The sequence below is a fragment of the Equus asinus genome, chromosome X, assembly GCF_041296235.1.
Source record: "Equus asinus isolate D_3611 breed Donkey chromosome X, EquAss-T2T_v2, whole genome shotgun sequence".
NCBI lineage: Eukaryota > Metazoa > Chordata > Mammalia > Perissodactyla > Equidae > Equus > Equus asinus.
In genome coordinates this window covers 93697631-93769719 of record NC_091820.1, presented here as the reverse complement: position 1 = coordinate 93769719, position 72089 = coordinate 93697631, and positions in this window count along the sequence as shown.

Here is a 72089-nt window from a genome sequence, read left to right as displayed (position 1 = left end):
ATTATAGATTTATAGTAACATATGATAACGTATTGTCACTCAACTTATTTCTTCTTTAAAATTCACTTAGCTATCTTAGGGTCTATGTTCTTTCATATAAAGTTTAGAATCACTGTGAAGTTTCATGGATAAACCACACTGAACTCACAGATCAATTTTGGAAGAATTTACGTCTTTATTATACCAAATTTTCCTATGTATGGATATATGTTTCCATTTACTAAAATTTTAAGTAGCTTTCAGTAAATATTAATAATTCCATATGAATTTTTATGTAATTTGTTACATTTATTTCCAAGTACCTTATTATTATTGTTGTATTATTTTATTATTGCAATGATAGCTTTGAAAATAACATTTTCTACTGTTATGGTGTGTAAAATATAATTACTCATATTGATTTATATATCATAATTAGTGTCTTTAGTTAATTTTGCTAATTTGTAGATTCTCATATTTCTCATGTAAGCAATCAAATATTATTCAAATAATGAGAATGTGGCTACTTCCTTTTTAACATGTACACCTTAGGTTTTGTTTGTTAGCGCACTGGCTAAGACTTGCAGTAAAATGCTGAGTAAAAATATTGATATTAGGACTTCTTGCTTTGATCCTTATTTTAAAGAGAATAATGCTTCACCATAAATTTGTTCTTGCCCATTGAGAAGCACTCATCTAGTGCACATCATTTGCATCCTTATAAATGAATCCATCTTTACCCTTATACTGAGGAAATTGAAATGCAAAAAAATCTAAGTTAACTTTTCTATGGTCAAGTAGATGGTACAGGAATAGAGCACGTGTTTCTTAACTTTGAATCTATTGTTCTACGTCCTAGTGATTATTTAATGCAGTCCTTCTTTGATGAAGAGCATTTCTCATTAGCTATCTTCAGTCACAGAATGTAAAGGGGTAGTACATATTGGCAGGAAATTTTAGCCTAGGTTGTAAAGTAATTCTTTCATTCACTGTTGTTAGGTGGGGAAACTTTCGTTCTTTTACTTAGTGTTTCCTTCCTACTGGATAAAACTACAGTTATCTGTGCCCTCACTTGCTCCTTTTCAGGGAGGGGAGAGTAACTTAACCTTATTGTTGAGTTTGAATAAACAGAACCTATACATCCCTGGCATTTTCTTTATTCTTTCCTTAGGAATGCTTACAGAGAGCAGATTTGCGTCTCTGATCCTCCATAAGTTGCAAAGGGGACATGCTTCTGTGAAGGAAATGTATGGTGATCTGGCATTGCCAAAACTGGGTAGGTGTATGATGGTCTGCCAGTGCCAAGATTAGGTAGATAAGACTGGCTGATTCAGGGATTCAATAATAAGAAGTCAACTTGACCACAGATGTAAGCCACGTTTTCCAGTATCAGCTATGGCAGTAAAAAAAAGTGATGTTTTGAATGCTATCTGTTTTAAAATCATTTCTCTTCTAACATATTCAGAACTTAGAGGAATAGGGTGCTCTCAAACTCCAATGCTGGTATGTTAGACTGAGATCCTTGAAAAAATTTTGGAGTGCAGATACAGAGACCAAAACGACATATTTAGAAGTTCTTTTGGAACCAAAGTACATAGCTTTGGCTTTTGACTTCAGTGTATGTACTGGATATTTTGTTTTGGTAGTTCCTACAGGTTTTTATTGTCTATGCAGCTGGTTTTTGTAGTTGTACACTTGGCTTTTAAATGATGTAACCTGGGTAGGCCACTTTAGGACCCAGATGCCAGTCAAGTGAGATTTTTGCCTTGGTGAGCATGATAGGCAGCTTTCAAAGATGGCCCTCAATGATGCCCACTTCTTAGTAGTCACAACATTGTGTGTTTCCTCTCCCCCTGAGTTTGAGCTGGACATAACAACTTTCTTCTAACAAATAGAACATGGCAAAAGTGATAGGATGTCATTTCTTTGATTAGGTTACAAAAGCACGTGACATCCATGTTGCTGGCATTCTTTTCATTGCTTTTGGTTTTGCCTGCTTTAATGAAGCAAGCTGCCATGTTGGAGAGGTCCACATGACAAGAAAAATGAAGATAGCCTTCATCTAACAGCCAGTGAGGAATTGAGGCCTTCATTACAACAGCCGACAAAGAACTGAATGCTGACAATAACCATGTTAGTGAGTTCAGAAGTGGATCCTTCCCCAGTTGAAACTTCAGATGAGACCACAGCTTCAGCTAAGACCTTGACTGCATCCTTGTGGGAGACCCTGTGACAGAAGACCCAGACAATCTATACCCACATTTCCGACAAGCTGAAGCTATGATATAATAAGTGTGTCTAATTTATGCCCCTAATTTTGTGGTAATCTTTTATGCAGTAATGTATACCTAATACAGTGGGTCACCACCGTCTAGGTGGCTTTATCCAGAAGCAAGTTATCCTTTTCCTATAAAGACCTGCACTGAATGAGTTTTGCCACCTTAAGGAAAATTGAACACCTCAGCAAAACGTGGGGTTGGCAGCAAAATGAAGCCAGCCACAGGCCTCAGTAAAGAAGCAGACCAAGGGAGTCTTAGTCTGATTTGGTATACCCCAGATGGTCTTGGTCAAATGGTGGGGGCTTTACAGTTCATATTGTGCCTGTTTGACATTGAAGTATATAAACACTGGCTGAAACATATGTTTGGGGCCTCATGTGGTTCTCAGCAGATGCATGAGTATTTCAGAGGCCTTAGTAAGCAGAGGAAGGAGAATCAGGATTCAACCAATGGTTTTAAAAAAATGTCTTTCCAGTTGTCAGCCTTTTAGACAAAGATTACTGGATTCTGTTTTAATGTTTCTCAGCTGTGTAAGCAAGTACATTAAATGAATGTGTGCTTCAGAGCATTAGTGTGTCTTGTTTTAACTTAAAAGTGTTAGTACCAAACTCATAAAGGCTAGAGTACAACATATGCTCCTACAAATTATTTTCTGTTTTGGGGGCTGGGAAGAAAACTATGATAGTGCTAGCCTTGAATTCATGTGGTTGGTCCCTAGACTCAATTGTCATCTTACCATCAAATGGTCTTGAGATGAATACAGATTTATTACTTTCTTAAATATTGATTATGACTTTAGATTAAAGAGGCCCAAATCGTGGTTTTACCTATAGAAAGGTGGTAGATTTTATTAGAAAACCAATAAATGATTTATAAAAGAATATGTCATTGTAGATTGGGGTAGAGAAATAAGTTCATGAAATGATTGAAAACACAAATGTTAGAAGGCAATTTAAAAAGCTTACTCCTTGATTTTTGTCTATAGGAGTCAGAGGTGTTTAGGGAATCAAGAAATATCTAGAGTGATTTGATAAGTATGTTTCAATTTTAACATCAGAATAGGAGCAGTAGAAGAATGAAAACAGATTTACTTAAAAGAAGGGTAAAGCTCTTAGGCATAGAGGACCCTATTTTTATGAAAGGAAAAGTGGGTTATCATAGGCCAGAACAGAGTGATATAAAAGGGAAATGGAATGCTCCATAGCTAACTTCTCTGAAAAGGATATTATTAAAGTACGAAATATCCAAGTTTTAAGTAGATCAGAAAGAGTGACTAGAGCCCAATGAAATCAAACAGAGAAAGAGATGAAAATTCTCAGAAAACAACCAGATATGATTCTTCAGCAGGGACCAGGATCCAGGATATTATTCAAAGATTGTGGATAAAGAATCCAGGGGAAAAAATAGCCATTGGAGAACACAATTTATAATTAAGGACAACTATAGTAAATGATTACAGAAAATTTGGACAAATTTGATGGGAGAAAAAGTAGAAAGAAGAGTGTAAAATAGTATAAAAGAATTATTAGGTGAGTTTCAATGCAGCACATTTATTTCAGGTGGGAATCTAATTATAACCCGTGCCCTAAGGGAACAAGTCGGAGAAATTTAATGAATTAGGACTCAAAAGAAATGTACGTCAAAAATGAGACATGTTAAAGGAGAGTAAGACAAGCCAATGATAGATCAAGTTCAGACCTGGGTTAGATGTTTGTCTAATGGGAGAATATCTCTTGGGTACCATTATCCAATTCTAGAAGGTGAAGGTGAACATGATTTGTCTGAAAAGTAGATACTTCTGACAGGCCAACTTTTATTGATTTCATATGTCTATGTAAGACCTCACAAGATAAAATCTAGAAGAATATGTTAGCAAAACAAATGTCTGAGTCAGAAATCAAATGGAAAACAAAAGGAAAGAAAGCACCCAAATGCAGTAAAGAGTACCAAACCTACCTATGCCAGTAACGAAAAGGTACTAACTTAAGAAGCAGGTTAAACTGAGTCTTCCTGAAAGGCACAGAGAAACAACATAGGAGAATAAAACATAGTAGGCATATTCTACCCCTGAAGGAAGAAAAGGAAATAGCAGACATAAATGCTACTTGCATCCTGGAAGATTCAAAGACAGAGGAAAAGCCTTGACTTAAGGAGTACATGAGAGGGTTATTAGTCAATACTATTTCCCTTGGGTGATAAACTTCAGAAGTGTCAACATTAGTTCCATTTCAGAAATCTGCAGAGGGTGATACATTAGCAGAAATAAATGTTGAGATAAGTGTGAATCCTTCTTTAGAGAAATATTTCACAAGCCTAGGCACTTCCTTATCAGGAGACAGTGGGAGAAGCCACTGTGGCATAGGACTGAAAGTGCTGGTTCTGAGGAGACAGTGAAGGCTGTGTCACTAGGCTTAGAACACCCTTGGTGTAGCATTGGGGTACCAGAGACTTGGGACCAATACAAAAATGGAAATTAAGAAGTCTCAAATCTATAAATAAGGAATAGATACTTAAAAAAAAGACTTGGTAACTGGGGCTGTCACGATTTCAAATGAATAAACTTTGTAAGAGGTCACAAATGTCTTGAATGACATTCAAAGAATGAGCAATATATGGAAATGGATGTTTTCCCCCAGATAAAGTCAATGCATAGTTACAAAATTAATCTCTGTGCAATGTTGCTTCTCACTGTTTTGAGCTTCACTGGTCATGGACTGATAAACTGGCATCCTGTCATTTTGGCTTGCTGGCGTCCTGGAAAAGCTTAAACCAAAATTATTTTCTCAGTTATTCCTCCCTTCCCTCAGACAATACAGAGTCTCAGCTAGGGTGAAATGTACTCTTAGTAAAAGGCAGTAAATTACAGAGTTAGCAGTACAAATTCTGAGGCCTTGAAGGACCTACATTCATTTCATTTAGAGAAGTTCAGAGCCCCATCCTGGTCTTACTTCCTTGTGAAGCAAGTCAGCCTGCAAAGAGCAAGCTTTCTGCCCCACTACTCCACGCCCTAAATGTAAAGAGGCCTACTCCCACTGGGGAAGCAAATTTATATGTCACATTCTGAAATATCAGCCTAATTAGTAATAGGGACTATATTTTGATTTCCATCTCTTTTACTCCTCGTCTCTCATAATTGAGTTTAAAATTTGGGTAGAGAGATGGCTGTTACATTTAAGGATCCTCTTAAATCACAATAGGGAAATTTTGTTGGCATTTGATAGTAAAAATATCAAACAGTTAACAACTCAAAGAGCATAAAACATTCCCTCTAATTTCATTAATTTAAAAAGGACACACATATACTCTGTTTTTATATTATATTAATAATGTTTCTATAGAGATTTTGAGGTCCTAGGTAGTATTAAAAGATATGTATTTGAAACAGTACTGAATTAGAAGTCAAAGAATCTGGCTTTTATTTCCACAGCTGTCTTGGGTAAATCAGTTAACTTCTGTAGGCTTGAATTTCTACAACTTTAAGATGAAGGTTTTGATTAAGTGATTCCCATGATTTATCCATAGTAGACAATTCATAATAACCTGAAACTGGTACTTACACAAATATTCATCAATAGTAGAATGGATAAATATTGGTACATGTCTTTTGGTGAACATAAGGATGCGTTTCTGTTGGGTATATATCTTGGAGTAGCATTGCTGAGTCATAGTATATGCACGTGTCCATCTTAGTAGATATTGTCAAAGAGTTTTTGAAAGTGCTTGATATACCAATATATTCTCTTACTAGCAGTAGTTTACCAGGATATCAGTTATTCATATCTTTGATAACATTTGATATTTTCTTTTTCGTTTTAGCCATTCAAGTGGCATGTAGTGATATTGCATTGTGTTGTTGACTTGTATTTCCCTGAGGACTAAGTTGAACACTTTTTTATTTACATGTTTATTGGCCATAAAACCTTTGTTTTTAAAACTTCATTTTTTCACATGATTCTAGCATAGTAGACTCAGCTAATTGGAAACTTTCCCGGCTACAAATACTTAAATAGTCTTGATAGGGCAAAAGAATAAAAAATATCCACTGAAATATGCAGCTGAGGCAAAAAAAAAAAAAAAAACAGTTAAGGAAAATCATCGGGTGCTAGAAGCAAAGAGAAATATTAAAACTAGGATGGTAATCTTATAAACTTGCTATAGTCATGTGGATAGGCATTGACTTCAGTAATTAAACTCAGGAGCTCTAATCAAGGTCTTGTGTTTTACATCATACATGGATAGAAAATTATGCCTTACCTCTCTGTGAAGTGAGAGGTTGGATCTGAGAACAGTGCATAAAACTGTAAATCTTGAAAGATTACACTTTCAGTGAAAGGGGGACTAGAAAAATTCTTTCCACTGGCCCAGGTAGAGTACAAAAATACTTGCTTTATGTAATATTCTGGGTAGAAAAATACATTATTCTCTGAGAAACTAAAACCACAAACATGAACTATACACAGGATTAAACAGTGAATTTACCCTTTCCAAAAGGTTAGGGAATAATCAAAATAAAAAAAAATAAGATAAGTCCCAGGCCAAAGATACCCCTAGTTCATGTGAAAGAAGCAACACTAAATTCCCATGAGATTTCTACAAGAAAAAATCCCTACTGAAGATGAACCCAAAACAAACAAAAAAATTACAAAACACATTCAACAATGATATTGTTGAGAGTCAGCAGTCACAGCAAAAAGGAGAATAATCACAAGAACATGAGATATAGGACTATCTGAAAAAAACTACACAGTATATTTAAATAATTAAAAAAACATTTAAATAATAGAAACAACAGCAAAAAAGAAAACATCATGAAAAAAGAACAGTTAAATTTGAAAAAAATACTAAATAGGATTCTTAACAATGAAACTCAGTAGGCAAGAACCGGATGGTAGACAAGAGGAAACTGCCCAGAATGTATCATATAGTGATGAAAATATGGAATATATGAAAGAGTTTTTAGAGACATGGAAGATGAATTGGGAAAATATATCTAATAGCTCCAGGAGAGATAAGCTAGAATGGGTGAAAGATAGGAGGGTGCTTATCATAGTTAAATAGTTCTAAAAGGTATATATTAATTGGGAGAAATAAAGTTATGGCTTTACTTAAAATTTTTTAGGTAAAATATGAATGTTAAAAATTTGTAATTGATCACAAAAAGATTTAGAAGCTTATCAATCACTTATATCAAGATAGGAGGGAAAAGGGCCTGAACGAGGCTTGATCAATCCAATAGAGTCAGGCAGGAGGAAAAATACAATAAAAATAATAGCGTGGTAAATAAAAAGGACAAAATTAGATTGTAAAAGTAAATCAGAATATATCATTAATGAATATATGTGTGTTTATATAGGCAGCTAAAAGACAGAGATGATCAGATGGATAAAGAAATAATATCCAGCTATATGTTGTTTATAAAAGACACCTTAAATCTTAAGGACCTAGCACAGTTGAGAATAGAGGGATGGAAAAAGATGTATCAGGCATACACAAACAAATAAATCTGATGTAGCTATATTAATATCAAATAAAATAGAGTTTATGGAAAATCATTATTAGAGATAAAGAGAATTGTTACATAATGATAAACGGATACATTTTCTTCAAAGACTTAGTAGTTCTGAACTTATATGTATCTGATGCCATAGCTTCAAAATAAATACACAAAATTTGAGAAAGTTGTAAGGCAAAATTGACAAATTCACTACCATAATGAAATATTGTAGCACTCTTGTCTCATAATTGAATTATCAAGTAGTTTAAAAATATTGTATCTACCAAATTTTAACAACACTTTTAAATAATTTTATCTGATGAATATTCATAGACTCCTGTAGCCAACAACTAGGAAATGTTTGTTATTTTAAACACGTAGGGAACTCATAAATATTGACCACATATTAGGCCACACACCTAGTCTCGACAAATAACAAATATCTTATATTCTCTGACTATAATGCACGTACATTCAAAATCAAACAGAAAAATATAACCATGTTACTGCTGTTTATTTGAAAACACTTCTAATTCATTCACGGGTCAAAGGAGATATCCCAAGAGAAATTAGAAAAAAATTATAGTTTTAAAACACTAAAAATAATTCACATCAAAATTTGTAGGAACTAAAATTTTACTTAGAACGGAATGGATAACCTTAAATGCATGCAACAGAAAGTAAGTTTTAAAATTAATCAATTAATCATCCAATTTGAGAATTAAAAAAATAGCATGAAGATAAACTAACAGAAAAAGGAGCAAAGTGAGAAAAAAGAACAGATATTCATAAAGTGGCTAATAAATTTTTTTCTTTTTGAATTAGATTAGCCCTGAGGTAACATCTGCTGCCAATCCTCCACTTTTTGCTGAGGAACAGTGGTCCTGAGCTAACATCCATGCCAATATTCCTCTACTTTCTATGTGGGATGCCTACCACAGCATGGCTTTTTGCCAAGCAGTGCCATGTCTGCACCTGGAATCTGAACTGGCAAACCCTGGGCCGCCAAGAAGCGGAACGTGAGAACTTAACCACTACGCCACCAGGCTGGCCCCGACTAATAAATTTTTAAAAAGGATATAATATAGAAGATCAACAAAGCAATACTCCAAATATTTGATAATAGTAGTTAAATAGACAAATTTAAAAAAAATATTTATCAAGAAAAAAGAAGAGAGATCACTAAACACCAATGTAAAAATAAATAAGGGACACATATATAGATAAATTGTACATGTCTAAAAATGATAAGAGGATACTATGAAAGATGTTTGTCAATAACTTTGAAAATATACATTAAATGTACAAATTTATAAAATAAAATATATATTTGAAACTAATAAGAAAAAATAGGAACCAAATGAACCTGCGAAGGAATCATCAGCAAGTCCCCAAACAAAACTCTCAAGATCCAGCAAATTTTTAAAGAACATGTAATTCCTATCTTCTATACACAGTTCTAAAGAATATAAAAGAGAAAAAACATTTTGCAATTCTTTTATAAAACTATTATAACCTAGGGATGAAAACCAAAAAGAGTATGAAGCAGAAAATGGTAGATCAATCCAGTTCATCAAAATAGATCCAAAATCCTAGTAAAATATTAATAAGCCAGCTCCAATAAAATATTGAAAATATATACTGAATAAGCTGGGTTTAACCCAAAAGTATAGGAATTTTTAAACATTAAAATAAATGTTATTGTAAGTTTTCCAATTTTATTAATATGGCACACTGGATGGACAGGGGACACTCCTGGTGTAGAACCTCCAAAATTTCTGGAAGAGATAAACATAAAATTCTTTCATGAGTACATGGCTGGACTGGTAGGAGAGGAAACTAAATCCTTGGAAGCTAGAAACAATAAGAAAATATGAATTTGGAGAGGAAAGGAAGCACTGGAGCAGGCATTTGTCTTTGGAGCTTTTGATTTCTGGAAACATAAAATTTAGGTTAAAATGAATCATTCTATGTGGATTCAGAAAAACTGCATGCATTGTAATTTGTATATGTAGAATAAACGATGCATACACTTACTATTTTTTAATTAAGATTATGATAGTTTACAACCTTGTGAGATTTCAGTTGTACGTTATTGTTAGTCATGTTGTGGGTACACCACTTCACACTTTGTGCCCTCCCACACTTACTATTTTTAAAGAAATAAGCAAGATATTAAAAGTATAAGGAATAAGTGAGTATAAAAAATGACCAGGCACATTTGAAGAGCAAAATAGAACTACAGAAATATATCCATGTATATATGTATACGTGAAATTAAAAATTCAGTGAACAAGTTAAACAGTTGGTAAAGCACAGAAAGAATAACAGATCTGCAAGATAGAGTTGAACATTATAAGAGAATGCAGTAGAGGCACAAAGTGATGGAAGTTGTGAGAGAGAGATTAAGAGACACAAAAGATAGAGTGAGAAGGTCCAACATAAATCTAACTTGAGAAGCAGATGAAGATAATAGAGAAATTGGGAAAGGGCAATCTTTGCAAGATAATTGACAAGTTCTCAGAATTGATGTGAGACGTGAATCTTCAGTTTCAAAGTTTCAAGAAAACTAATGGATTTCAAAAAGAGTAAATAAAAAGAAATCCACAGGTTGACATTCTATGGTGAAAATTCAGAACACCAGACAACAATAAAGCAGACAAGGAGAAAAGAAAGATTCTCTACAAAAGAAGGACAATTAGATTTCTAGCTGACTTCTGAACAGCAGCAGTGGAAGCCAGAGAACAGTGAAATAATATTTAAAGAGTTAAGAAAATATGTAACTGCCAATTTAGAATTGTATACCTAAGCAAAACAGTCTTTTAAAAATTACAGCAGAAATATTCAGACAAACATAAACTGCAAAGTTTACCACCACCGATGTCTTACTAAAGGAACTTCTCTTTTCTGGAAGAAGGAGAGTCACCCCAGAAGGAAGGTCAGAGATATAAGAAACAACTATAGGAGATTATAAACATAGGGATAAAGCTGAATAAAATTTGACCATGTAAAACAGTAGTAAGCAAGTTATTCATGAGCATTTTCTGGGATTAAGTACAACTTCAAAATTTCGGAGGCTTATATCACAAAATACATATCTCTCTTTTACTAGTCTATGAGTTGTTTGCAGGTATGCTCAATGCGTCCTCTAATTCTGGAACACCAGCTGAAAAAATAGCTGCTATCTTGGACATGCTAGTTTCATGGTGGAGGGCAGGGGAAGGAGGGAAAAATAGACAATGTATAAACAACGTGATAGACTTTAAAAGATCTGCTCACTACTGGCACACTGTCATTTCTGCTTACATCTAATTGGCCAAAGAAAGTAACATGGTCCAGCCTGAAATGGGACAGGCAAGAATATGTATATCATTTTATATACTTTTCTGTATGTTTTAATCATTATATAATTTTAAAAATATGTATTTTCTTGTTTTATTCATGGATTTTGTTTTTTCCCTAAGATTGCCAGAATGGAGACATGAAGTGAGTAAAAGAATGGGGATCAGGAAGGCTGATTTATTATCTCAGCATTGATGCTGTGTAATCTTAGCTAAATGTTTTAATCTTTCTGTACCTGAAACCAGTTCCTACTCTTGGCATCACTCAAGTTTAGATGCTTATCATCAAAGAAAATTAGGAGTCTTCTCTGGTCTCCAGATTTAACAAACAAATGGACAAACAGTTCAAATAGTCAAATAAATAAGTGAAAAGAGATTACCAGCTAGTATAAATGTTAATTAACCAAATGCTCCAAATGTAACTAGAAATATTTACAAGACAGGCAACAAGGATTACTAGTCGAATACACAGCAGATACACAATTTCATTATAAAATTATGCTTGTAAAATATTTTACACTCTGTTGACATGTTAACAGAGAATTTCACACTTCATTGAAAAGTCATTAAGACAATTACTAGGTCATTAGTGTACACTTTAATTATCAGCTTCGAAACCTTATTCTCCAAAGAATTTTTTTGACAGACAGTTTAGCTCTTAGCATAAGCTGAGTCAGGATGAAATCTGCTCCATCTTGTCTACCCCCGTAGCAACTAGCCTTAAGAGACTGCTGAGGGAGTGTTTCTGGTGATGGTTCAGGAAATACAAGGACATTTATTTAACTACTTATGGCCTGCAGGTTCTTTCAAGTTTTCTAAAAGAAAATCCTCATAATCTGGATTTCTGGCCTAGTGGGACTACTGAGGGACCATTTATTTCTTTAAGAATATCAATTATTAATATTGTTATAAATGCATGAAACTATAAATAAAAATAGGTTATCATTTAATTGCCCATAGAACTCATGTTAATATTTTTTAAAGTAATATAAACACATGGTTACAAAATTCCATCAGGTGTGTGTATGTATTTTTTAAAATATTTTGCAAAGCTGTGTATGATTTTACAGACTGTTCTTGGAACATAAATATCTTGGAAATTGTTCCCTATCAGTGTATACAGATACTTATATGTAATAGCTGCTTATCATTGAACTTTATGATTGAATACTACCATAATTTGCTTAATGATTCTACTGCTGACGAATCTTTGGGCGACTTCCATTTTTATACCTTTATGAACAATGCTGCAGTGAACATCCTTATACACGTACATTTTGTTGTAATATTATGACTATACCCATATTTGCCCTGTTTTTAATGTGTCTTCTAAGTCCAATAGATGGCAGGAATTTTTATAATGTGTATGAGAGAGTTATAAAAACATATTTGGAGTAGTGCATAAGTAAGGCTGACATTTTTTTATAGAGAAAGGAAGATGCACACATATTCAGGCCACAAAGCATTAAGACAGATCTTCTGTGATACTTGTGTGTCATCTGTGTAAGATACCTTAGGGTTGTGAGGGAGATGAAACTTTACCTGTTATGGCCTCTTTCTACTGAAACACAAAACCTGCACATCTACAGCTATAATACTTGCTAATCTATTTGATGGGTGAGTTTTTTACAGTCATGCACCACATAATGAGTTTTTGGTCAATGATGGACCGCATATATGATAGTGGTCCCATAAGATTAGTACCATGTAGCTTAGGTGTGTAGTAGGCTATGCTATCTAGGTGTGTGTTAGTACACTCTATGATGTTTGCACAATGATAAAATTTAACGATGCATTTGTCAGACTGCATCCTCGTCATTAAGCGGCCCATGACTGTATTTTCAAAAGATTATATTTGTATTTTCAAAGACAATACCCAACAGCGGCATAGTGAGAGTCGATAGTGCCTGTGGGAAATAAAGTACATTTCCACCACCTTTCCCTTACTGAATGCTTCCTATGTGTCAGAGTTTCCAAAGACTAAAAATGTCTTTACCTCTTCCCATAGACATACGTTGAGTGGACTACGTCCTTCTCCAGCTCCCTATTAATTCTGATTGTAATTTCCAAAGATTACTATTTGGAAAATCAGGGAAAGAGATGAGGCTGAGATTTATTGATGATACAGCCCTAGCAAACTGTGACAGAATACTCAAAAATAGTACCAGAACTTCTTTGTTGAATATTTCAAAATTATGTCATTTGAATAATCTGAAGGGATATTGTGAGTGGCTAGACTATTTCTGGTGGGATTATCTTCTTTTAAGTAAAAGCTTTTTGCGGAGAAGTGGTTTGGAAAAATTTTAAAATACATATCACAAATTCTCTCAGCCTCCCAAGTACACCGTCAGGATCCAAAATATCGACTCTTCATTTCCCAATTTAAAAGTCGGGTTACTTTAGCAATGAGGAAAGAATTTAAAGAAGACTCTGCTAGCCACTAGAAAAATGAGGTTACAAATGAGAGATGGTATTCTGGGGATCTGCAACTTGTTTCAGTTTAGTCTGCACCTGAATGGGAATAGACCTCAGTTAGAAGAGATCATATTTGCTCTGGCAGAAGGTCCCAGAACCCCTGATTTATGACACTCCCATCCAGCCACTCACTGAGCTGAACATGACCTTGCTTGTTGACCCAGCACACAGCCAACCCCGTATGACCTGGGCAGCTATAAGAAGCTGCCCACAATTTAGCATGTAGTGGTTCATGAAAAAAAATCTTGCTGCTGTTAGGAAAAACTTGCCCAGGCTTGCAAAAAACACATGGAAGCCTGGGGATACAGCACTACTCAAAATCCTTGTGAATAGAGCAAATTATGTCCTTTTTTCTTTGCGGCTATAGTACAATTTCTGATAGTTTTCTTCTGACATAGCTATAGATGTGTGTAAGACGTTGTTGTAAGTGAGCTAAAGGGGCTAAAACCACACAAATGTATATCATCTTATTACATTCCTTGCTATTGGTCTATATTAAGAAACAATTCTGTCCCTTTTGCCTTTTCTACCAGTAGAATTTCCAGTTGATCTCTCTGGGTGCTGATCATATGGATCTGTAACACTCTGTGGCACTAATCTATAGGTGAGTTTGTCATACAACACTTGTTCCTGATGGTTCCTAGTAGGAATTACTCCTAACTTCCTTTAACATGAATCAGATCACTGTTCCATGCTGTATTATTGGAAAGAACTGATACTCCAGATCTCCTAGGAGTTTTCTTTCATTTAAAGTCACATGAAACAAAGCTTTGTTAATGAAAAACACGCCAAAAGACTATTACTGAAACGTGATTGGCTGACTATCTTTGACCCCAGACACAGATTGTTGTTCTGTAAGATTGTAATTTTAAATGACTTGAAGATGAGGCTGAATAAAGTACAATCCTGTATCCTGTGAGAGTATTGTAACAAAAATAAGCTTTTTCCCAAGTGTCTGAAATGCTAAACCAATTTCTACATGGGGCAATGCAATCATCAGTCACTAACAGGGATTTCTTCTGTACTAAAACAGTTGGTATTGAGAGAAGAACTTAGTCCTACTATGCAGAACTCAAGAATAGAATCTAGGTATTAATCACATGAAAGAAGAGAGAAAGGTTTTTCATTTTTGGATAAATAACATGCCCATATATTTTAATTTAAATTCTATGTTGATTTATTAATGTCATTTGATTTTTGTAATTGTGCCCAAGTACTTATTACTTAAGTAATTTTTAAAATCAATTAGGCACTTGTGCCTCAGGGTATAAATAAAAAAGTTAACATCTTTAAACACAGCCAACCTAATAAAAACCTACTGTAATCTGTAACTATGTATTGTAATCCCATATGCAACCCGTGTTGTTCTCAGCAGTGAGACGGGGAAAATAGATTGCATAAGACATGGTCCTTGAATAGGAATTTCTCCAAAGAAGACATATAAATGGCCAATACATACATGAAAAGATGTTCAACATCACCAATCATCAGAGAAATGCAAATCAAAACCACAATGAGATATCACCTCACACCTGTTAGAATGGTTATTATCAAAAAGACACAAAATAGCAAGTGTTGATAAGGATGTGGAGAAAAGAGAGCCCTTGTGCACTGTTGGTGGGAATGTAAATTGGTTCAGCAGTTATGGAAAAAGGATGGAGTTTCCTCAAAAAATTAAAAATACAACTACCATATGATCCAGCAATCCCACTTCTGAGTATTTATTTGAAGGCAATGAAATCACTATCACAAAGAGATATCTGCACCCCCACGTTCACTGTAGCATTATTTACAACAGCCAAGACATGGAAGCAACCTAAGTGTCAACTGACGAATGAATGGATAAAGATGTGATTATATATATATACTCCCACACATATGTATATAAAATGAAGTATTATTCATCCATAAAAAGAAGGAAATTCTGCCATTTTTGAGAACTTGAATGGACCTTGAAGGTATTACCCTAAGTGAAATAAGTCAGGCAGAGAAAGACAAACACTTATGATCCCACCTGTATGTGGAATCTAAAGAAAACCTGAACTTATAAAGAGAACAGATAGTTAGTTGCCAGACGTAGGGGTGGGGGATGAGTAAAATGGGTGAAAGTGGTCAAAAGGTACAAAATTCCATTTATAAGATAAATTAATCCTGGGGATGTTATGTATAGCATGGTAGCTATAGTTAACAACACTGTGTTGTGGAGTTGAAAGTTACTAAAAGAGTAAATCTTAAAAGTTCTCATCACATGAAAAAAAATTTTTAACCATGTGCAGTGATGGATTTTAACTAAACTTATAGTGGTAATCATTTCAATATATGTATACATATTTTTACATATATATAAAATCATTGTGTTATACACTTAAAACTAATACAATGTTATGTCAATTATATTTCAATTTTTTTAAAAAGACATGGTCTCTGACCAGAAGACATTTGAAAAATATCAACTGTGACCAGAATAGTGACTATATGTTTTTATAGTTTATGAAGTGCTTTATTCTATTTTTGCCTCTTTATCCAAATGTAAACTCAAAAATTGTTTTATCTTGTCATCCCATCAAGGATTAGATGGTTTAAAATTAAAACACATCTTGTACTATGTTATGAAGATTAGTAAAATATCACATTAGCCCAGGAGGCCTAATGTGACTACCCTGTGGAAAATTATCAACTGCTCCTTTCCTGAGGTGTAAACCTGGGACATCTTAACCAAATTATAAAAATTCATGAGGAAAAAATGCTGCCTTATTATTCCTTTAAGCTATTTTTAGATCTAATTCAATATTAATCTAGTCAGATTTAGAATTTACTAGGACATAAGTATATCAAACATATTTGTATCTTGGTAAATGTTCAGAGTGCTTCAACAAGATCCACCGGGGTTCAGGGTCTGATATGTGGGGCAAAACTGCCTATGCTTTATAATTGTGGTTCCAATTACTGTCTTTCGCCTTTCAGCCACAGAACTTACTTCTTATTTTATTTTTCTGAATGCAGTAGATTAGTATTTTCAAAGGAGGGCTTATGTTAGATTTTGATTGAAAGGGAATATGTGCTCCTTGAATATATATTTTAAGAAAAATTTTGGTTCTAAATTTGATATTACATCAATATGTTAACAAAAATCACCCTACTAGCAACTGGGATAACTTTCATAGATGTGGATTCTGATTAAAAGTTAATAGCCATTTCTTTATTGTAAAGATTTACTGAGAAACAAACACTCACAACCAAATTTTTTTCCCTAGGATTTATACATTGGGAATGGAACAAAGAAACACAAAAATACCAAAGATTGAAAAAACCCTAGAAAGAACATATTAGAGCTTGGTTTGGCATAGGATTTGGTACTGATACAGTTTACATGGGAGGCCAATGTGGAATCTGCTATTCAAGAAGCTTAAAAAGTAATTGTGTACTTGTTGCTCCTGAAAAGAAATGGCACATATTGAGGAAATGCCTATCTCTTTATATATGGGCACATTATCCAGGCAAATCTTCCTTGTGGTATGGCTGCTTCCGTAGTTTCTTGGGTTGTTGTAGGTGTCTGTAGTTAAGGTCTTGTAGCCCTACCTCTGTACTTTGTGATTCTCCCTAGTCCCATTCACTGCTAGCATCTGTTGACTATCCTACAAATTCTCCTCTCTTCCCCCATTATCTGTGAAACTGGAATAAGGAGGAAGTTAGAATGGCAAAAGAGGCAGAAAGACAATTGTCAATTCTCCCACCATCATTTTTAGTGAAATTCTGTTTTAAGACTACCATATTTTAATATTCTACTCTTATGGAATCTTATTTAATGAGTACAAATGATTGAATAAATACATTAGTCTACTTCCCTAACATCCAATGAGTATGCAGCCAGATTTACTTCATTTATGTAAGTGCAGATATTCCAAGGACCTTACCTTCTGCCAATAGCTGTTTATGTAAGAGATTTAATTTCTGCTCAATTATCTAAATTTCTTTTATTCATTTTCCCATCTAAATACTTAATAAGAAAATGAATTAGATTGCCCACCAGTTTTATTCATCATTTATTTCAAAAATGTCTTCATTTACCGGCAGAATTTTATTTTTATATATATCAGTCTTCATTGTTGTAGTAGTGTTGCTCTTTAACATTTATGAGGGATCTATATTACATCATGTACAATAAAAAAACATATAAAGACAAGTCCATGCTTTTGTGGAAATTTCCTTTTGTGAAACAAATTGATGGGATGGTAGAGGAAATTAGTATTAACGTAATTTGCCTATGGACTTAACTGTGGTGGATAAAAGGGTCCAGAGGTGACCTTTCTGATAATTTTATACAACTCAGTTTATTACAGCTTTTTTTTATCTCCTTTGTTTGACTAGATTCCTTTCTTTTTTCTTCTTTAACTTTAGCCAATACAATATACTTTTATTATTGTCTTAAAGAATACTTAGAGATGTGATAGCAAAATAGGAAGAGCATGGACTTTGGTAGCAGACAAATCTGGGTTCAAATTCTGACTTTATTGTTTATAGAACATGTATATATTCATTACAGGAATTAGCTTACATGATTATGGTGGCTAAGGAGTCCAAAAATCTGCTGTCTTCAAGCTGGAGAAGCAGGAAAGCTGGTAGTACAATTCAGTCTGCATCTAAAGTCCTCAGAACCAGGGGAGCCAATGGTGTAAGTTTCAGTTTGAGTCCAAAGGCCCAAGAATCAGGGGCTGATGGTGTAAGTCCCGTCTCAGTCCAACAACATGAGAACCAGGTGAGCTGATGTGTGAGGACAGGTGAAGATGAGTGTCCCAACTCAAGAAAAAAGCAAATTTGCTTTTCCTCTGCTTTTTTTTCTATTCGGACCCACAGTGGATTGGATGATGCCCACTCACATTGGTGAGGACAATCTTCTTTACTCAGTATACTGACTTAAATGCTAATCTCTTCTAGAAACATCCTCACAGACACACTCAGAAGTAATGTTTTGCGGGGAATCTGGATATCTCTTAGCTGTTGACACACAAAATTAACCATCATACTGGATCATGTGGTAATTATTTGTGTAATTTTTGTTACCATCATACCATTTTTATAGTGACTGCATCATTTTACCTTCCCATTAGCAATGCACGAGTCTTCCAATTCCTCTACATCCTTGCCAACACATATAACTTTTTTTGCTGTTATATTTTTTATAGTAGCCATTCTAATGGGTGTGAAATAGTATCTCATTGTGGTTTTGATTTTCAGTTTCCTAATTGTTAGTGAGCATCTTTTCATATACTAATTGGTCATTTGTATATCATCTTCTTTAGAGAACTGTCTATTCAAGTGTTTTTTCCATTATAGAATTGGGTTGTTTATTTCTGTTGTTGAGTTATAGGAATTCTTTACATATTCTGGATATTAATTCATTATTAGATATGTGATTTTAAAATATTTTCTCCCATTCTGAGGGTTGCTTTTTACTTTGTTGTTGGTATCCGTTAATACACAAAAGTTTCTAATTTTGATGAAGTACAGTGTATGTATTTTTTCTTTTGTTGCCTGTGCTTTTGATATTATATTCAAGAAATCACTGCCAAATCTAATGTCATGAAGCTTTTCCTCTACGTTTTCTTCCAAGAGTAATACTTTAGCTTTTAAAATTGTCTTTGATCCATGTTTAGGTGATTTTTGTATGTGGTGTAAGATAAGGGTTCAACTTCGTTATTTTGCATGTAGCATCCAGTTTTTCCAGCACCATTTGTTGAAAAGATTATCCCTCCTTCAATGAATAATCTTGAAAAAATCACTTGAAAATCACTTGAAGTTGAAAATCACTTGACCTTTTATTCAAGGGATTCTTTCTGGTCTCTCCAGTCTATTCCATTGGTCTATATATCTGTTTTTATGCTACTACTCCACTCTTGATTACTGTGGTTTATAGAAAGATTTGAAATCAGGAAGAATGATTCCTCCAAATTTGTTCTTCTTTTTCTGTATTGTTTTTGAGTTACCATATGAATTTTTAGGATGGATTTTTCTCTTTTTGCAAAAAGCATCATTGGGATTTTGATAGGAATTTCATCGAACATGCAGATTATTTGGGGTGGCATTAACATCTTTACAATATTCAGTCTTCCAATCCATGAACATGAGATGTCTTTCGAGTTATTTTTGTCTTCTTTAACTTCTTTCAGTAGCATTTTGTAGTTTTCAGCATACAAGTCTTTGTCTTCCTTGATTAAGTATACTCCTAAATATTTTACTGTTTTTGATGCTATAAATGGAATTTTTTTATTCCACTTTTGGATTGGACATTATTAGTGTACAGAGAAGCAACTAACTTTGTGTGTTGATTTTGTATTCTGAAACTCTGCTGAAGTTGTTTATTAGTTCTTACACTTTCAATGGAATCTTTAGGGTTTTCCACATATAGGATCCTGTAATCTGTGGTCACAGAAAGTTCTAAAGCTTCCTTTCTAGTTTGGTTGCCATTTTATTTCCTTTTCTTGCCTAATTACTCTGGCTAGATTTCCAATACTATGTTGAATAGAAGTGGCAAAAGTGAGCATCCATGTCTTGTTCCTGATCTTAGAGGAAAAGCTTTCAGTCATTCACCACTCAGTATTATATTAGCTGGAGGGATTTCATATATGGCCTTTATTATGTTGAAGTAGTTTTTTTCAGTTCCTAGTATGTTGAGGGTTTTTATCAAGAAAGGGTATGGAATTTCATCAAATTTTTTTTTTTTGTATCAGTTGAGATGTGTTTGTGAGATGTGATCAATTGAGATCATGTGTTTCTTTTTTCCTTCACTCTGTTAACGTGGTGTATTGCATTGACTGATATTTGTATATTGAACCATGCTAGCATTCCAGGATAAATCCCACTTGATCATTGTATACAATCCTTTTAGTCCTTTAAAATCATGTCATCATATTTGGTTTCCTGATATTTTGCTAAGGAATTTTATATCAATATTCACAAGGGATACTAGTCTGTAGTTTTATTTTTTTGCAATATCTTTGTCTGGCTGTATTATTTTACCAGGGTCACCATAACATAGCACTGTAGACTGGGTGGATTAAAAAACAGAATTTTTTTTGATCACAGCTATGAAGGCTAGAAGCCTGAGATCAAGGTGTTAACAGGATTTTTTTCTGAGGCCTCTCCTCTTTTCTTGTAGATGGCTGTCTTCTCTCTCTGTCTTCTTATAGTCCTTTCCTCTGTTCATACATAAGTCTCATGTCTCTTTGTGTGCCCTAATATTCTTACAAGGACACAAGTCAGATTGGATTAAGGTCCAAACTAGTGTCTTCATTTTAACTGAATTGCCTATTTAAAGGCCTTATCTCTAAATACAGTTAAATTCTGAGGTACCAGGGATTAAGACTCCAACATATGAATTTGGCATGACACAATTCAGTCCATAACACACCCTCTGGGCAACCAAAATTTATGTCCTTCTCACATGCAAAATACATTCACTCCCATCTCAACAGCCCCAAAATCTTAATCCATTCTAGCATCAACTCCATGTCTCAAATCTCATCTAAATATCATCTAAATGGGTGAGACTTGAAGTATATCTCAATCCTGAGGCCAAATTTCTCTCCAGCTGTTAATTTGTAGAACCAGACAAGTTTTCTGCTTCCGAAATATAATTATTAGACGGGCATAGGATAGACATTTCCATTCCAAAAAGCAGAAATCAGAAAGAAGAATGTGGTCATTCGTCCCAAGCAAGTCCAAAACCTAACAGGGCAAATTCCATTAGATTTTAAAACCCTAGAATTGTTCTCTTTGTGTCAGTGCTCTGTTCTCTGGCCACCCTTGGGTGGTGATTCCACTTGCCAGGCCCACTGATGTGCAGCCCCAATCTGTGGCCCTGTGTAGTGACACTTCGCAGGAGACCCTCAGCAATGGTTTCACCCCTGAGCCTGCTGAAACTGAGGAGAGAGACTTGACCCTCCTAACCTGTGCTCTCTGGGCCTGCAGTGGGAGTGGCAGCTCTGCCGATCTCTGAATCACCTTTAGAGTCACTCTTTCCTTTTCTTTAAGAGTAGTTCTTAGTGGTGGATAGCTATATTATTCTTCCCTATAGAATCTCAGACCCCTGAAAGTCTTCCTTAATTTTGTTCCATCTGTGTCCCCTTAAGTTCAAGCTGGCAGTGTTTATGCTGGAATAATCCCATCTCTATTACTGCCTTCTGCTAAGATGGTTGACTAGATCCATGAGTCACACCCATAATCTCTTTATTGAATAATTATTCACCCAAACCCTTAGTGATTTCCTCCAAAACTTACTTTCTCATTTCTTGCAATTTAGATAGGTTGGGAATTATCCAAATGTTGAAATTCTGGTTCCTTTTTTGCTTGACTATCCCCCTTTCAATTTTTCTCTTTCCTTTTGTAAACTACAAGCAACAAGGAGAAACCAGGGTGTGCCTTCAAGACTTTGCTTAGAAATTCCCCCAGCTAAATATCCAAGTTCACAACTCACAAGTTCCGACTTCCACAAAATGCTAGAACACAATTAAGCCAAGTTTCTTGCCACTTCATGGCAAGGATCACCTTTCCTCCAATATCCAACAATAGGTTTCTCGTTTCCCTCTGAGCTTTCACCAGGATGGCCTTTAAAATCCATATTTTTACCAATAATATCCTCAAGGCGATCTAGGCTTTTCAAACATCAGCCTCAGAAGTCTTCCAGCCTCTACTCATTACTCAGTTCCAAACTCACTTCCACATTATTAGTTATTTCTTACATCAGCACTCTACTTCCTGGTACCAAAATCTGTATTAATCAGGATACTCCATAGAAACAGAATAAGCAGTATATATATTAAACACACACACACACACACACACACACATATATATGTATAGAGAGAGAGAGAGAGAATTTTAATAAATTGGCTCATACAATTGTGGGGGATTTGTAAGACCAAAATATGCAGGGTATGCCATCAGACTGAGATATCCAGGGAAGAGTTGTAGCTTAAGTCTATAGCACTGACTTTATATCAGCATCAGGGTAATACAAATCTCCTAGAATGAGTTAAGAAGTGTTCCTTCCTTTTAATTTTTTTGTAGAAGTTTGAGAATGATTGGTGATTTTTCTTTACTTTTTTCCAGCTTCATTGAGATGTAATTGACATATAACATTGCTTAAGTTGAAGATGTACAATGCGTTATTTGATACACTTGTATATTGCTATATGGTTACTACCATAGCTTTAGCTAACACTTCAATCACTTCACGTAATTATTATTTCTTTTTTGTGATGAGAACTTTAAGATCAACTCTTTAGAAACTTTCAAGTATATAATACAGTATAATTAACTATAATCACCATGCTCTATATTAGTTTCCCAGAACTTATTCATCTGATAACCGGAAGTTTGCATTACCAACATCTCCCCATTCTCCACACCCCAGCCCCTGGTAACCAACAGTCTACTCTCTGTTTCTGTGATTCAGGTTTTTTAGATTCTATGTAAAGTAATATCATACAATATTTATCTTTCCCTTTATAACATTTAATATAGTATAATGCCCTCAAGTTTCATCCATGTTGTTGCAAATGGCAGGTTTCCTTCTTTCTCAGGGCTGAATGATATTCCACTGAATATACATATATATATCTATTCTAGATATATATATATATGTATATGTATATATATATATATATATATATGTAATTACCCCTTCTATAACCATTTATCCATTGACAGACACTTAGGCTGTTTCCATATCTCGGCTAGTTGTGAATAATGCTTCGATGAACACAGGAGTGCAGATAACTCATCAAGATCCTGTTTTCATTTCCATTGGATACATACTCAGAAGTGAGATTGCTGGATCATACAGTAGTTCTATTTTTACTTTTTTGAGGAACTTCTATGTTATCCATAGAAGCTGTACCAATTTACATTCTACCAACAGTGCACAAGGGTTTCCTTTTCCACATTCTTACCAATACTTATTATCTCTTGTCTATTTGATGACAATCATTTTAATAGGTGTGAGATGATATCTCATTGTGATTTTGATGTGTATTTCCCTGATGATTAGTGATATCAAAGACCTTTTCATGCAGCTGGTAGCCATTCATATGTCTTCACTCAAAAAATGTCCATTCAGTTCCTCTGCCCATTTTTAATCAGATTGCTTTTTTGTTTTTTGGGTCTTTTTTGCTATTGAGTTGTATGAGTTCTTTGTATATTAACATCTTATCAGATATATAATTTTCAAACATTTTATCCTATGCGATAGGTTACCTTTTCATTTTGTGGTTGTTTCTTTTTCTGTGCAGAAGAGTTCTAGTTTGATGTAGTCCCACTAGTTGATTTTTGCTTTTGTTACTTGCACTATTGGTGTCACATCCAAAATATCATTGGCAAGACTGATATCAAGAAACATTTTTCCTATGTTTCCTTCTAGGAGTTTTACATTTTCAGGACTTAAGTTTATGTCCTTAAACCATTTTGAACTAATTTTTGTGAGTGCTGTAAGATAAGGGTCCAATTTCATTCTTCTGCATGTAGATATCCAGTTCTCCCAGCAACATTTATTTAAGAGACTATCCTTTCCCCCTTGTTGGCTCCTTTGTCAAAAAGTAGTTGATCACATATGTGAGAGTTTATTTGTGGGCTTTCAATTCTGTTCCATTGGTCTAGGTGTCTATTTTTACTGTTATTTTACCAGTACTGTTTTGATTACTATATCTTTGTAGTATAGTTTGAAATCAGGAAGTATAATGCCTCTAGCTTTGTTCTTCTCTTGCAGAAATGCTTTGACTATTCAGAGTCTTTTGTGGCTCCATGGAAATTTTACACTGGTTTTTTCCTATTTCTGTGAAAAGTTCCATTGAAATTTTGATAGGAATTTAGTATCTATATGATAGCTTTGGGTAACATGGACTAAACAATATTAATTCTTCTGGTCTATGAACATGGAATATCTTTCCATTTGTTTGTGTCTTCTTCAACTTCTTTCATCAAAGTCTTGTAGTCTTCAGTGTATAGATCTTTCACCTCCTTGGTTGAATTTATTCCTAAGTATTTTAAAATTTTTGATGCTATAGTGAATGGCTTTGGCTTTTTAAAAATTGCCTTTTCAGATGTTTTGATTTTAGTACATAGAAAGGAAACTGTGTGTTTTTTTTTTTTTTTTTTTTGCATTGTGATTTTGGATCCTGCAACATTACTGAATTCATTGACTAGTTCTGACAGATTTTTGGTGGTAGCTTTAGAATTTAGAATATAGAAGATCATATCTTCTGAAAACAAGGAGGATTTTAATTCTTTCTTTCCTATTTGGATGCCTTTTTATTTCATTATCTTGCCTTATTACTCCAGCTAGGACTTTCAGTACTATGTTGAATAAGAGTGGTGAGAGTGGTAACCCTTGTCTTATTCCTGAAATTAGAGGAAAAGTTTTCAACCGTTCACCATTGAGCATGATGTTGGTTGTGGGGTTTTCATATATGGCCTTTAATGTGCTGAGATATGTTCCTTCTATACCCAATTTGTTGAGGTTTTTTATCATGAAAGGATATGGCATTTTATCTAATGATTTTCTGTATTTATTGAGATGATAATAGGAATTTTATCATCATTCAATTAATGTGGTTTATCACATTAATTGATTTGCATATGTTGAGTCATCCTTGCATCCCTTGGATAAATCCCACTTGGTCATGGTATACGATCCTTTAATATGCTGTTGAATTCAGTTTGCTACTATTTGGTTGAGAATTTTTGCATCTATATTCCTCAAAGATTTGGTCTGTAGTTTTCTTTTCTTGTAGTGCTCCTATCTGGCTTATATCAGGGTAATGCTGTCTCTTAAAATGAGTTTTGAAGTGTTCCCTTCTCTTCAAATTTTTGGAAAAGTTTGAAAAGGATTACCATTAATTCTTATTTAAATATTTGTTAGAATTCACTAGTGAAAACACCTGGTCCCAGGCTTTTCAATGCTGGGAGGTATTTGATTACTCTTTGATCTCCTTACTCATTATTGGTCTGTTCAGATTTTCTATTTCTTCATGATTCAGTCCTGGTAAGTTGTGTGTATCTAACAATTTATCCATTTCGACTAAATTATCCAATTTCATTGTGTATAATTGTTCCAAGTAGTCTCTTATGATCCTTTGTATTTTTGTGGTGTCCATTGCAATGTCTCCTCTTTCATTTCCAAATTCCTTTACTAAAATCTTCTCTTTTTTTCTTATTTAGGCTAGCTAATGTTTGTCAGTTTTGTTTACCTCTTCCAAAAAACTGCTCTTAGTTTTGTTAATATTTTCCATTGATTTTCTGGTCTCTATTTCATTAATTTCTGCTCTGATCTTAGTTTTTTGTCTCCTTCTGCTTACTTGGGAATTAATTTTTCATCACCATAACTTCTAGATTTGTTTTTATTGATTGATTTTTCTTCTAGTTATATGTCATACTTTCCTGCTTCTTAGCACGTCTTTTATTTTTTAATTGGATGACAGCCATTTAAACTGTACATTGCTATTTACTGGGTTTTGTTATATGCCTTTAAATAGTGCTAAACTTTGTTTTGATATGCAGTTAAGATATTTGAGGTTACTTTAATCCTTTTGAGGTTTGCTTTTTATCTTTGTTAATGTAGATCATTTGAATCTTTTAGTCTAGAGCTAATTTAGCCCCCATATGAAGACTTTATCATTCCAAGGATTGTACCTGATGCCACATGTGTTGCAAGTTCTTTTCACTCTGGACGGTCAAAGCATAAATTATTCTCAGTTTCTGTGTGAGCCTTGAGAATGCTTCAGCCTAATACTTTATGGTGATTCTTCCTCTGGCTCAAAGTAGTTTCCTTCTCATGCATGCACAGAACCCTACTCAGCCAAAGACTCACAGGGACCCTCTGGAGATTTTCAAAGTTCTTGCCCTCTGTTCAGCTCCCTTTTCTTTAGTACTCTGTCCTCAAAATTCTAGCACCTTTGCCCCTCTGAGCTCTGAGCCCATTCTCTTCAACTCACTGAGATTACTGTTATGTATAAGTTCCCACTCCCTGTGCTGCTGTCTGGAAACTTCCTTCATGTAATCATAAGGCTCACCTCACATATTTCACTTTTTTCAGGGATCACTCTCCTATGCTGCTTGTTGTCTATTAAAACAATTGTTTATATATATTTTTTCAGATTTTCTTTTTGGTCAAGGCAGGAAGGCAAATCCGTTAGGTCTCCAGGCATATATATTTTTAATATAAGTTTGCTCTGTCAGTCTCTTGGAATTTTAATGGCCTTATTTAGTTTTGCATTCACAAGCATCTATCACAATAGTTAGTATTAATACATATTTTTGAAGGTATGACTAAGTAGGCAGATGTATCTTCATTTATATATGCATTTTGTGCATTAATATTATTTTCCCCTGTTCTTCTTCTCCCCGAGTTCCGTCTCCTGAAAGTGTTTGTAAAAGGAATCTCCTAACATCAACATTTTCTTCAAATAAAATTTTTAATTAAAGCAAGTGCCATTTTCTACCACTATAGTCTAAGCCTTATGCTCTAGGGGTAATTTTATTTCTTTCTTGGTCTTGGTTTAAATTTTATGTAAGTTTCCACAAGTGTTTTATATAAGGAACAATAGCCAAATATAAGTAATGCAGGCATGGTGTGATTAGGATCTAGACAAGTTGGTAGTTATAGAAATAAGACAGAAATGGCATATCTGAGAAGCTCTTCCTTCCTCTGTCTCTCTCTTTTATCCTTCCTTCTGACACATTTTATGCATATTAATTTCTAAACTCTGAATATACAGCTAAGAACAAGACATAGAGTTTTCGCGTTGGAGAATTTCACACTCTAATGGGGGGATATATATATATATAAACAAGTAATTTCAATACAGTGTGATGTGTTTTTCTACAGAATTACAAAAGATGGAGTGATTATTCTGCTTAAGGCAGTAATAGAAAAGTTCACAGAGGAAATAAGATTTAGGCTGAATCTTGAAGAATGACTAGGATGTTTTAAGATTGTACTGGAAAGATGGACAAGAAGAGCAATTTTCTGTTAGGAGAATAGTGAATAATTCAGTATTAATGATTAGAATTGCATCGAAGGTAATGGTGAGATATGATGGTGGAGAGGAAGTTTGGGGCCTTGTGAAGCAATTTGGATTTTAGAGATAAAGATAAATCAATGGTGATTTGAGGGGCTTTGAACATGAAAGCGATAAAAATCAAATTTCTGTTTTATGAATGTAATTCTGGAGAAAATGTAGAAGGTGAATTAAAGGGGGCCAAAGACCAATTAAAATGTAATTGTAACTGTCCAAGTTTGGGATAAATTAGGTCCTCAAGATAGACATAGTGTCAGTGACAATGGAGATGGAGAGTGACTAAATGTCAGTCGGATATATTTCTGATGCAGAATTAAAAAGCATTCTGACCTATTGTATACGACTTATATGCAGAGAGGAATGAGAGGGAGGAATGAGTTAGGGTTAAAGACTGGATGAAAGTGAGTTAGGAAGGGGAAGAACAATTTTGGGTCGGAGATTTGGGAAACCAAATTTGTAATTCGAGAAGAGATCTGTGTTGGAGATAGAATTTGGAATCATCAGAACATAAGTTTTGTTGAAGTTTTGGATGTGTTCTTGGATGAGTCTACCAAGGGAGAGAGTGAAAACATAAGAGGATTGTGAACAAAGTTATATAGCATATTACCATTTACGAGATTGACAAAAAGAGAGAATTCCAGAAGGCAGACTGAAAAAAATTGATCTGAGAGGAAAGAGAAGAACCAACAGAAGTGTTATGAAATCCAAGTGAATCTGAGAGTGAAGAATACAAAAGACTTGTTACTGAGTATAGATGAGGGGTTAAGAATATGGAGAAAACTAAGATGACTTACAGTTTATGAAACTGATAGGCTGAAATAATTGTGGTGCCACCGACCATAATGAAAATATTAGAAAAGAGAAAATTTCTTGAGAGAAAGTTTTGGTCTAGTTTGTGATAATTTACATGATGAGAATTGAAGTGCCATTCAAACAATGTATACAGGCTGGGCAAAAGGAGATCCTTATTACTCGAAGAGCTCTGGGGATGGGTGCTAGTGTTAATATGATTAAATAATGAGTCTTTCTTACATCTGATCTAAGCTTAGGGACATAGCCAGAGATAGTAATTGGGCTGCTTGTGAATAGCTTCTATTACTATGCTTTGACACTTCTGATTCAGCTCATGGATAAATCTGTGAAGTACAGAAATGTAACAATGGAAATAACAAGAGTGTGTAGGTGGGTGTGTTATAGATAAAGTTGAATTTATAGCTGAATACATAATTACTGCTGTGCATATACTGAGTATTGTATTATAAATATATGCATACCTAGTTGCAGATATGAGTGACTTTTCAAAATATTTGAAATAAGCATTTGCAATTATTTAAGATTTCAAGGATATTTTCTTCAAATTATTTCGTCCACCAACAGGTACCTTTAATCCTAAAAGTAGTTACAGAACCCTGTGCTAAAGAGACTCATAGTTCTTCAGTTGGAAATGCAAGGATATTTGCAAGCAACCTATCCAGTACCTGTAACTGTTCATGGCCCAGGTTATAAAGTTTTATTTTACGTCTTATGTCACAAACCAACTAAACTTTGCTAGTATATCAACCTCCATTTCCCTCACATTTCTTGTCACTCAAAGGACTTAGAGGTCCTTGAATAACAAGTACTTTCGGAATCAGAAAATTCTCTTCTAGATTAATATCTTTTATATGTTTGATTTCTCATGTATCTCCCTGCTATTTCTCTAAACTTTACAGAATGTGAAAACAAGAATTAAGACACTTTTAGTGTGTGTGTCTGTGTGTGTGTGTGTGAGTGTGTGTGTTGGGAGAATGATGTGGAATGCAGAAGGGTATTTTTCTTCTCCTTTCTTATCAAAACGATACCTATCTTAACAATATCCAATTTGAGTTTCACCTCCTGACTGTTTCACCTCTCAAGCTGGTATCCTTAGGATCTCCTATAGCATATATTGGCTGGACAATATAATTGACATTTGATCATATTCTATCCGGTGTTATGATTTGTTCCACTTGCATTCATTTTGTCTTCTTAATAAAGATCATATCTTCTTGATTTAAAAGACCATATCATTAACTCTTTCATCTCCTCTATAAACATACTCATTTGAATGAATAACTTAGGTGATACATTAATTTGTTAACAGGTAATGAATTCAATTGCTTACTTTCTCTTCTTAGGCTATTTATCAGTATAAATAATTTACTAATTTTTCTCTCTCTGCTTTTCTTAATGATGAAAGACTTTGCTGTATAATTTTTGCTAGATTAAAATTTTCCTAACTTTTCAGAATCCAGATATTATTGTGACATTGACCTAAATAAGTCCTCCTTATTGGATATCTAGAACTTTTAAGTTTTTTATAACAGTAAAAGCTGCTCAAATCTTCATAGGAGTTCAACCTATTGAATCATTCCCTCCCTCCAGTCAATTTTTTTATAGCTTCACATGTATGTATTAAATCCCATATGATGATATTTCTCCATAATTTGTACACTTTTCCCTTGATGCACATTTCCCTGCCCCTCTGAAATGTAATCCATTCTTAAGGTAGACTTTTAACAAAATTACCAAAGGCTGGCTATAGGGTTGGTTATATCCATCAAAGCTTTTGAAAGCACAGCTCAGTTTTTCCAGCAGAAGGAATTAAGCTATTTAAATATTCTCATTAGTACAGTAAGACAATAAACTAACGGAATTCTCAGTGGATTTGTTTAGAGTCTACCAAATTTCAGAATGAGAGACTATTCTTCTTAGGCATAAATGAAAGTGAAAAGAAACATTTGTGATGTCCTTTTTCCTTCCTTGATATCTCCAAACAGCTGATTTAGCTCCATTTAGTAAACGCAGGATGCACATAGTATTTGGATATTATTATGCTTATATAATCAATGCATAGTTATTTGGAAACTACAGCATGTATTTTTTTCTAGAAAATTTCAGCATCATTTCCAGTTTAATCTTTAATTGATCACAATTAATAGTCAAAATAGTATATTTTCTACTTAATTTATTATATAGTTATTGCTAATTTTAAAATATGAAAGGGGTGTGTAAAAAGTCTTGAAGTTATCTTTTCAAGGTTTTCTTCCATCTGTATTTCTCAAATTTGTATATAGGGCTTTGCTTTTTAAAAACCTAAATATAAAAATATGTTGAGTTTGTGAGTTTGGTGTTTAATATGTAAAATTAATCAAAGAGTCTGAAAATAAACAGAAAAGTACAGCAGGAAAAGAGCCCATAAGAATAACAGTTTAGTATTCCACCAACATTACTTAAGGTCAGGTTTGACACATGTAGCTTTAATGCCTAGCATAGTGGTTCACATATAGTGGGCCATCAATATTTATCACATAAATGAAATTATAAGCTTATCATTATAAAAAGGTGCAGTTTTACAATTTTACACAAGTTTATATTTTGGAGTAAAAGACTGAATGATCACTTTTGTTATTTTCCTGTATTATCCTTTTGTTCAATTTCCAACCCCTCTCATTTCCAAGAGAATATAAGTACTTTCATAGACAAGAAAACAAAAGCAATGTTTAGCAAGCACAAAGGTTTAGTGGCAGAGGGAACTATCATATTTATTATTCCTAAATAAGAAGTACATATCTTTTCATAAATTGCAAATAGTGGAGAATATTAGTCATGGAACTGAGTCTTACCCTTTTTTTAATACTGTTTTTGACATTATTCAATGACACATGGACACGCTGAATAAATTAAAATAAGATTAAAGGGTATACAACAAAAAGAGAGTCTACTTCCCATGCCAGACAACTCCTGCAAGTCCCTCAACAGTTTCTTGGGTGTTCTTTCAGAAATGGTCCATGCATGCATGCAGTCATACTGTACGTATGACTCTGTAAATCAATTTCTTCATTTAACTGTGTCAGAGATCTTCCCATGTCAGTACAGAACTACTTCATTCTTTTTATTGGCTACCTAGTATGTCATTATAAATGTGTGTGTGTGTATGTGTGTGTGTATGTATTATAAAAGCAATTATCTATTGATGAATATTAGTGTTTTTCTGGCTTTGCTCTATCTTTAAAATTATGATGAAATAAACATCTTTGATCTTAAAATGTTGTGCATATGTACAAGGATATCTAGAGGATAAAATAATAGAAGTAAAGTTGATGGGTCGAACATTATGTACGTTTTAAATTTTGATAATTTTTGTAAGATTGTCATTAAAGAGGTACTAACAGTTTGCCCAACCACCAGTAGTATATGAGTGCTTATTTCTCTATATTCTTGCAAATAATGTATTAACACTTTTTAAACTTTTTGCAAGTCTGATAAGGGGAGATGAAATATTATTGGTTTAATGAATTGTGTTCTTTAAAGAAAAATATTAAACCAGAATAAAATGTAATAATCTACACTTTATTGTAATGAAACTGGAGATGGCCTCACCTACTATACTTTTGGCAGGAAAGAGTCTATAAGCATAACAGGTTGGTATTCCACAAACTTTACTAAAGGTCAGGTTTGACACACACAACTTTAATGCCTAGTATATCAGAGTCTGTCAGTAAATATTTATTGCATAAATAAAATTTTAAGCTTATTTACAAAGGGCAGTTCTAATTTTAATTTTATAAAATTAATTAAGATAAAAATTATCAGTTTAATCAAGATAGTTGACTGACTAAAAATATGGCCAATGTAGGTTTAGAGGTTAGAAAAGATCTTGGAAATATTTTGTTTTGTGTACTTAGACGTTTTCTATTTATAGAGAGTGTTTTACACATCATACAAAACAAGTGGTTTCTTTGTAATTAAGTCAAGAAAAAGCAGTTCCTTTCCTTATATCATAAAATATTTTTAGTAAATAAAGGTCAGTCTCAATTGCTTTACTTTTTTTGGCTTTCTGTTTTATTAGTATATTTTTACTACAAGTTTCTCCCTATTTTTGTTTTAAATAAGTGATACCCATAGTGAGGTCCCAGACAGGGGCCAGTCTAGTAAATGTTGTTGGTCTGCAACAAAGTAAGTATAGAATCTGGAAGTTACTTTAGAAAGCTTTGTAGCAATTTGATAGAGCAATTTTATGTCCATCGAATCTATAATATAAAATACACAGGCATGCCTTTTGTATATCTTTATTATTTCTCTCCTATTTTCTTTGTTATTTATTTTTATTGACTTTACAAAATTTTGATCTGGAAAAAATTGGAAATTTAAAAACAACTACTTTTTCATCACAGATAAGTTGAGAAGTGCTGGTTTAGATGATGTTTATAAAGGACTTCTACTGTATTCATAAGTTTTTAGCAGAATTTCTGGTAAAATTCCAATTTTCCTTTGCTCTCCCTAAGATATATATTTAAAGAAACAAAAAATCCAAATAAAGTTTTTCTGATCTATTAAATTCTAAAACTGCATGTACTTCAGAAATATTTTAAGGTAATTATAATTTTTAATTGCAGAACAACAATCTAACTCAAACATCAATCTATTTAAAAGTGACATAAATTCTCAAAATAGTTGACAGTCATGTTAATTCTGTGATATTTCAGTACAAGTGATCTCCCCTATTTGTACCAGATTGTTTTTCAAAATAACTAAAAGCAGTCTTGAATTTTCTTGTAATTTTTTTCAATTACTTTACTGAGATCATAATGGTTTATAACGTTGTGTAATTTCATGTGTCTATTATTATTTGTCAATTTCTGTATAGACTGCATCAGGTTCACCACCAATAGTCTAATTTTTATCTGTCACCATACATATATGCCCTTTTACCCCTTTCTCCCACCCCTTAGGCCCCTTCCCCTTTAGTAACTACTAATCTGTTCTCTTTATCCATATGTTTGTTTATCTTCCACATATGAGTGAAATCATGCAGTGTTTGTCTTTGTCTGGCTTATTTCGCTTAACATCATACCCTCAAGGTCTATCCATGTTGTTGCAAATTGGATGATTTTGGTTTTTTTATGGCTCAATAATATTCCATTGTATACATATACCACATCTTCTTTATCCATTCATCCATAGAAGGGCACTTGGGTTGCTTACATGTCTTGGCTGTTGTGAATAATACTGCAATGAACACAGGGGTGGATAAATCTCTTTGGATTGTTGATTTCAAGTTCTTCAGATAAATACCCAGTAGTGGGATAGGTGGATCATATGGTATTTCTATTTCTAATTTTTTGAGAAATCTCCATACTGTTTTCCATAGTGACTACACCAGTTTGCGCTCCCACCAGGAGTGTATGAGGGTTCTCTTTTCTCCACATCGTCTCCAACATTTGTTATTTTAAGTCTTGTTGATTATAGCCATTCTGACAGATGTCAGGCGATATCTCATTGTAGTTGTGATTTGCATTTCCCTAATAATTAGTGATGTTGAATACCTTTTCACGTGTCTGTTGGCCATCTGTATATCTCCTTTCAAAAAATATCTGTTCATATCCTCTGCCCACTTTTTGATTGGGTTATTTGTTGTTTTGTTGTTGAGTTGTGTGAGTTCTTAATATATTTTGGAAATTAACGCCTTGTCAGATATATGATTTTCAAATATTTTCTTACAGTTGCTGAGTTGTCCTTTCATTTTGTTCAAGGTTACCTTTGCCTTGCAGAAGCTTTTTAGTCTGGTGTTGTTCCATTTGTTTACTTTTTCTTTTGTTTCCCTTGCCTGCTGAGACATGGTATTCAAAAAGATGCTGTTAAGACCAATGTCAAAGAGTGTACTACCTATATTTTCTTCTAGGAGTTTTATGGTTTCAGTCTTGCCATTCAACTCTTTAATCAATTTTGATTTAATTTTTGTGTATGGTGCAAGATAATGGTCTACTTTCATTCTTTTGTATGTGGCTGTCCAGTTTTCCCAGCACCAATTATTAAAGAGACTTTCCTTTCTCCATTATATGTTCTCAGCTTCTTTGTCAAAGATTAACTGTCCACAGATGTGTGGTTTTATTTCTGGGCTTTCAATTCTATTCCATTGATCTGTATGTCTGTTTTTGTGCCAGTACCATGCTGTTTTGATTACTATAGTTTTGTAGTATATCCTGAAGTCAGGGATTCTAATGCCTCTAGCTTTGTTCTTTATTCTCTGGATTTCCTTGGCTGTTCATGGTCTTTTGTTGTTCCATATAAATTTTAGGATTCTTTGTTCTATTTCTGTGAAGAATGTGACTGGGATTCTAATTGGGATTGCATTGAATCTGTAGATTGCTTTAGGTAATATGGACACTTTAACTATGTTTATTCTTGGAATCCATGAACATGGAATATCTTTCCATTTCTTTATGTCTTCTTCAATTTATTTCAATAATTTCTTATAGTTTTCAGTGTATAGGTCTTTCACCTTTTTGGTTAAATTTATTCCTAGATATTTTATTCTTTTTGCTGTGATTGTAAATGGGCTTGTATTCTTGACTTCTCTTTGTGCTAGTTCGTTATTAGTGTATAGAAATGCAACTAATTTTCGAAAGATGATTTTGTACCCTGGAACTTTGCTGTAGTTGTTGACTATTTCTGATGGATTCTTTAGTGTTTTCTACATATAGAATCATATCATCTGCAAATTGTGAAAGTTTCATTTATTCCTTTCCAATTTGAATTACTTTTGTTTCTTTTTCTTGCCTAATTGCTCTGGCCAAAACCTCCAGTACTATGGTGAATAGGAATGGTTAGAGTGGGCACCCTTGTCTTGTTCCTGTTCTCAGAGGGAATACTCTCAGTTTTTTGCTGTTAAGTATGATGTTAGCTGTGGGGTTGTTATATATGGCCTTTATTACGGTGAGGTACTTTCCTTCTATACCCATTTTGTTGAGAGTTTTTATCATAAATGAATGTTGGAGCTTCTCGAATGCTTTCTCTGCATCTATTGAGATGATTATGTGATTTTCATTCCTCATTTTGTTGATGTGGTGTATCACATTGATTGACTTGCAGATGTTGAACCATCCCTGCGTCCCTGGTATGACTCCCACTTGATCATGGTGGATGATCTTTTTAAAGCATTGCTGTATTTTGTTTGCCAATACTTTGTTAAGGATGTTTGGATCTATGTTCATCAGTGATACTGGCCTGTAATTTTCATTCCTTGTGCTGTCCTTGCCTCCTTGCCTGGTTTTGGTATCAGGGTAATGTTGGCCTCATAGAATGAGTTAGGAAGTGTTCCATCTTCTTCAAGTTTTTGGAATAGGTATTAAATCTTCTTTGAAAGCTTGGTAGAGTTCTCCAGAGAAGCCATCTGATCCTGGACTTTCGTATTTTGGGAGGCTTTCACTTGCTGTTTCAACCTCTTTATTTGTGATTGGTCTATGCAAATTCTCTATTTCTTCTTGATTTAGTTCTGGTAGGTTGTATGATTCTAAGAATTTATCCATTTCTTCTTGCTTATCCAATTTGTGGGCATATAATTTTCCATAATATTCCCTTATACTCCTTTGTATTTTTGTTGTATCAATTGTAATTTCTTCCCTTTCCTTTACAATTTTATTTATTTGAGGCTTCTCTCTTATTTTCTTGTTGATTCTGGTTAAGAGTTTGCCAATTTTGTTCTTCTTCTCAGAGAACTAGCTCTTAGTTTCATTGATCCTTTCTACTGATTCTTTTAGTCTCTATATCTTTTATTTCTTCTCTAATATTTATTATTTCTCTCATTCTTCTCACTTTGGACTTTATTTGTTCTTCTTTTTCTAGTGACGTTAGGTGTAGTCTAAGATTATTGATTTCATATTTTTCTTGTTTGCTGAGGTGGGCCTGTATTGCTATGAATTTCCCTCTTATAACTGCTTTTGCTGCATCCCATAAGAGTTGGTATGGTGTATTTTCATTTTTCTTTTTCTCCAGGTATTTTTAAATTTCTCCTTTGATTTCTTCATTGATCCAATGGTTTTTCGTTAGCATGTTGTTTAGTCTCCACATATTTGTGACTTTTCCAGCATTTTCTTGTAGGTAATTTCTAGTTTCATAGCATTGTGGTCAGAATAGATGCTTGATATGATTTCTATCTTCTTAAATTTATTGAGGCTTGCCTTGTTTCCCAACATATGGTCTATCTTTTAGAATGTTACATGTGAACTTGAGAAGAATGTATATTCTGCTGTTTTTGAATGGGATGTTCTATACATATCTATTAAGTCCGTCTGATAAAGTGTTTCATTTAAATCCACTATTTCCTTGTTGACTTTCTGTCTGAATAATCTATCCATTGATGTAAATGGGATGTTGAAGTCCCCTACTTTTATAGTGTTGCTGTTAATTTCTCTATTTAAGTCTGTTAATACTTGCTTTATATGCTTTGGTGTTCTTCCGTTATGTGAATATATACTCATAACTGTAATGTCCTCCTGGTGGAAAGTCCTTTTTATCATTATATACTGCCCCTCTTTATTTCTCATTTTTTTAATCTTGAAGTCTGCTTTGTCCAATATAAGTATGGCAACACCTGCTTTCTTTTGTTTACCATTTTCTTGGAGTATTGTCTTCCATCCCTTCACTCTGAGCCTATGTTTGTCTTTAGAGCTGTGATATGTTGCCTGGAGGCAGCATATTGGTGGGTCTTGTTTTTCAATCCATCCACCTACTCATTGTAATTTTATTGGAGAATTCAATCCACTTACGTTTAGAGTGATTATTTACATATGAGACCTTAATGCCCCCATTGTAACAAGAATACTCGTTTTCCAGTTTTATATTTCCATTATTTCTCTTCCTTTGTATTTCTGACTGCCATTTCAGTTTAGTGGATTTCTGTGGTGGATTTTTGAGTTTTCTCTGTGTTTATGAATGTAGTTCTTCTTTGATTTTTTATTTAGTGGCTACCATTAGGTTTGTATAAAATATCTCATAGATGAGATAGTCATTTTTCTGATAGCCTCTTATCTCCACTAGCCTAAGTAGGTTCCATCCCTTTCCTCTTCCCCCTCTGAGTTATTATTGTCAAAAATTATTCTATTTTGTGTTGCAAGTTTGTGACTAAGTTGAAGAGTTTCTACTTACTTTTTGTGCTTGCTTTCCTTTTATCTTTTAAGTTATAATTATGTATTTGCTACTCTGCTCTGAAATAGAGCTGAAGTTTTCTGATTTTGTCTGTCTTTTTATCTCCTTGCTCAAAGCTTTGTAGATGTTTGCCTTTTTGTTTCAGGAATGAGGACATTCTTGATCATTTCTGGTAGGGGAGGTCTAGTGGTGTTGAACTCCCTCAGCTTTTGATTATCTCAGATAGCTTTTATTTCTCCATCACATCTGAAGCATAGTTTCACTGGATAGAGTATACTTGACTGAAAGTTTTTGTCTTTCAGTATTTTGAATATATGATTCCATTCTCTCCTAGTCTGTAAAGTTTCTGCCAAGAAATCTGCCAAAAGGCTGATAGGAGTTCCATTCTAGGTTATTTTCTTCTCTCTTGCTTCCCTAAATATTTTTTCTTTGCCATTGACTTTAGTCAGTTTTACTATTATGTGCCTTTGAGAAGGTCTTTTAACATTGATGGAATTAGGAGTTCTGTTGATTTCATGTATTTGTATATCTGGTTCCTCCCCAGATGTGGGAAGTTCTCAGCTATAATTTCTTTGAAGAAGCTTCTCCTCCTTTCTGCCTCTCTTCTCCCTCTTGAATACTTATAATCCTTATGTTGCTTTTCCTAATTAAGTCAGATATTTCTTGAAAAATTCCTTCATCATTTTTAAGTCAAAGTTTTCTCTCCTCTGCCACCTGAAGCATTTCTATATTTGTAGCCTCTAAATCCCTTTTCTTTTCTCCATAATATCAGCTCTGTTTCTTTAGGAATCTATATTATTTACTATATCATTAATTGTCTTTTTCATATGCAGAATTTCTGCTTGCTTTATTTTGGTTTGAATCTCTTTGGTGAAGTATTCCTTCTTTTCACTAGTTTTATTCCTGAGCTCATTGAACTGTCTTTCTCAGCTTTCTTTTAACTCATTGGGTTTCTTTATGACAACTATTTTGAATTCTCTGTCATTTAGGTTGTAAATTTCTTTGACCTCAGGTTTGGCTTCTTGAGACTTGTCATTTTCCCTCTGCTCTGAATTGTTGCTGTAGTTTCTCATGCTGTTTGGTGAACTAATAATCCTTTACTGGTGCATTTTGCATTTGTAGTGGTTCAGTTTGCAGATTCCACCTGCTACCACTGGTGCGAAGCACGGGCTGTGTTTCTGATCCCACCTCATCTTCTGGAAGTTTGGGGGGTACAGTGGGCACTCCCACTGGCTGGGAAAGCATTTGTGCATGGGCTCAGGGCTGTTTATTCCTCTTCCTATGATTGGGCCAAGGTGCATTCCCACTTGTGGGGCTGCAGCAGTACTATGGGTACTCTCACTGGCTAGGAAGGCATGCATAGTTCTGTTGCTGCCCCTTCATATTGGTGTACCAGCTGCTGTGCTTTGTGGGTGGGCTTCTTTGCAAAGTTCAAACCTGGGCCACACTTTCAGACCACAAAATCATGGTAGGCTCTCACACTGGCCAGGAAAACATTTGTTCTTAGGCTCAGGGCTGTGACCGCCTCTTCTTATAGTCACACAAATTGCATTCCCACTTGTTGGACTGCAGTGGCACTATGGATGCTTCCTCTAGTGGGGAAAGCGTTCATGCATGCACAGAGGGCTGCTGGAGAAGGGTCAGGGAGTGCTCACATACCTCCACTGCTTCCCAGGGGCCCAGTCCATCTATCTTCTTATGTATAGCTGCATGGGACTCTCAGACATCGTGTTGTGCTGTGTGGGTATCTTCCATTAGTCAATGAATGTCCATTTAGTTGTAGTTCAAAGGGTGAGAGATAAAGGGAACAGCTCACTCCACCATGTTGCTGATGTCACTCTCCCCTTCTTATATTTTTTATATTAAATTGCCTGAATGTCTTAATCTCTTTCTTCTTTGTTATCATTTTATCGCCTATCCATTATTGTTTTTTTTTCAAATATCAAGTTTTCCCAAGTGTCCTTTTTTGTAGTCCATCAGCATTAAGGTTTAATTGGATGTATTTACGCATTTTTATCTTTTTATTTCCATAATCAGGCACTCTGGAGCCATTGGAAAAGTTGTTCTGTGTTGGAAACTGAGCATATAAATTACTTTTTTGCCATTTTAATGGCATTCACTTTAAAGTACAAATGACAGTTTGCCACTAAGCCTGCTCTTATAATAAAAATAGTTTTCAGTGAGGTAGTAGCTCTTGGCCAAAGATCTCAAATTATAATAGAGAATTAAATGTTAAATGCCCAATACTTATGTAGTAGGTAAGGTTTATTATGGCCATATGTGCACTATTACTCAATGGCAGAGCTGCCAAAACAATCTGGGGGTCTTTATTTCCATACTAAGCACCAAGCATTGGCTACTTCAGGGATTCAGTTTAACCTTTAAAACATAAACCCAAACTGTGATTTTAAATGATTTTATGACTTAGGAAGTTAAAATTCAGCAGGCATTTATTGAATGCTGGTTATATTGCAGTCATTGTACTAGGCACAATAGAATGAGGGAAAAATTTGAATATGAATAAGTTATTATGCCAAAGTACTATGTCCAGTACTCAGCAAAAGCAGCCCATAACATGCCAAAAATTGACCACATGTCTTTATTTGTAAACTAACAAATTGTTGTGCTAAGCCCATTTCAAAGCCTTAGTCAAAGGTTAAATATAGTTGGATATAGGGAAATCAACTATGAAAAAGCCAAAGATTGCATGTTATTTTTCCTGAGCTTTCTACCTGGCAGAGTTGATTGGGAGAGATGAGCTTACTCACATAGTGTGAAATCAACAAAGAGCTAAGAAATCTGTTACTAAGTCCAGGAAATGATATATGGAAAAATATATAAGGGGTAAAATGTTGGTTCTTGTCAGATTTTGAAGTATTTAATGACATTTTAAAGATAATATTTGGAAAAAATGAAGGAAAAGAAGTCTGATAAGAAACTTGTAGAGCTATGAATAGTAGATTAGAGAACAGTGACTAGAGAAATTTGATAAATTATTGCAGATAGAAAGTAGATAAATATTTGTTTTAGTCACTAAGGGTATGTCAAAAGTAAGTGCAATCTAAAATCTTCTTTTTGTAAGTCATAATTTGGTTTTTTATGTTTTAATGATGACTATTTAATAATGGCCATTTAGACATCAGCATCATGTAAGAGTGAGTTGTCCTCTTTATCTCTGCCAAGTTACTACCAATAGGACATCCATAGACCAACAAAGGACTCTCTGCACAGCACACCAAAACACCTGAGTGATCCACCCATCTATACATTTGAGGGTGGGTGTTCTGCACCTTCTGGAGGCGGTGGAACATGGGGAGCCACGGCAGCAGCTCTTGAGGCTGGAGATTCCTGGATATATGGCCACATCTGTGAACAGAGGCCGCATGAACTGAGGTAACACCCACAGAGGCCCCAGGTGGCCAGGCAGCCCACACTCCTGGGGGCCTCATGAATCATGATGGATCCATGACCAGAGACTCTGGGAACCTCAACAATAACTGTGACCCAGCCCCTCCTCACAGTGGTGATGCCTCCAACACTGGGCCTTCCAGCAGCAGGGACTGCAACCAAGATGTGGATAGCCTGACAGTGGCAGTGGTGCCTGTGACATGAGGTTCCAAAAAGCACAGGGGCACCAGAGACTAGAGGCTACAGGAGCTGCAGTGGCACTCAGAGATCATCCCCTCTGCCTCCACTAAGAGTGGAGGGTGTCACGCAACCTGAGCCTTCAGGAAATGCAGCAGTGCCCAAGACCCAGCCCTTTTCCCCTTTCCTGGTGGCAGCAGTGCCTCTGACATTGGCCTTCCATCAATGGGGGCTGCATCCAAGACGTGGATACCCAAGGTGGCAGGAGTGCTTGTGACCTCAGGTTCCAGGAATCAGGCCAGTGCCTGAGACCATAGGCTGCAGGAGCTGCAGTGATACTCATGGCTCAGCCCCTCCAACTGCCCCAGCAGGGAGGTGTGGAACATGCAACCCGAGGATTCGTGAGCTGCAGCTGTGCCTGCGACCCAGCCCCCAGTGGCAGCACCCCTGACACAAGCTGTACCAGCAGTAGAGGCTGCGTAAAAGATCCCAGGCCTCTGGCATGGCAGTGACACCCATGAAACCAGCACTTCCAGAAGTGGCATTGCCAGCATCCACAGATAATCTGGAGCAGCAGTGCAGACAGCACACATGGCTGCACCACCCAAGCCCATGGAGAGCCAGGTAATAGCAACAGTGAACCCACAACCCTGGCGCCCCTGCTGCAGAGGCACCAGCAGCATTGCCCCCTCCACTTGTAATATTGGCAGCATCTGCAGACCCAACAACCCCAGATGTAGTGGCAGTGCCCCTCACTCTGGATCCTGCCCCTCTGTTCTCCTCCCCACGTCACAGTAGGGGCACACACAACACAAGTGACCCTGGAAGCAGCAGAGGTGCTCACACCACAGTGACTCCAGTGGTGACACCTGAGAGTGCACAACATCATAAACAACAAAGCACCAACAAACTTGGAGGCACACGCAGCACAAGGAGGGTACTGATGATGCTTCTGGAAGAAGCAGTGGAGGGTGAAGCAGGCACACTCTCAAATATAACCAGAAGCAACAAGAACCAAAGTAACAAAAGACTTGCCCAAATAAGAAAAGTGTTTGCTACCACAAATGTGCCAGTAGAGTAACCACTCATCAAGCACCATGAAATACTGCAATAACATGGTAGCACATGGTAGACAACTCTGCAGAAACCAAACTTGAAGTCATGGAAGATTGCAATCTAATTGACAGAAAATTCAAAATATCTGTCATGAAGAAACTCAACAAGTTACAGGAAAACTCAGTTCAATGGACTCAAGAATAAAATTTATGAACAAAAGGAGTCCTTCACCATTCAAAGAGAATGCAACTCTAAAAAAAAAACCACACAGAAATTCTGGACCTGAAGAACACAACAAATGAGATAAATACTAAAGTAGAGAACATTGGAAATATAGCAGACCATATAGAAGAGAGGTTTAGTGAGCTCAAATATACAAATCTAGAAATGATACAGGAAAGAACTAAAATTTTAAAAAACTGGAGAAATGCTAAGAGAAATATCCAACTCAGTTAGGAAAAGCAATGTAAGGGTAATGAGTATCACAGAAGGAGAAGAGAGGGGAAAAGGAACAGAGAGCTTATTTAAAGAATTAATAGCTGAGAACTTCCTAAACTCAGGAAAATAACTGGACATACAAGTATATGAAGCTAATATAACACCTAATTATCTCAACACAAAAAGACCTTCTCTAAGGCACATTATATTAAAACTGTCAAAAATCAGTGACAAAGAAAGAATATTAAGGGTGGCCAGAAAGAAAAACTAACTTACAAAGGAAACCCCCATTAAGCAATCAGCAGATTTCTTAGCAGAAACTCCACTGCCTAGGAGACAGAGAAATGATATATTCCAAATATTGAATGATAAAAGCTATCAACCATGAATACTCTATACAGCAAAGTTATCCTTCAGATATGAAGGAGAAATAAAGGCCTTCCCAGACAAATAAATGATGAGAGAGTTCATCACCACTAGACTTGCTTACAGAAATCGTGAAAAGAGGTCTCCTATATGAGAAGAAAAGGTAAAGATATACAAAGTCCTGAGCAGGGTGATAAACAGTCAGAATCATAAAATTGCAACTCCATATCAGAATAGGTTAGTAAACATTTAATTATAACATAAAGGCTAAAGAGAAAGAAAGCAGCAAAAATAACTATAACCACTTCAATTTGGTAACAAATTCACAATACAATAAGGGCTAATTTGTGACACAAAAACATAGAAGGAGAAAAGGAAAAGGATGGACCTATATAAGCAAATAATATTAAGATGTTATCGGCAGAAAAAGGAATATCTCATCTATGAGATCATTATACAAACCTCATGGTAACTACAAAACAAATTTAAGAGCAGAGTCACAAAAAATAAAAAAAAGGAAACTGAGAAACACATCACAGAAATCCACCAAACTGAAGTGTCACACAGAAACATAAGAAAAAAGAAACAAAGGAAATGAAGGACAATCAGAAAATAAAAGATAAAATGGCAGTATTAAGCCCTCATATATCAATAATCACCCTAAATGCAAATGGATTGAATTCATCAATCAAAAGGATGGATTGAAAAACAAGACCCAACAATATTCTCCCTCTAGGAGACCCATCTCAGCTCTAAAGACAAACATAGGCTCAGAGCGAAAGGATGAAAGATGATACTCTAAGCAAATGGCACCTGGAAGAAAGTGAGTGTAGCCATACTTAGACAACATAGACTTCAAGCCAAAAAAGTTAACAAGAGACAAAGATGGACAATATATAAGGAGAAGAAAGACATTTCATCAAGAAGACATAACAGCTATTAATGTATATGCACCTACCATAGGAGCACCAAAGTATATAAAGCAACTATTAACAGATCTAAATGGAGAAACTGATGGCAACATAATAATAGTAGGGAACTTTAATAACCCCAATAACATCAATGGATAGATCATCCAGACAGAATTCAACAAGGAAACATTGGCCTTAAATGAAACACTAGCCCAGGTGGACTTAATATATATATATAGAACATTCTATCCAAAAGCAGTAGATTACACATTCTTCTCAAGTGCACATGGAACATTCTCAAAAATAGACAATATATTGGGACACAAAGCAAGCCTAAATAAGTTTAAGAAGATTAAAATTATATCAATCATCTTTTCTGACCACAATGATATGAAACTAGAAATCAGCTACAAGCAAAAAGCTGCAAAGCCACAAATATGTGAAGACTAAACAATATGCTACTGAACAACTATTGGATCAATGAAGAAATCAAAGGAGACATCAAAAAATAACTGGAGACAAATGAAAATGAAAACAACATACCAACACCCATGGGATGCAGCAAAAGCAGTACTAAGAGAGAAGTATATAGTAATACAGGCCTACCTAAAGAAACAAGAAAAATCTCAAATAACAATTTTAAAACAACATCTAAAAGAACTAGTAAAAGAAGAACAAACAAAGCCCAAAGTCAGTAGAAAGAAGGAGATAATAAAAATGAGTGGAAATAAATGAACTAGAGACTAAAATCACAATAGAAAAGATAAATGAAGCTATGAACTAGTTCTTTAAAATGATAAACAAAATTGACAAACCTTTAGCAAACCTCAGTAAGAAAAAAGAGAAAGCTCAAATAAATAAAATCAGGAAGAAAAGGGGAGAAGTTGCAATGGATACCACAGAAATACAAAGGATTATAAGAGAAAATTATGAAAAGATATATGCCAACAAATTGGATAACCTAGGAAAAATGGATACATTCTTAGAATCATACAGCTTCCTAAAACTGAATAAAAAAGATTATCTTAATAGATTGATCATTAGTAAGGAGATTGAAACAGTAATCAAAAGCGTCCCAAAAAGTCCAATTTCAGGACCAGACAGATTCACTGGTGAATTCTAACAAATATTCAAAAAAGGATTAATACTAATACTTCTTAAACTCTTCCAAAAAGTAGAAGAGGAGGAAATACTTCTAAACTCATTTTACAAAGCCAATATTACCCTGATACCAAAACCAGACAAGGACAACACAGGAAATGACAATTACAGGCCAATATCACTGATCAACATAGATCCAAAAATACTCAACAAAATATTAGGAAATCAAATACAACAATACTTTAAAAGGATCTTACACCACAATCAACTGGGATTTATTCCAGTGATGCAGGGATGTTTCAACATTCACAAATCAATCAAATTGATACGCCACATTAAAAAAATGAAGAATAAAAAATCCCACGATCATCTCAACAGATGCATAGAAAGCATTTGATAAGGTTCAATATCCATTTATAATAAAAACTCAATTAAATGAGTAAACAAGGAAGTTACTTTAACATAATAAAGGCCATATATGACAAACCCACAGCCAGCATCATACTCAATGGTGAAAAACTGAAAGCTATCCCTCTAAGAACAGGAACAGGAAAAAAGACAAGGATGCCCACTCTTGCCACTGTTATTCAACATAGAATTGGAAGTCCTCGTCAGAGCAATTTGGCAAGAAAAAGAAATGGGTATCCAAATTAGAAAAGAAGAAGTAAAATTGTCACTATTTGCAGATGACATGATTCTATATATAGAAAACCTAAAGAATCCACCAAAAAACTATTATAAATAATTAACAAGCACAGCAAAGTTGCAGGATACAAAATCAAAGTACAAAAGTCAGTCATATTTCTATACATTAATAATGAACCAACAGAAGGAGAATTCAAGAACACTTTGATTTACAATGGCAACAAAAAAACCAAACTACTGAGGAATAAATTTAACCAAAGAGGTGGAATAACTATACATACACTGAAAACTGTAAGACGTTGAAAGAAATTGAAGAAGACACAAAGAAATGGAAAGATATTCCATGCTCACTGATTAGAAGTCTTAAACAATTAAAATGTCCATAACACCTAAAGCAATCTACAGATTTAATGTGATCCAAATCAAAATCCCAATGACATTTTTCATACAAGTAGAAGAAAAAAGTTCTAAAATTTATATGGAACAATAAAAGACTCAGAAAAATCAGAGCAATCCTGAGCAAAAACAACAAAGGTGGAGGCATCACAATTCCTGATTTCAAAATATACTACAAAGCTTTAGTAATTAAAACAGCATGATACTGGCAGAAAAACAGGCACACAGATCAATGGAACAGAATCAAGAGCCCAGAAGTAAACCCACACATCTATGGACAGCTTAGTTTTGACAAAGGAGCCAAGAACATACAGCGGAGAAAGGAAAGCCTCTTCAATAAATGGTGTTGGGAAAACTGGACAGCTACATGCAAAAGAATGATAGTAGACCATTATCTTGCACCATACACAAAAATTCACTCAAAATAGGTTAAAGACTTGAATGTAAGACCTGAAACCATAAGATTCCTAGAAGAAAGCATAGACAATACACTGTTTGACACTGGTCTTAGCAATATCTTTTTTTTTCCTTTGATGAGGAAGATTTGTTCTGCACTAACATCTACTGCCAATCTTCTTTTTGCTTGAAGAAGATTAGTCTTGAGCTAACATCTGTGCCAATCTTCCTCTATTTTATATGTGGGATGCTGCCACAGCATGGCTGGATGAGTGGTGTAGGTCCCCGCCTTGGGTCTGAACCTGCGAACCCCGGCCACTGAAGCAGAGTGTGCTGGACTTAACCACTATGCCACAGCGCCAGCCCCATTAGCAGTATCTTTTTGAATATCATGTCTCCTCAGGCAAGGGAAATAAAATAAAAAATAAACAAATGGGACTACATCCAACTAAAAAGCTTCTGCACAGCAAAGGAAACCTTCAACAATAACAAAAGACAAACTGCCATTTGGGAGAAGATATTTGCAAAGCGTATATCCAACAAGAGGTTAATATCCAAAATAAATAAAGAATTCATACAACTTAATAACAACCAAAAATAAACAACCCAATCAAAAAATGGGGAGAGAATATGAAGAGACATTTTTCCAAAGATATACAGATGGCCAACAGGCACATGAAAAGATGTTCAACATCACTAATTATTAGGGAAATGCAAATCAAAACCACGATGAGATATCACCTCATGTGCATCAGAATGGCTATTATTAAAAAGACAAGAAGTAACAAGTGTTGGAGAAAATGTAGAGGAAAGGGAACCCTCGTACCCTGCTGGTGGGAATGTAAATTGGTGTGGCCACTATGGAAAACAGTATGGACAGTTCTCAAAAAATTAAAAATATAAATACCATGTGATCCAGCCACCCCACTTGTATTTATCCAAAGAGCATGAAAACACTAATTTGAAAAGATATATGCACCCCTATGCTCATGGCAGCAATATTCACAATAGCTTAGACTGGAAGCAACTTAAGTGTCCCATCATCAGATAATGGATAAAGAATACAATAGAATACTACTTGGCCATAAAAAGGATGAAATTTTGACATTTGCGACCAGTTAGACAGGCCTTGAGGGTATCATGTAACTGAAATAAGTCAGATAGAGAAGTATAAATACTGCATGATTTCACTCATACGTGGAAGAGAAACAAGCACACAGAGACGGAGAACAGATTGGTGTCTACCAGGGTTGAAGGGGCTGGGGGAGAATGAAAGGGATAAATGGGCACATGTGTATGGTGACAGATGGGAACTAGACTTTTGCTGGTGACCACGATGCAGTCTATGCAGAAGTCAAAATATAATGATGTACACCTGAAATTTATATAGTGTTAAAAAGCAATATAACCTCAATAATAAAAAAAATAGTTACCAGGGGCTTTGGGAGGGGTGGCTGGGGAATTATTATGTAATGGGTATATAGTTTCTATTTGAGATGATGAAAAAGTTCTGGAAATAGACAGTGATGATGTTTGCTAAATGTTGTGAATGTACTCAATGTTACTGAATTGTACACTTAAAAATAGCTAAAATTATAAATTTATGCTGTGTATGTTTTCCGAAAGTAAAAAATGAAATATGGAAAAGGCCATTTAAAATATGTTTCATTATAGATATAATAATGCGTATGAAAGTGTTTAGTAAACTATAAAGTGCTATATAAATGCTTGACATTTTGTATATTAAGTCCTATAAATTTATGGAAGGTATATTGCTGGATAAGGCATTTGACAAGGTCAAAGATAAATTATGAGAGAGAAAATCGGTGAACACTTTGACTTATAACCACTGGTACTGATTTCTATGGACTAGTGAGATGAAGAGAGATGTAATTATGAAAACAATAAAATGGTTAAGATATTTTCTTAAATGGCTAGATATTAGTAATATCTTATTGAGCAAAGGTCACTAGGTTTAAATCAGATTAAATACTCAAGTTCAATTGATCATTTTCTGTTTTGAATTTATAGAATTACATAATCTGTACTTTATAATGGCAATAGAATATATTTTTTTATTCTTCACACTTCAGCATTTGTCTTCTAGGGGAAATGCTGGGCCTGAATAACGGGAGCTTCAGTGTTTTAGAAATCCTATACAGCAATGGTTCAAAGATGTCAGTTCTACATTCTGGGTTTGGGATAGTACAGGAATAGTTTGAATTTTTTTCTCTCCTATTTTTCTTGAATTAGATTATGTATTTTCTATTGACAGAACTCCATCAAAAAGACTATCCTTATTTTGCTGGACATACATTTAATGTCTGTGTGATTGTATTGAACCAATTGAAACCAGCTTATGAAAGGAAGAAAAAGGAGTAGCATCACTAATTCTCTGTTCTTCACACTTCTCCATTATATTGTTTTATCTTTGAAAATTTGGGGGCAGGGTGAAGGACAGAAATCATTTTTTATTTATCCCTCAGGGATAAATGAGACAAACTGACTTTTCTCTGTGTGATATGTAATAAGACATAGGAGAGTAAAAGCACCTTCCACAGGCAAATATTAAAATTACGTTCTATTACATGTAGAACTGATCAATATGATTTCATTTGTTTTCAGCCACGCTTCATATAAACATTTGGGGCTTGGAGTTTGAGGTTTAGCTAGTTTATTTGGTATATTGTGAAGCACGATAAAACTTATTATAGAAAATTATAGCTCTCTAAGCTGTTGGAATCAATAGCAATAATGACACCTTACATTCATATAGTGCTTTACAGTATACAGAGCAATTTCTTACAATGATTACATCCAGAATCTTCGCAACAGTAATGGAAGTAGGCATAGTACAGTCAAATGGTGTTAAAAGGCCTTTGGAGTCATAGATCTAGAATTGAATCTTGGCTCTGCTACTTACTTGCTTTAAATCTGAGCAAGTTACTTAATCTCTTTGAGCCCCAGTTTCTTGTATTTTGTAAAATGGGAATGATAATTAAAAATCCATCTAGCATAGTTGTTATGAGGAACCCACGAGCACGTATATTTATAGCACCTGATTCCTGGGAGTTGGAATGTATTGCTGTGTAAGTAGAGTGAATTTTATTTAATCTCCATACACAGATGAAACATTGGAGGGTTTTAGAGGTTGTAACTTTCCCGGTGTTCAACCAGGCCTTGAAATCGTATTTGGATTAATAATACTTCTAAAGCTTTATATTACACCACACTCCATATATATAGACTTTCTATAATTTGGAAGGTGGTCATTGAAACATTGGAATTATTTTATTTAATATGATTTACTTTTTTCATGCTCCATTGTATGCTCACGGTCAGCTGCCTGTGAGGATTTTGCTTCGAGTATTATCAGTCATGGCTGAATTTCCTGCTGTTATAAACAACCAATAGAATGTGGCAGAAGTATTGCTGTCTGCCTTCTGAGGATGGGTCATAAAAGGTAATGAGGCTTTAGCTTTGTTTGCTGGAACACTTGCACTTAGAGCCCTGAGTTGCCATGTGAGAGGTCTGACTACTCTGAAATCCCATGCTGCATGACTTAAGCCACATGAAGAGGTCGTATGTATGCACTTTGGCTGATAGTCCCTTTTGAGCCTAGCCTTTCAGCCATTTCTGCCAAGGCACCAGACATGTGAGTGAAGCCATCTTGGACCCTCCAGGTCAGCCCATCTGCTATCTGAGTACAAGTGACTAACTTTGGTTGAGGCCAAAAATAACAGCAGAAAAATTGTTCAACTGGGCCTTTCCAGAATTCCTGACTTAGGGAATCTGTGCAATATAATAAAATGATTGTTGTTTAAGCCACTTAACTTTGGGGTAGTTACATAGCAATAGATCACTGGAGCAGACTGTTTACATATGCAATTCTATCTTCATGGAATGCCTTTCCTTTCTTTCTGTCATTTTGACCACCTTCCTTTTGTCTCTTTGCCAGGGATAAAAGATGAATTCATACTCATGTATTTATTATCTTAAAAGAAAACCAAATAAGCAAAGAAATATTTTAATCAGACAATGGGAAATGTTAAGGAATGGGAATATAGTTGCAGGACATGGATGACATTATAGATGTTGCATAATGGAAGAAAAAAAGATTGTGACAGGTAAGGAGAAGCTTTGAATCACAAAATTTTTTGCAAACAATACTTGGAAAAATAAAGATTGAAAATGACACAGTGAAACGGTAGGATCAGTAAAGTTGTCTTTTATTTATTTTTTTAATTAGAAGATTGGAATAAGTGAGAGTTTTGGTTGAGGCATGAGTCTGTGACCATAGTCTAGGTTCTTACATGTTCTTCCATGGCCTAGTTAGACAACTTGGGGTGAGCACTAATGAAAACAATAATGATAACTAATATTTATTGAAGACACAATATATTATCTTATTTAATCTACATGAAAAACCAGCAAGGTAAGTATATTGTTTCCATCATTCACAGTTTAAAAAAGAAGAAAACTAAAACCCAACAAGATTAAGAAACTACCCAAAGTTTCATAAGTCTGACTCCAAAGCTTGATCTTTTTCCACTCAAGCCTCCAACTGCTATCACTGCAGAATAGACCAGTTACTTTATTTTTATTCTAATTTTCATTTTCTCTTCCTTTGTTATGCGTATTATCACTGAGCTGAAGAGATAATTTTCAAGGTCACGTGCATGTCCTCAAGAGGCAGGGAAGGGAATAAAGAGAACAGCTGGAAGAATGTAGGAAACTGAATGCAAACCTATCCACACTACTGGAAATATGGAGTCACAAATATTTCCTTTATTTTTCTATTCCAGACCTATAAAAAATGTCACCTCAGGATTCTATTAACATAATTAAATTCTCAATGCTTCTGAAAATAGAAGCTCCTTAGCATGCTACACAAAAGAAAAGAGGACTGCCTTACTACTAGGGAATTGCTGTTGTGATTTGCAATCTGAGGTCTGTAAGTTTGCCGTGTTGATGTTTTCAATTTGTAGTCTATGCATTTGAAAGTTTCTGTTGGGAATGTTTGCATTTATAGTCTACTAGATAGCAGACGGTATGCTGACGTCTAAGTTCGCCGTGTGCATGTTTCCAAATTCAGTGTGCATTTGCAAATTTGCTAGTGTACTGGATCAAAGGCTGTGACTGTAGTTGGCTTGCAGACTAAAGCATTGGCTGGTGGAGGCGTTTGAAATTAGGGATTGATGAAATGTGGTGGGCAGCACACTTCCTTTGAAAGTCCACTGCTGGAGTCCTCAGTCATGTTTGTTTTCATATGAAAATGTGAGCTACAGGGAAGAACTATCTCCAAATGAAATGCCATATTTTTAGCAGCAATGTCTTTTTATTTTTATAGCAGAAGCTGCAAGAACTTTTAGTTTAGTTGGCCAAAATAAGTCTTATGTTTTTAATTTACCCTTTGATATCGTGGCTTTGAAACGTTTTTGATCATGCCCCATATTTAAAAATGAATTTTAACTCAAGATTCAGTACCCACATACATATGTAACTGAAATAAAACTTTTGAGGAACAATAATTCCCTTACTGATATGTTCTCTTCTCTTCTATTCTACTCTATTCTATATTTTATTCTAGTCTAGTCTGTTCCATTTAAAAGAAAATGTACTATATCCCAGTAAAATTATTTAATGACCCTAATTTATGGGTTCCCTGCCCTGATAGTCCCAGAGCTTTATTGATAAGAGAGCCCAGGCTCCAATTTCTGACTTGTAATAGAAGATGGCCCACAAGAAGATGGGAGCAGTAGGACACCTAGAAATTCTCTTTTTCAAATAAGAAAAAAAGAGGAAAAAGTTCAGTAGAAATGAAGAATAGGTTGTCACTATTTGTAACACAATAATATGTGGAAAGAATCATTTGTGGATTTTAGATCTTTTTCCCCCTTGACTAGGTTAACAGAAACATTGGAATACATGTAATGTACCTTTAATAAAATTTTAGCATCAGAATTTTTGTGTGGTCACTTAGCTTTTTATTTCTTGCGATTTTAAAAGTACTATGCAGTTATTTACAGATAATTTGCAAAATACAAAATGTTGAGTCAGTAAATAAAAACCACCTATGATCCTTCCACCTAACAGTATTTAATAATACTTTGATATAACACTTTCTCATTCTTCTCATGATTTATATTTATATACAAATTTTTTCCTTAGCAAAAATTGATGTCATACTTTATAAATTCTACCTTTTACTTACGATTATGACATAAGAATTTCCATGGAATTAAATATTCATTGAAAATAAAATTAATATGAACATTATATTAAAGATATGCACAATGATTTGTATATCTGTTGTTAGACATTTAACTTATTTTTATTTGCTCATTCAAATTTATAGTTAATTTTAAATAATGCTGCATTGAACATCATTGTACATACATCCTAGATGATTTTTAACCTCATGATATATTTTGCAGCATGTGGAATTAATGGATCAATGAGTACAATTATTAATGCCTATTTAAGTATGTTGCCAAATTTCTTTCCAGAAAGGCTATATCAGGTTATTATCTCACAAACAGTGTATGAGAGTACTTTCGCCATTGCATACTTTTAAAAAAATAAAACATTGGTATTCTCTTAATATTCAATTTGATACCTACTATTTTTATTTTATAAAATTTTACAATTATATTTGTAGCTATATTTTCTATAATTATAAAATTTGAGAATAATACAGTAATTTGATTCTTTTTATGTAAGTTGAAGAATTTAGCATGTTCTACTGTATTCTTTCAGTACTTCCTAATGTATCACAATATAATTTAGGATTATAGACCTATATTACTATTATTACATAATTATTTCATTATTTTAATGTTATTTTATATATTACTTTATCTCTTGCAATTAGTTTTGTTTACAGTAATGATATAAATATGTCTCCATATGTTTAATTGCTATAAATGACCACCACAAATTGATTCTTGAGTCTTACTTTCAATTTTGGAATATTTTTTTAAAATATATATTCTGAGCTCTAATACCCTAGGGATTTTTAAAAAAAAATAATTATTTCCCTTCACCTCTTGTAATGATACATCACTGGGAACTATAGTTTCCTCAAGGAATTTAGCAATATACACTGAAGAGGGCCAGGTGAGGGTGGCTATCTCTGACTTTAAAAGGTTTCCAGATGGTCGATGAGTGACTAACACATTTTTAGTTTACATCCCCATCCTTGAGTCACCAATATGACAATATAAAATGAGAACAATCCAAGCGTTCTCCTATGTATACTTTGCTTGTCCGTGTCACTTTTACGAATGTTAAACACAAGTTGGCCTTTGCCTCATCATCACAAACATGTAGTAAGCCTTCTAATGCTGTAGGATAGTCCTTCAACTCTATCAGACTCTAGAGTTCTATTTGTGATGTGTTTGGGTGTGTATGTTGTGATGATGAACTCTATTAAATAATCATTTCCAAATTATTATTTTATAATATATATTATATATAAAATATAGATTTTTATATCTATACTTATTTTATATAAATTTATTTATTTCTATTTATATGAATATAAGTATATTTATTGTATGTAAACAAAATATACATGATATACTATATACAAAATAATTTATTATATAATAAAGTATAAAATATAAAATAATATATATATAAATATATATTTATCTTTATTATTTTTACATTTATTAGTTTAAAAAGTTATGGGAACCAGTTTCAAATTTTTAATAATTTTGTTCAAATTATTTGAATAATTTTTTGCCTTTAATGAACTGTCACATGCTAGTGGGGAATTTGGTGATATAAGCATTATACAGTTTTGCTTCTGCTGGATGCATATCTAATAGAGCCCTCCTCTCTGGCCTGAATGCAGCTTGTACATGGAATCTAAGTTGCACATCTGCCTTTAAATAAATGCTGACCTTGCAAAACAGATTATTTGTGAAAGCTGTTTTGACTAATAAGTTAGTAGAATTGCTACTCAATTTATGTCAAAAGGTATTTCACAAGATGAATGGATTTACATCTTTAAATCACTTCTGATGAATTAGTGAAGATCAAGTGATTTCAAACAGAACACAGATGACAGGAATGAGTAAAATAATATAAAATATTATTTTTCCTTCACTATACACACAACGTAACATGCAATGTTGTTGACAAGAAAATGGAAATAATGGAAAAGGAAGAGCAGAAAGGTGCCAATACTTATTGAATTTTTACAATGTGTTAGGATCATTGTACATCAATTCATTTAAGATATAAGGAAGAAAAATATTACATTATGTGAAAGAAGATAGAGTGTACCTTTGGCCCAGTTTCTGTCTTCAGTTGCAGGGTAATATACTACTACTTTTGTAAGCTTTTAGCTAGTAGTTTTACATAAAAAAATAATCTATTCAACGGATATTTATACTCGAGCTGTCATAAAAACAGATTATTTGCCATGTAAATTTTAATTCTCATATTTTGAAATAAGATATGTAATATTTTGAAGTAACAAAAAGCAAACAGATTCTAATCATTTTGACAGGCTTGATAATAACTATATTTTTTAAAACTGGGTGTGCTCCCCTCATTGTTCCTTTAATACATATAGAGACTGAATACTTTGTTAATTATAATAATGTAGGTAAATTTCATAGGCTAAATAAACTAGAAATTAAGTTCAAAGAAAAGCAAACTCTTTCTGTTAGTGATATATGGTCAACTTCCACCAAGTTTGGAAATGTTGCTCTTTAGACATTATTATAAAAATTGTTCTATATGAAATACTGTGATTTGTAGAAAGTAACTTAGAAAATAAAATAAAACCTGGGGATAAGTGTAAAACTTTCTAGATTGTGGCCAACCATTTACCTCTGCTTTCTCCTGATACCTCACTAAAAATGGCAATGAGAAAAGCCCGAACAGGACATCAACTCATAAAGGAAAAGAGAACAGGAAAGAATATAGCAACAGGAAAATTTCTGAAACTACAAGTCATACGACTTAGCGAACAAGAGAAAGCTGAAACTTAAGTCAGGAAGAGATGGAGTGGCACGGAAGCAACCCAGGAGGAAGACAGTCAGGAAAAGATCTACAGATGCTGATTCTTGGGAGTTCCCCAAGGAAACAGCCCAATCATATTGTCACATATGAAGCCAACAGTTTATTGTTTCATTAAGCCTCATCCATGCTCAGTTTCCAATTAACGTTTTATGTGCTTTACACTTGAATATAAGTGTACAGCCACAATCACCACATATTTGAGCAAACTCTGTAACAAGAAAGACAGGAAACAAAACACACTTAAAGGTAAAATAAACTTTATAGAAAACAGAGACAATGTAGGGAACAAAAAAAAAAAAAAACTTTTAAAGCATAGCTACTATCCTCACAGAAATAGGAAAAAAGAACAGGAGGCTATGAAAAGGGAAAAATAGGTAACTCAAAGTAGTTCTTGAAATACAAAAATGTGATAGCAGAAATTAAACATGTAATAGAAGGTTTGGAAGGTAGAGTTGAGACCTTTCTACAGAAAGACTGCAAGATAGAATATAATAATGGGACAATGCCTTCAAAATTCTGAGGAATTTCTTTAGAAATAATTAAATTTAGTACCCAGTCAACATATTAATCAAATGGTAGAATAGAATGAAGAGATGTTTAGGTATGCAAGGTCTCAAATTTTTACACCCATGTGCTTTTATCAGAAATCTACTGGAGGTTGTGCTCCAAATGAGAGAATAATCTAAGAAAGAGTGAAACATAGGATACAGGAAAGAAAGAAGCCAACACAGAAAATGGGAATGGGAATGCCTAGGATGAAGATGAAGGGAGACAAAAAAGAGCACAGCTATGCAATAGACTCGGTGAGCTAACAGCCTAAAGTGGAGCAGAAGCTTCTTGAAAAGCTTCCTTCAAGAACAGGAATTACATTTATAGGTTATCTGATAAACGGAAAGGAAATTTACATCTCTGGTGGAGAGTTTTGGGATAAAGTAGAAAAATGTACCTAGAAAAACTGCAAATAAATAAATGCAAGTATTAACTCTGGGGATAACTGCTATACGTGAAAGGAAATGCAATATTCTGTTACTATCTACTTGCTTATAATAGTATAAACAGTTAATGTTTATTTTTACCAAGAAGTATGATATTACAATGTTGTGAGAATAGGGAAGGGCAAGAGTGCAAATATGAGTGTGTATGTATGTGCACACATGTGCATACGTGTGCACATGTGCTAGGGAGTGTGAAGGACCTAAATCTTTTCTTCCATAGTAGAAAGACAATAGAATATTAAAAAATTAAAAACCTAGAAATAGCAGTGTGAGCATGTTCTTTAGAAGTATAGTGATACATGCTAAAATACACAGCTGGAGGAATGGACAGTTATTGCCTCTTGGAACAGAAACACAGGGTGAAGAGGGACAGGATAGAAAATGTTTTTTTATTATAAGCCTTGTATAAATACTTAATTTTAAAAGTATGTACACAAATAATACTGATAATTTATCAATTAACGAAATAAAAAAATACATGGGATGGTGCACTGGTGGTATCTTGGCAATCTCTAGGTGAACTGACCTCATTCAGAGCAAATTGCTGTCCTCAGCCTTTATTCATTCTTTCAACAAATACTTTTGAGAATTTACAACATATCAGGCACTGTTTTAAATGCTGGGAGAACAACAATGTGCAAAAACCTCAATTTTCATATGCCTCATTGGTGGAGCATCACCCAAGCTCCTCTATTGCTCTTCTCTACCACCAGGCATTCTGCACCTTAGTAGAATCTAGAGCACTTCACATACAAGGTACCATATAAATGGATACGTAGTCAGGTGAGGAAGAAGCTTTACTGTCTTATGAGCCCTGGATAAATTAAAAAGAAATAGATTAGTTGAAATAAAAAATAAGTTAAAAATTACTTTATTCTCATGGTTTGTTGGCAGGGAAGAATTCTCATGGTCGTTCATATGGAATCTAAAGGGACTCCGAATAGTCATAACAATTTTGAAAATGAGAAATGTTGGAGGATTCCAAATTCCTGATTTCAAAACATATTACAAAACTAGAGTAATCAAAACAGTGCAGTACTGGCATAACAACAAAGTAGATCAATGGAATAGAATAAAAAAGCCAGAAATAAACCCTCACATATAGAGTCAAATGATCTTACACGAGGGTGCCAAGTCCACTCAATGGGGAAAAGAGAGTCTCTTCAACATATGGTGTTGGGAAAACTGATATCCACATGCAAAAGAATGATGTTGGACTGTTATCTTACACCATATTCAAAAACGAACTGAAAATGAATTAAAGACCTAAATATAAGACCTGAAATTGTAAAACTCCTAAAAGAAAACATAGGGGAAAAGTTTCATGATATTGGACTTGGCTATGATTTCTTGGATATGACAGCAAAAGCACAGGCAGCAAAAGCAAAAATAGACAAATGGGAGTACATCAAACTTAAAACTTTTGCCTATCAAAGAACACAATTAAGAGATTGAAAAGGCAACCTACAGGGAGTTGCCAGAAGTGTGTAGGAGGGCCAGGCAGTGGGCATAATGGGTGAAGGAGGTCAAAAGATACAAACTTTTGGTTATAAAATAGAGAAGTTATGAGGATGTAATGAATAGCATGGTGACTACAATTAATAATGTTGTATTGTGTATTTGAAAGTTGCTAAGAGAATAGATCTTAGAAGTCCTTATTAAAAAAAAGAAAGAAAAGAAAAGACAACCTATGGAATGGGAGGAAATCTTTGCAAATAATATATCTGATAAAGAGTTAATATCCAGAATACATAGAGACCTTCCATGACTCAACAACAAAGCATCAAATGTTAGAAATAGACATTTCTCCAAAGAGGGTATACAAATGGCCAATAAGCATATGAAAAGATTCTCAACATCACTAATCATTAACAAAATGCAAATCAAAACTACAATAAGATATCACCTCACACCCACTATGATAGTTACTATAAAATAAAACACAGAAAATAAGTTTTGGCCAGGATATGGAGAAATGGGAGCACTTGTTCACTGCAGATAGGATTGTAAAAGGGTTCAACCACTAAGGAAAACAGTATGGAGGTCCCTCAGAGAATTAAAAATAGAACTACAAGATGACCCAGCAATCCCACTTCTAGATATATACTCAAAGAATTAAAGCAGGGTCTCAAAGAGATATTTGCACATCCATGTTCATAGCAGCACTACTCACAATAGAAAGAGATGTAGGTAACCTAAATATCCATTGATGCATGAATAGATAAACAAGTTGTAGTATATACATACAATGAGATACTATTCAGACTTAAAAGGGAAGGAAATTCTGTCACACGCTACAACATGGATGAACCTTGTGGACATTATGCTAAGTGAAATAAGCCAGTTACTAAAAAGACAAATACAGTTATGTCTCACTTAAAGACAGGGATACTTTCTGAGAAATTCATTGTTAGATGACTTCATTGTTGTGCAAACATCATAGAGTGTACTTACACAAACCTAGATGGCAGCCTACGACACACCTACGCTATATGGTACTCATCTTATGGGGCCACCATAATGTATGCGGTCCATCTTTGACCAAAACGTTGTTATGCGGCTCATGACTGTACTTTATGATTCCACTTACATGAGGCATCTAAAGTAGTCAAATTCATCGAAACAGAAAGCAGAAGAGGGAAAAGGGAGTTGTTTGTTGGGTATAGAGTTTCAGATTTGCAAGATGAACAAGTTCTGGAGATCTATTTCACAACAATGTGAATATACTTAACACTCCTCACCTGTACATTTAAAAATGGTTAAGATGGTAAATTTTATATTCTGTATTTTTTACTACAATAAAAAATTATTTAGCTAGAAAAAATGAATTTTCATGTCTTTAAAAAGTGAGAACATTTGAATTTTTCCATGGAATTTTTTAATGCCATTGTATCATAAGCTGAATATGTATCTATGCATGCTCACATTGCCCTCTGTGTAATATATTGACCCTCAGTTAAAAAAAAAAAAAACTGTGCTTTGAGAAACTGTTGCATTATGTGGAATTTTACAGTAAAGTGCTCAAGCTGTTAGTGAATATTCAGAGAAATATGCCTGGTTTGCTTGCTGTTCCAGCAGCTGAGTGGTGAAGATGAGCTGAAAGAGCTGGAGTTGGATCTTGAGTTATAAGAAAGATCAAGGTCTTTTCTCAGGTTCTCAGGACAGAGTCTTGAGAGTGAAAAACAAACCTCATGAGAATTTTACCTGTTAATTCCATGGTCAGTAAAGGCAGTGCTTTCCTCAGAGAGCTGGCAAGGATCCATCATAATACTTCTCTCCTCCAAAGTTGGCTCTGGCTGCAGAATATACAATATTCAAGCATCACAGACCTGTCTTTGTATCGTTTTCACTGTCTCATGCATGGAAGGTGCTCAATAAATATTTATTTCATACATGAATGTATGAATTTTTAGTTTTTGAAAATACTAAAGAAATTTTATTCTAAAGAGAACACTGAATTAGAAGTCAGACAATCATTATATTAGTCCAGCCTGTCTAAGGATCCAGTCATGCCAGTCATTTGAACTTTGGCAAGTCACAACCCCATGAATGGACCAGTCCTCATTTTTAAAATAGGGATATTATGACTAAAAACAAAAGCAATAATGACAACCTTCATATAAAGTTAGAGAGTGCTTTTTAATGCATATTTAAACTGTATGACAATTTAAAATATTGTCCAGCATTAATTTTGAGTATTTACTACATGTCTTGTTCTGTGCTAGGCATTGTGGGGGATAAAAAGGGAGCATGATCCTTTACCATTCATTCAGAAAGTATTTGCTTATCTATATAATTTTGAAGGACTACCTTGTTTTTTTTTTTCAAGAAAGAGATTAGTGACAGGAAATTAGACAGATGGACACAGTTAGATATTATATAGCAAGCTCTAGTGGTAAGTTTGACTGACAAGTTCCAATAGATTGATTACTGACACTGCCTTGTAGAAGATGACAAATCGTTTGGCAAATTTTGTTTTGTTGTGTTAAAGCAAGTAGAAAGTGTTGTGAATTGCTACTGGCTTTTATAAGAGGACAGCTCAGGACACCTGATAATTGTGGGATCTGATCACACTGCTCTATAAAAGCTACGAAAGAGTTATAAGATTGCAAATTGACATCCTGAGTTGTACATCATACAACTTGAACTCTGAATATGTATATTACTGTAGTATATACTGCTACAATATACTACAACAGTACACATATGTTAGTGGTATTTTTGGCATGTTGAATTGTACCTTTAGATCATATCCTGCTTCATTCCAGTTTCTCAACAAGACAGAGTTACAGAGCTTATAGCTTTTTTATCAGCCCCAGTTGACCAATGATGAGCTGGGCTCTGCTGAGTACACTCCATGATATGGAAATTCTTGAAGCACATGCGTGAGAATAAGACGTTGAAATCACAAAGTTCTGGAGAACAGTTTTAGGCTAATGAGAAGGACAGTAAATGCGTGGTGGAAGTGATGATAGTGCATCACTTACCTTCTTTCTACTCATTTTTTAACAGCAGCAGTGGATAGATTTTAAAGTTCTTTGAGTCCATTTTCAAAAGCATCTTGTGGAGTACTCAAAGATTTGTAAGTCACTCTCAACCAATCAAAAAGAAATATTAACAGCATAAGAAAATGTTGCTTTTGGGAACACAAATGCTTTTAAAAAATAGCTCATTTCCTTGCTTTTTAAAACACTTTTCTAGTAAGTTTCTCTCCTAGTTGAGTCGATGAGTAAGAAATGAGGAAAGAAGAACTGTCATCAATGAAGTATCTGCAGTTAGAGGCATACTCAGCACCAGGAGGATCAGTAATTATGAAGCTGATTAATAGGTTGGAAGTTGCAGAGTGTGGCTAGCAAGGGCTTAATGAAACCAATACTAAAAGTCCCGCAGTCACAAACCAAGATAAATACTTCAGTATTTAACTTTTAAGTATTTAACTTCAGTATTCATAAATACTGAAATATTCATAGAGACCAGGGGGAAGCCTGCTGGAGAGAAGTGATACTTACATAAAGAATGCTCAGTCTAGTTTTCTCAGCATTCAGTTAGGTTCTAAACTCAGATGAAGTCAGGAAGACTGTCAGAAATTCCCCATATGTTGGCCATATTATTGTAGCTCTGCACAGAGTTGTCTACAGTGTGCTTTATTTTTGTAATGTTATCTTTTTAGCTTTTCTCCAGACAAAATAAAACAGTAACTCTTGCCCAGCATTGCTTCCACCTGGTATAAATAAAAGCCCTCTATATCTACTTAAGGCATTTACTGCAGAAATACTTTTGAGGACATAATCTACCACATCACCCTTTGTCCCTCTATGAAAATCCAGTGAATAATGTCTTTGAGAGTCTCTTCTATGAAGATCTATCCTCTTTTTCTGATAATGACCAAGAGCTCAATTTTCGCTTTGGCAGCTGAGAAGTTTAAAACTAAATTTGAGACTCAATATAGCATTGATGTAGGTCTTTATGACCTGAATGCTTATTTTTCTGCTTTGTATTCAGGCTTGATACCTTCTTATTGTTTAAAACATCTATTTCTCTTATTCTTTATCTATAATTCATCTTTTAGAACATTTCATTGTATATATTCATGTTATAAGAAGGCTTAAGTGTTTTAAAATAAGTTGGAGGTGTGAGTAAATACTTTTTAAAATGTCAAGTGACATAATTTGGCAAGAGAATAACACTTGTTCATGGGAGAAAGACTAAAAACAGCAGATTGTGGTATAATGCAGTATTCTACAAAATGATACATTATCTCCTCCACAAAAAAACATAGCCTTGTAGTCTAAACCATACATCAAATAAGTGATATAATTTTCGTTTTTCTAATTTTATTTTTTAGATTTTAATATTTAAAATAAAGTTATATATTAACACATAATTACATTATAAAAATTTAGGAAAATAGAGATAAGAAATTATTTTGGTAGATTATGTCTGTAGCAATTTACCTGTTACCTTTAGATTATCCAATTTGTTGGTATATAATTGTCATAGTCTCTCATGATCCTTCTTATTTCTCTGGAATCAGTTGTAGTGTCTCCTCTTTCATTTATGATTTTATACTTGAGTTTCCTCTCTTTTTTTCTTAGTCTAGTTAAGGGTTGTCAATTTTGATTATCTTTTCAAAAAGCTAACTCTTTGTTTCATCTACTTTTTCCCATTGTTTTACAATTCTGTATTTGATTTATTTTTGCTCTAATATTTATTACTTCTTTCCTTCTGTTAATTTTAGGCTTAGTTTCTTCTTCTTTTTTAGTTTCTTGAGGTTTACAGTAAGGTTGTTTGAGATCTTCTTTTAATGTAGATTTTTATTTTTGAGGAAGATTAGACTTGAGCTAACATCTGCCACCAATCCTCCTCTTTTTGCTGAGGAAGTCTGGTCCTGAGCTAACATCTGCGCCCATCTTCCTCTACTTTATATGTGGGACACCTGCCACAGCATGGCTTGACAATTGGTGCGTAGGTCCGCACCTGGGATCCGAACCTGTGAACCCCGGGCTGCCTAAGTGGAATGTGCAAACTTAACTGCTGCACCACCAGGTGGGCCCCTTAAAGTAGATTTTATCCTTATAAACTTCCCTTTTAATACTGCTTCTGCTGTTTCACATAAGTTTTGGTATATTTGTTTTCACTTTCATTTGTCTAGAGATATTCTCTAATTCTCCTTTTGATTTCTTCCTTGACTCATTGGTTGTTTAAGAGTGTATTGTTTAAATTCCACATATTTGAGAATTTTCCAGTTTTCATTCTGATATTGATTTTATTGTAGTCAGAAAAGATACTTCGTATGATTTCAATTTTCTTAAATTTGTTAAGACTTGTTTTGTAAACTAATGTGTGACCTATCCTAGAAAATGTTTCATACTCACTTGAGAAGAATGGGTATTCGGCTGCTGTTGGGAAGACTGTTCTGTCTATATTCTGTTAGGTCTATTTTGTCTCTAGTGTTATTCAAGTCTTCTGTTTACTTATTGATCTTCTGTCTGGATGTACTATCTATTATTGAAAGTGGGATATTGAAATTTCCTACTGTTATTGTGTTCTATCAACTTCTCCCTTAAGGTTTGTCAATGTTTTCTTTATATACTTATATGTTCTGTTGTTGAGTGCATATATATTTATAATTATTATATCTTTCTGATGAATTATCCCTTTTATCATTTTTAAAATCCTTCTTTGTCTCTTGTGACAGTTTTTGTGTTAAAGTCTATTTAGTCTGATATAAATAGAACCACCAAAGCTCTCTTTTGGTTACCATTTGCATGGAATATCATTTTTGATCCTTTTGGTTTCAGCCTATGTGTGTCCTTAAATCTAAAGTGAGTCTTTTGCATGCAGCATATAGTTGGATATTGTTTTTTTATCTATTCAGTTACTCTAGGTGATTGGGGAGGTTAATTCATTTGCATTTAAAGTAATCATTGATAAGGAAGGACTTACTATTGTCATTTTGATAATTATTTTGTCTCTGTCTTGTAGCTCTTTTACCCTCTTTTCCTTCATTGCTCTCTTCCTTTGAGTTTCATTGATTTTTGTAGTGACATGCATTGATTCCTTTCTTATTTTCCGATGTGTATCTTCTATAGGTATTTCTTGGTGATTATCTTGGGGCTTACATAAAACATATCATAGTTATAACAATCTATTTTAAGCTGATAACAACTTAACTCCAACCACATAAAAAATACATTTTTACTCTCCCCCTTCTTTATGTTAATTGATGTGACAAATTACACCTTTTTATATTGTGTATCCATTAATACATTTTTATAATTATAGTTATTTTGTTTACGTTGGCCTATTAACTTCTATACCAGAATTAAAAGTTTTTTACACACCACCACTATAATATTACAGTATTCTTATTTGTTTATATATTAACTTTTACCAGTGAGCTTTATACTTACATATGCTTTCATGTTTCTGTTTAGCATCTTTTCATTTCAACTTGTAGGATTCTGTTTATTATTTCTTATAAAGCAGGTATAGTGGTGATGAACTCCTTCAGCTTTTCCTTGTCTGGGAAAGTCTTTATCTCTCCTTCATTTTTGAAGGACAGTCTTGCTGGATATAGTGTGCTTGACTGGCAGTTGTTTTAGCATTTCAAATATAGCATCCCACTCCCTTGTGGCCTGCAAGGTTTCTGCTGAGATATCTGCTAACAGTCTTATGACGTTATGAGTTCCTTTTCTCTTGTTGCTTTCAAAATTCTTTCGTTGACTTTTGACAGTTTGATAATACAGTGTTCCAATGTGGATTTATTTGGGTTCTTTCTAGATGAAGTCCTTTGGGCTTCTTGCATGTGGATGTCCATTTCCTTTTCAGATTTGCGAAGTTTTGGCCATTACTTTTTTTAAAAAAGCTTTCCGCCCCTTTGTTTCTTTCTTTTCCTTCTGTGACTCCATAATGCATATATTGATCTTTTAATGGTATCCCATAAGTCCCTTGGGATTTCTTCACTCTTATTCATTCTTTTTTCATTTGGTTCCTCTGACCAGATAATTTCAAATGACCTATGTTCAAATTCACTGATTCTTTCTTCTGCTTGATTAAGGTCTGCCTTTGGACCCCTCTAGTGAACATTTTAGTTCAGTTATTACGTTCTTTAGCTCCAAAATTTCCATTTGATTCTTTTTTATATTTTCTAGCTCTTTCTTTAAATTCTCATTGTGTTCATATATCATTTTTCCTGAGCTCACTGAGCATCTTCTTGATGGTTATTTTGATTTCTTTGTGTGGTAATTCATATACCTCCATTTCTTTAGGGTCTGTTTCTGGAGATTTATTTATTTATTTTATTGATTGGGTTATTTTCCCCGTTTCTTTGTGCTCCTTATAATTTTGTGTTGTACCTACAAATTGGAAAAAACTGCCATCTTTCTCAGTCTTTATTTACTGACTTTGTACATGAAGAGACTTTCACCAGTCAGCCTGGCTAGAGATTGTGGAGATCTCTGAGATCTTTTCTGTGAATGTATCTTTTCTGAACGTGTCTGTGTAAATTTCTAATTTGAGAGATTTGCCAGTTTCAGAGCTCATGATCTCTTTCTCGCTCCGGTGTCTGTCTGCTAGAGCATGGGTCCTATGAAGCAGCAGTTTACTACCCAGCTTTTTTTTTCTCAGCAGCCTCCAGCCAGCCAGAGTTTTACAGGCCCTGTCAGTACCCCAAATTGGGCTAGATAGAAACTACTCCCTTGGACTGCCCCCCAAAAGCCAGAAATTTGTACATCTGCTTTACTCTTCTCTTTCCTTCTGAAGGAGAGGTCTCTGAGTTGTATCGACCTGTGTCTGTTGTACCACAGGTCCTCTGAAGCAGAAGCACACTGCCCAACTGTTTTGTTCTCTGTGACTTCCAGGATTCTAGAGACAGAAGCCAGTCCTTTGGGTAGCCCTCCTGCAAACTCAAAAAAAAAATGTAGTTGGGTCTACATTTCAGTTTTCTCTTTCCCTACCCAAGGAGAAGGCAGGAGCTGGTAGTTTTCTCCAAGCCGTGTGATGCTCTGCTGGGGGCAGGGACTATTGTAAGTGGGTGCCATGAATTTTCCTACTGGCTTTGATGTGGCTGGTGTCACACTCACCTTGGGTGTAGGAGCCTCTTGATTGGTTTCTGGAATTTTCACTATGGGAGCTGGTCTGTGTATTTTTATTAAATTAATGTCTCTACAGGAGGAAGGAGGGTCTCAGGCTTCCTGATCCACCATCTTCCTGACTTATTTGTAGCCTTTTAAACTAGCTCTTAAAATGGATAACAACTTGTTAACATGCAACTCTACAATTGAGTCTTCATCAATGTTATTTTATATTTTTTACATTTTTCAGTTTTTGCTCTATGTATTTTGATGTGATGTTATTTAGAAAACTAGAATTCATTATGAATCAAACTTCCATCAGTATAAAAGGACATTCTTTGTCTTATTTAGGTTTCTCTTGATTTCTACTTTGTAAAATATTAATATGGTATTTTTCTTTTTGTCATTGCCTGGAATATATTTGTCTCTCCATTCATTTTTAGTCATTCTGCCTTATTTCATTTCTAGTATGTATCTTATAAGAACATAGAATAATAATATATTTTTTATCTCAGAGCATTTACCTTTCAATAAAGGTTTAATCTCTTTATATTTGTTTTACTAATTGATAAGCTTGCCTTACATCATATTTTGCAATCAAAATGAGTTATTTTATAGTACATTTTTTTGTAATTTTTATTTCCTAGATTTTAATTCTTCTCCTAGTTGCCTAGTGTTTGTCTTTGAGATATTTCTCATATAGTCTCTGAAATATTGCCTAACAAAAAATGATTTTTCTTGAGATTTTCACATTTGGCTTGGTGTAGTCTTATTTTTTATTAATATTTCTTCTCAAAATTTTGTAAACAAAAGTTTCTTACAATGTTATGCATGAACTCTAGGGAACTACAGGCTAGTTTCAAAGGATTCTATCAATCCCTTAAAATTGCATGCCAATATTTTAATTGTGTATTTGCGTATTTTTATAAAGAGTTCTCTTGTTAAATTCTCCAAAATGATCATTATCCCCTAAATGTTAAGGACCACTGCCTGAGATATTGTGCCAATGTCTTCTAGCTTCTTCTGTTGAGAAGAGCAGCCTTCACATTACTGTTTTGATATTCAGCTGTGTCTAGCCTGTTCTTATTATATCAATTTATTGCCTATAATATGATTTTTTAAAACTTTCTAATATTATGTGTATTTATTTGCATTTTTTATTATTCTAGTGAGATTTTTTGGTTTTTCCTCTCTCATTTCAGTCTGTTCTCTTCTTAGGGCTGTCTGGTACTGTTTCACACAAAATTTGTTCTATTTTCTACTTTAAAGGATAATAAGCACATATATTCTAGGACTTTCATGTGCATCTTATCACAAAACTATTTTAAGAGGTATTTTTTTCTGAGTTGTCATGACAATTTTCCCTTTCCTTCTTGCTTCTGAATCTTTTCAGAAGTTCCGTACCAGTTTTACAAATTCATGCCTGATTCAGTAGATATGTACCTAAGCATGCTATTTTCTAGAAGACAGGAGAAATACAGTTTCTTGAACTTTTCTTATTGTCCGCTTAGGTATTGGCATCTTTTTGCTTTCACAGCTAGATCTGCAGTTAGCTCATACAAACTCTAGCTCAATTTGCAATATATGTATTCATTGGGGTTCTATTAAAATGAATTTCAATATTATCTAATTACAGCTCTCAGGCTTGTTTTTTTTTACTGGACTTGGCAATTAGATGCAATTTGAAATATTTCTTTGAACAGTGTGTGTGACAGTCTACATCCAGAATATACACTCTCCCATTGCTCTTCCAATCTTCATCCTTGTTTATAATATTCTCCCTTAGATGTTGACATACCAGGACACCACATGCCTTTATCCATCTCTCCTCTACTTCCTTCCAAGCAACATTCTGATGTAGGTTCTGAATGGAAGTAGAAATTAATAGGGGCAGAGCATAGCCAAACTCTATGTCTGGTTGACTTAAACTTCTCCTTTTGTGAGTGTGTGTGTGTGGAATCCCTTCTGTTAAGTTTCAGATAGTTGAGAGTCAGGTATTATTTTAGTCCCTCCGCATAAGTGATACTGTATGTCCAGACTATGACCAATGATTTTCTTTTGTTTCTCCTTATCATTTGTCTTTCTTCTATTTGTGTTAGAGATATTTTGATGGTATAGCTAGGCATGACTACGTTTTTGCTATGCTAACATTAAAGTCTTCCTGAAATATCTACAACTATTGTTCAAATTCTGTTATATTTAATTATTAATTGTCATTTTGTTTTGAATGTATGTATGTTAAGCCTCAAGTCTTTCTGTTGGAGCCTATTTTAGTCACTAATGCTGTACTCTAGTTTGTAAAAATGCCTCTTAGTTCTTTTTTTTTTCATGTTGTTTTAAATCTTGTCCTTAGATTCTTGAGATGTTTCAAAGAATTTGTGTTTTTATGTGAAATAACACCATACACTTAGTTCCCCATATTACTGGAATCCCCAGAACCTTATTTTTGAAGACCTGAAGAATGAGTTTGTCTATTTATAAATCATTAACTGAATTGTTGTTTCATATGAACAACTCCACTTCACCCCCAAAATAAAAAGGGGAATAAAATTTACAAACTAACCATAAAACAGCAACAAGAAAACATCAAATTGAGTAATATTAAAAATTTTAAAATAGCAACTTAGATAGTATTTGCCTTCTGCCAGATAATGGAACTTATTTGATCATCATGGACAATCTACAAGGTGGATAGTATTATTGTCTCTTTATTGCCAAAAGGAAAGTATGACAAGATTAAGTTACCTTGCCTCAGTTCATGCAACAGGTAAGTAACAGAGCCAGGAATCAAACCTAGGTTGCCTGGCTCTTGAATGTATGCTCTTAACCGCTAAATTATACAGAGTCTCATTACATTTTATTTCCTCCCAGACTTTTGCAACCAATAATCTCAAACTTATAAGATAATTAGCTACATAGAATATGCTTTCGGCAATTGTTTTTCCTTTGGTGACTCATACAAGTAGATTGGTGAAGTAATGGTCTGTGTATTTACTGATGTGAGGTGGTATGGGGCTGGGCAGGGCTGACATTGGTTGGGACTAAATAAATAATTATACTTGGTTCTCTGTTGAAAGTCTGTGGTATTGATATGGTATAGGCCAGTTAACATGATGTCAGGCACTTAGCTAGAAACTGGAGATACATTGATAAACCAAACAGGTCTTGTGGAGAAATAGACATTAAACAAATCATTATATGTATTTCTGAAATTGAGTCCAAGGGCACAAAGTTCTTAGAAGGGAAGCATTGTGTCTAATGGGAGCATATAAAAAGGAGGACTATCTATCCCAAGGGTCAGTAAGATTTCCTTGAAGAAATGATGTCAATGATGAAAAGTGAGTAAGGGTTAATGAGGAAGAGGATGTGGACATTCCAAGTAAAGAGAATAGAATGTTCAAAGTCCATGTCACTGGAAAAAGCATGATATATTTAAAAGACCATAAGACATTTACTATGTCTGGAGTGGAGAAAGTGAGGTGGAAAGAGGCCTGAAATAAGATTCTAAAGATAGGAATCAGAATTTTCTGGGCATTGTATGTCATGCTAAGTGAGGAATTTGACTTAATCCAGAGGGCAATGAAAAAGATAATAAGACTGTAGGGAGACAAATGGTATGTTAACATTTGTTCTTCAAAAAGAATGATCCTATGAGATATTGCAACTGTCACTAGTGAGAGGAAAGACAGAGAAGTACCACTGGAACTGTTTGGGTACCAGATAAATTTTAAAAAGGTTATACAACTATAGTTCAATCCTAGAGAACACTGAAAAAAATACTGATGTCAAATAAAACAATTTTAGTAGAACTCCTATTTTGTACCTGAATTTCAGGTAAAGATGCAAGTATCATGTGTAAGTAATAAGCTAATGAGACCTTTCCAGGGATGTAAGTAGATGCATGTTATATTATTGTCCATAGTGAAGGTACAACTCTTTAGCATTGCCAAATGACATTTGGGAGAAGGCATGCTACGCCTTTATGTAATTACTTACATATCGTTTATTTGTGTGCAGTGGAGTTAAAAGCTGGAATCAAAATGGCTACTACAAGTTGACTGCACCCAGAACATATGTAGACATTATTGCTAACCTTCCATGACTTTATTCTTGTACTAACCAAGCTAGAAGGTCAGTCCCCTAAAATCAGTTTTCTGCATCAGCAATCCAGCTGCATCTTGAGCAGTGAAATCTTAAAGCTTAAAATGCTGCCTTTTAGAGGTCCTCAAGGGACTTCATTACTAGAATGATGCAATCATTCACTCAAGCCCTTAGGGCCTGAGAGTGATGGGGAAAAATACCCAACTAACCCACTGAGTCCTTCAGCTGCCATTCATAGACTGGCACCACGTAATATTCCAGGTAGAATAACTGCCCTACTACCAAGGAAACCTTAGCACGTTAACGCTACAGACTCAGCCAGTTTGAGGACTGAAGGAAGTGGCTGTGTTTAATGTGAGGCAGCTGAACCTTTCAGTTTCCCTCTTGAAAGTCCTCAATAATAATAATTGTAATGAAACTAACAACTATACATATAATTTCTTTCTGAGCAAAACTATAGATTTGTGTAAAATTACTCCTAGACTTTTAACCATGTATGAGACAGAAATGTTTGACTATAATGATTTCTTATTGACATAATGACAACTTTCAGCTAAGAAGTTAAAACTATATATTTCCTCAATGGCTTCCCTACGTACTGTAAATTGAAATGTACATTAAAACAGTCAATCTCAGTTTTTCAGCATCAGCAAAGAGGAATTGGCTCTATTTATATTAAAAGTCTGGTAACTTGCAGAGTTTAGACTATGTTGACTACGAGTCTCATTAAAATGTGTGTTGGCAATAAAATGATTGGGCACAGGAAGATACAAATATTGAACTTAAAACACAGGAGACCTGATGTTTCCTGAGCAGTGATTACATTTTTTAAATTTATCTTTGTATTTTTAGCACCTAGAATAGAGGCAGACCAATAGAAGACACTGAACAAGTTTTTGATGGGAGAGTAAATGAACAATTGAATGCATGAATAAAAGAATTACTAAATTACCTGAAATAGTTTTCTGTGTGTTCTATTGTCATTTTTAAATAAAAATGTAAGGAAAGATGTTGTTGGAAGTTGGGTGCAATTGGGCCGGATCTAATAAAGTTGTGACTTTTTTCTGTTTGATATCTCCTAACCTAAGAGATATTGCTGCAGCATAAAATGATGAGGCTAGAGATTTGTTTGGGGTTGAGAGAGAACAGACAAGCAGGGGCTTAGTGATATTTTTCTGCCTTTTGACATTATGTGACAACAACAATATGTGAATTAATTCTAATTTTGGGTACATCAGCTAGAGCATGTTTTTGGGAATTGGAATGCAGCACTAGTTCTCTCCTCTCCAATAAATCTACTTAGCTATGTGGGATGATCTCAGTATCACTTCTATAAACTTGTTTTCATCATAAGTGAGTCTTTCCAAATTCATTTTTTGGCAAGGAATTCCCCTTTGGATTGGATGAATATCTTAAGCAGTCACCTCTAAAACCTTTAGAGTTGTTTTATCTAGTACAACTATCTGACATCAGCAAAGATAATAGACAAAGCTTAAAAGGTTTGTAGATTATTCTGGAACACATTCTTAAAAGTGTGACTTCGCAGATAAAACAATATCTGTATGGTTGTTCCTGTTACTCTATTTTGCACACATGGTAGGCCTCGGTAAATATTTGTTGTTGAAAAAGGTGATGTTCTCTGTATATAGTATGGTAGGATGGCACTTAGAAATAACATAGAGTTTTAGGCCTTAGAAAATAACTGAATTGTGGCTATCTCAAAGAAGGTATGGTCTAAGACATCCCAGCACTTGCTATCTAGGGAGTAGCTGAACTCTCTTCCCATTCCCAATTCTCTTGCTGACCTATGGACTAACCTGGCAGGGCCTACAAATCATCTCTCTGGGTGATGATTAACTAGACAGAACTTGAAGACAATCACAAACGTAGTTGGAGA